A 72089-nucleotide genomic window follows, 5' to 3' on the forward strand; every position below is an offset into this window, starting at 1 on the left:
ATATACATAGTTATGATTTGATTTTCATGAGTTATAAAAGAGATATGAAAGCCTCACTTTATATAAAAAAATCATTTGTCGATAAGTTCTTAACACTTTAAGAACTCAAGCCCCTAAAGCCTATGTGTTCCCCATGCTTCAAGTCATGCCTTTCTTTTGAATAAATTAATCAAAAGACTATCACTCCTTATTTTAATCATATTGTTCATGCTTGTCTTTTTAGAGGAGTGTTCTATTCATTAAACAAATGAAGAGCCCACACTCTCTTTTGTCTAGCCAAATTTTGATTATTATAAAGGCAAAAGAATACAAAATCCTTTTATATTTTATAAACCAAGTTTATAAAATATAAACTTTAACTTTTTGGTAAGAGATAAAAGAATTTATCTAGTCAAAAATGTTGTGCATGACTTATTAATTCATACCATATGAATTATATGTAATGTTACTTGCTAATGAAAATAATTATTTCTTAGAAATAAATAATTTCCAATTTAATTATAAGATTTTATTGAATATTTATTAAAATCAATTTCTAGTAAATAATTAATTATATCAAGTTGTTATTAGTGTGACCCTTTAGTATCAGATGTTAATTGCAATATCACTTTAATTTGATTTTTGAGCATACTAGATCTTTCAACTCGAACATGTTAGAGTGCAATTGTAAACTACTCTTAAGTTTATGGTTTTGGAGGCGATTTTCATGACCATTATTTAGATTTTGTGGTCGTATTATTATGCAATGGTGTTTGACTCCGATCCAAATAACTTTTAGAAAAATAATATTTTTGAAAAAAATTGTATATTATAAATTTTCCTCCTCGAATGAAGTCTTGGGACTTCCGAAAGATATGTGAGAAATATGGATCGTTGTTGACATTATGTGGCCCATAAACTATCTTAGACTTGGAAGAGATTTGCATTTTCTAGGTTTTTGAAATTATATGATGGGAGCAAGTTAGCAACTAGTATAAACGATGGATTGGTAATCATTATATCTATGTAACGGTTGCTAAGTTTGCTGATAATGAAAAGAACCAATGGCCTAATCAACCATGAACAAAAGTCAATACAAATCGAAAGCAGGAAGTGAGAAGTTTTAATCAGATTTCACCCAAGTCTTATGTAAATGTAGTCAAAGGAAGTTGTGTTGCAGTAGTTAGCGATCATAAGACAACAAAGAACAAAAATATTGAAATGTAAAAGGCAGATTTGTTGATTATTCTTGGTTTGACACGTGTTACCTTGGGAGAAGTGAAGGATGTGTTTGTGATTAATTATATATATATATATATATATATTATTGTAATAATGAAGGATTTTACATTTATGAGATTAAATATTTAGGAAAATTGTAGGTTTAGCTTAAATTCAAAACATATAGTGCATGTATGAAGTTCAACTAACAGGAAGTGTTTAAAACCATATTCAAAGAATTTTATCCAGTTACAAAGAATTTCATGGTTAAGGACCGGTTGGTATGGGTGGAAATAGAAGGACTATCCACCCTCTATATAGACTCCAAAAGCATTTAAAATAATGGAAAGCTCATAGGGTTGATATTTCTATATTTATACATATATTTATACATTATTTAAGTACATTTAGCTTTATTTTGTTTAATTACAAATATATTTGGTGCTTAAATAGTACAAAATCTATTTTGTAGCTAAAAAAGGACATTCTCAAGAAGAGGGACTAAAATGGACAAAGTTGGAAACTTGGATGTTCGAGCTTGCATAAAGAGGAAAGAATATGAGAAAACGTGCATGAAAGAAGATGCAATGACGTGGAAATCCTAGGCCCTCAACGTAGACAATCAGAAGCTTCCTGATAATCTGCTAAGACTTGGAAAACACACGTGAAAAGTGTCTCCCACGACGTGGACCTTTGTTGTCCATAGCTTGGCGACCAATTTAAGGAAACTATATATTACGAATTTTAGGTCAGAATTGGGGGAGTGCTTCAGTTTTATTCAAAAAGCTATGACTAATACCTTTTGAGTAACACTCGGGAGGCAAGGATTTGATTGGAGATCAAGCACTAGAAGGGGTCTACAAAAGAACATAAGAAATCATTTGGTTTGCTAGTTTTTGAGATGTCTACTATAGTTTACTTAGTTTTTTATTGTGTTTCTGAGTTGATTATGGGCTAATAGCCCTTTTCTTTTGTTTAGATTAGATGAATCCTAATATTATGTGTTGACTTCTATTTTATTGGATTTATGAAGTGGATTTGACTTGTGTTTGATAGATCATTATTCTAGTATATTAAAGTTCTTAACTTTTCTGCTTTCCCTTCAAGTGTTGTCTAGTTAGATGATCAATTTAGTTGCATAAACATGTTATCTAGTTGTTTATAATATATGAATTGCTAGATCTAGAAATTGAACATATCCTAGAGTTAGGTGGTAAAAGTTAGTTGCTATAATTGTGCTAGAAAGCATTATTGACATATAATATGTGCTTATGTTGCTAGTCTTGAACATAGCTAGGTAATTCTTATATCTTATCATTCATAGTCTAATAAATAACCTAAGATAAATTTGGTGTTCTTAAATTTCTTGACCATTGTATTGGTATGTGTTAGGTAATCGCATCATGATAGCTAGTAAATTATAATGGGTAACAAACAAATTAAATCAGTCATCTTGAAATCAACCATAGGAAAAAGGGGGATTCGAAGCTAAACAAAAGTGTCTTTTATTATTGATTAAACATCGCTTTCTAGTTGTTTACTTTCGTTTAATGTAATTAATTAAGTGTTTTCAATTTAAGTTTTTCTGAACTTGCAAGAACAGATAAAACCCCAAATTAAAGTGTGACATCCCAGAAAATACGTCATCAACTATCATTAATATTTAACGATAGAACGTGAAAATGTAGTAAGGACAACCTTGTAACCATCTGATATATTATAATATATTTGAATTTTTCATCCTTATTTACGTCAACCTTTAGGCTCAAAATTGAGTGCGCAAAAGGATGTATCACTTTGAGAGCAAGTTAGCATATTTAGACTGTATAAGCCAGCGCAATTCTAGAAATATATCCTATCATTCATAGTCTAATAACTAACATAAAATTAATTCGGTGTTCGGAAATTGCTTGACCATTGTAATTAAAGTTCACAAATTGGTATGTGTTAGGTAATCATATCATGATAGCTAGTAAATTATAAGTGGTGACCAACAGAATAAATCTATCATCTTGAAATCAACCATAGGAAAAAGGGAGATTGGAAGTTAAATGAAAGTGTCTTTTATTCTTGATTAGATATCGTTTTCTAGTTGTTTGCTTCTGTTTGAAGCAATTAATTAAGTGTTTTCAATTTAAGTTTTTCTGAACTTACAAAATCATATAAAACCCCCAATTAAAGTGTGACAATCCCGAAAATACGTCATCAATAGTCGTTAATATTTAACGATAGAATGTGAAAATATAGTAAGGACAACCTTTTAACCATCCGATATATTATAATATATTCGAATTTTTTTTGTCTTTATTTACGTCAACCTTTAGGCTCAAAATTGAGTGCGCAAAAAGTAGCATCACTTTGAGAGCAGGTTAACTTATTTAGACTCTATAAGTCACTGCAATTCCAAAAATATAAATTTCACAAAAATTCGGCTCACTATGGGTGAGATATGACTTTTATAGTTAATAAACATTTACCGTACTTACAAAGTTACAACGACGAAAACTACAGAGAGGATGGTTGACTTTTGTAGAAGGTCACCAACTAGGCAGTCGTAGTACTACTTAAAGTAGGAATTGTGAGATAAAGAACGTCTAAAATGGAAGTCGTGGTAGAGAGTTATGATTTTTATAAAATCATAATGGTAATAAAGACTTGTCGAAAAACAAAAGTCAAAACTAGCCGAAAAGACCAAAAGGAAAGTTGTATAGCATGACGAGACCTACACAAATATATAAGTTTCGTTAAAAGTGGAGTTCATATGCAAGATCTATGAAATTGCCCAAAAGCCAAAACTCGCACCCATAACATTTAAAATCCTCTAGAGATTTGGTGTTTAATGGGTATCTTTATGCATCTGGCCACCCTTAAGGAATTGGGGTTTGGGATCTTTACTTACTAAGGAGTCTTAATGGATAAAGTTGGAAACTTTATCCATCAAGACCATGACAAGAACCTGATCTAGGCTTTGGAGCTCTTGAAGTAGTGGGGAAAATGACTTAATGGTTTAAGCTATCCAGACCAGTCCCCACAGCATGGGCTTAGGTTACCACTGTCACACCCCAAAACCGGAATGGCGGAAACGTTCGGGGGGTGGAGGACGTCATGTCAAGTATCACGAGATATGTATATGGTAAGCAAGTAATGAACAACCATTTCATTTAGAAAGAAAGTTTTTACAATGTGTGTGTTCACAAAACATAGAAGTCATAAACAAATAACAAAACAAGACTTGAAGCTATAATGCTCCATCTTCTGATTGTCCCAGCACGAGCACCTGTCTAATAGTCTCCTGAGAATACAAGTTATTTGAAAGAGTTGATCAGAAATTAAGCTGGTGAGTTCATAAGATTTTAGTGATGTGAGTAAGCTGTAAAATGTGGTTGAAAATGTATATGCACAAGTGATGTAAGTTGTAAGTTCTTTTTTGAAATGTTCGTCTGTTCCTCTAGAAAATCCTATATTTCCTACTTGAATGGAAGTTAAGTAAAATGACACTACAAGCCTTTCTATGCATACTAAGTGGGTATAAGTTATATATACTTATAGTAAATAAACAATCGATTGTGCGCATCTGCCCTAAACTCACAACCCAACGGGGAACAGCAAGTAAGGCGGATAGCACACATTCCATTGGTTGTTAGATCGTTGTCATATATAACCCTGGTGTATTCACTTGTTACTCATGGAGTTATTTGTAATGGCTCCTTTATATCTAATGAAGAGTTCTTTTAAGAAAACCTATATTTATTATAGTAAAATAATGACTATGGTGACTACTTTTATAACAGCTTTGTTTATACTGCTATATATAATCTGATATCGGGTAGAAAGTTAACTGGGTGAATCTGCCCTAAGCCCACAATCCAACGGGAACAAGACGTCGGGCGGAAAACACACATTTAGCTATCTATTGGATATTAGTTTTATATATAAACATGGTGTATAAACTAAGGTGTTATAGAGTTAGTCACCTAAAGTCTCTGAAACTGTACTGACTTAATAAAATGAATTAAGCCCTTTTTTTTTGGGAAATCTCTAGTTTTGTATACCAAAATTACTAACTTTGATAAGTAAGTTTTGTACTAGAAAAACTGTGCGTTGACTCTGTGTCCTATGACCTGATCCATACCTGGTACCTTTATGATGACTTAATGTATACTAAGCATATATATATATATATATATATATATATATATATATATATATATATATATATAGATTCGGGTAGATAATAGGTTGGGTGACCTCAGTCCAAGCCCACATCCAACGGGAACATGAATTGAAGCGAAGAGCACACATCCTATTAGCTGTCGGAATCTACTAGCATATATGTATCCTATAGCGTATACATTAAGGAATCATAAATCTAGCATTATGATCCTAACCTTTAATCGTAGCCTTCCACCAAGGCATCTTCTGTTCTGAGTTAAGCCCGACTGTTCCTTTGTCAAATGTAGAAGTATATTCTCCCTAGTTTATAACTATCTTGACTATAAAATAGATTAACTTTCAAGTGGTACCGACACTTTATGAAAGTAATGGGAAAAGTATGTACACAGATGTCGTTTATAATGACATGTGGATGTACTAATAACCTAAAAACATATTTGTTTTATTACGGTCATAATGTGAAAGCTAGAACCCCTACTAAACGCTCTCAATGTAAAGAGATTGAGGGAACCAAACGCGACCCCAGCAATTTCTTACAAGCCGTGTAAATCACATTAAAGTTATATGATCATGTATACCCAATATAACTATCACTAATGCGTTAGTGATTCATTAGTATAATCAGATCCTATTTGTGAGTTCTCATGCTATAGCAACCTAACTTGTTTTTTATGTTCTGTTCTGGTATTGTTTGATTCTCTTCACTGTTTGTTCTGTTGTGGTATTGTTTCTTTATGTGCTTCATTGTACTAGAAGTAATGAATAGCATTCTCCTAAAATATACATATAATAGTTTACTAATGCTCTACTTGGACTATTACTGAAATGACTCCTTTCTCTACTAAGTTATGCTTTTACTTTAATAACGGAGTTTTGTATAACTATAAAGTAACATAACTTTAAACGAGTTTTGAAATGTGTTGACAACTTATAAATAACATAAGTAACATTTTGAAGGATGTTTAACAACAAACATTTACACAATTATAATTGTGTTCAACCTGTATTCCCCCCCCCCCCCTTAAAATAGTTAAAATAGTTAAATGATTCATTACGGGGTATGAACTCACCTGATGTGGGTGATTCAAACGGGTATGCGTGTAAGGATGAGAAGTTCCACGAATGAAGTCCCGAGACATAATAAGTCCTAAATGATATATAAGGACATATATTGACATGAATATAGTGTTTATAAACAACTATATGAAAGATAACACCTTCCGGGACTAGGAAACACCTTGGCTAAGTGTTGGAATCACATGTGATTCAACAAAGGGAAGTGAAATGGCACTAATTGGTGTTTACGGTTTTGTAACCAACTCCACTTGAGTTTACGGTTGTAAACCCATGAGTTTATGGTTGTAAACTCATGGTACTTTGACCATTTGGTGCTTTGAAGTCCTAGAAGTCCTTTTGAAGCATCCTAACTTCAAGTCTTAGCCTTAGGAAGCGATTAGGGCAACATATCACCCCTTTATGGGGTTTACGGTTTTTGGACCATTTGTATTTGGGTTTACGGTAGTAAACCCAAATGGTTTATGATCAAATGGTATTTTCAAGTCCTAAACACTTCTAGGTAAAGGTCTAGGCTAGTTTCTAAGCTTAAGGAAAGAGTTTGGGGCATCAAAACATGCCTAAGAGGTGTTTACGGTTTTGGGAGATCCCCAAACCGTAAAAACATATACATGGGACATTCATGGGTTTTTCATGTGCTAAACACATCAAAGGAAGGTTCTAGGTTTGTTTCCAAGGTTTGCCAAGAGAATAGGGACACTATAGGGACACTTTTGCACCCTTTTTAGGGTTTACGGTCCAAGAAGATTCTTGGGCCATAAACACCTTGCCCTTATTGATTTTGGGTGTTTTCTTGATGCTCCTAAGGTCTAAACATGTCAAGGATTGTTTATATGTTTGGTTCCAAGGCCTAAAGGGACATAAGGCACACTTTGGCCTCATTTTTAGTGTTCACGGTCCAAGAAGATCTTGGGTCGTAAACACCCTTTCTTTGGGGTATTTGGATGATTTCTTGATGTTTAACACTTGATCTAAACATATTAGGGCTAGAAACACTTACAAGTTGAAGATCTTGAAGGAAAATGGGATGATACTTGAGAGAGAAATGGCTATAGTCTTGGAAATGTGAAAAAAATGAATAAAATATCTAAGTCTCACTTATATAGTCTTTAGGGTTTACAGTCCCAATACCATTTTGGACCGTAAACTCCAAACTCTTGAAGTTTTGGGCATGTTTTGCTAGATAAAAAACCCTAGGGTATCCTCTCTCCTGATATCTCTTGATGTACTATCTTTAAAATACTCAAACTTATTCCAAAAAGCTTGAAAGTTAGCAAAATCAGTTCTTGACTTCCATTGAAGTGGATGGTTGTACAGAATGGAAAGTTTTGGGTTGTCACAACCACAGAATGGCGACTGAATAGAAACCTGTTTGCTTTGTCGTTTAGCAACCACGACGTAGCGACCAGTTGGAGTTGAATTTTGATCGTTGACCATTGACTTTGACCAAGTTTGAATTAAGGTCATTTAGGATATTTTGAGTAGTAGATTGAGGCTTGGTCGTATGTATTGTAAAGGTGACCGGTAGAGTCGGTAGTTGGAGCAACATTCACTTCAGATATCTTTATGACATTGAGGTGAGTTTTCCTTATTGTACGCATGGGTCAAAGGCACCAATGTTGGCCCACTAAGTCGTGCTACGTGTTCTGGTATATATAGGATGTTGCTATGTTGTAGCGAATTGTTATGTTGATAGATCTATATGATTACCTGTACTTGTTGGCTATTGATTGATAATGTACATGTCAACATGTTATTGTTGGTTGGGTTGAGGTAGTCCTACTTTATGCTAAAGGCCAAGATACCTAGGGCGTTCCGAATAGGCTATAGGCCTTACAAGGCAGTTCATTCAGTCCGAAGACCCGGAGAGCGGTCCGGATAGACTGTAAACCCTAGGAGGCGCTCTAATCAGGCTAAAGGCTCATATATGCATGTTGTTATGTGTTTGACTGTGTGTGGTATTTTGGGGGAACTCACTATGCTTCGGCTTATAGTTTGATGTTTAGCTTTCAGATACTTCAGATGACAGGGGCAAGGTCAAGGCTTGATTGTGCACACCATCCTTAATTTTTATATGACTTATGATTTTGGGATACTCTAGTTTATAATTATGGCTTTTAGAACACATGTTTTTATGACTTATGGATTATTATATGGTTTTGAAAATGAAAATTTTTACCATGATTTTTTAGGATGTTACACTAGTATATCAAGTTCTTAACTTTTCTGCTTCCCCTTCAAGTTTTGTGACGTTAGATGATTAATTTGATTGCATGAACTTGTTATCTAGTTGTTTAGGACATATGGATTGATAGATCTAGAGATAGAACACATTCTGGAGTTAGGTGGTAAAAGTTAGTTGATATAATTGTACTAGAGAGCATTACTGACATCTAATATGTGCTTATGTTGCTAGTCTTGATCATAGATAGATAATTCTTATATCTTATCATTCATAGTCTAATAAATAACCTAAAATTAATTTGGTGTTTGTAAATTGTTTAGTCATTGTAATTAAAGTTCATAAATTGGTATGTGTTAGGTAATCGTATTATGATAACTAATAAATTATAATTGGTAACCAACGAAATAAATCTATCATCGTGAAATCAACTATAGGATAAATAGGGATTCGAAGCTAAACAAAAATGTCTTTTATTCTTGATTAAACATCGTTTTATAGTTGTTTGCTTTTGTTTAAAGTAATTAATTAAGTGTTTTCAGTTTAAGTTTTTCTAAAGTTGAAAAATCAGATGCACCCCCCCCCCCCAATTAAAGTTGTTTCTTCTAATTTAATTATGTTCCCTATGTTAGACCCATTACTTGCTCTACTATACTACTACGCGACTAGGTACACTGTTTATTGTGTTTTAGCTGGTAAAATTGGTTAGGGTTATAAATTTAAAGTTCAGTGGCTCTAAAACACATCAAGGGTCAAGTAATGTTTTTCGATGAGGATGAAGATTATGTAATATTCATGGGAAGGATGTATATAAAGACTCATATGTCCTCAATAGTCATGGAGAAAGTTCCAGTCTTTGTTGAGGGAATTGTATATGATGTACGGATAAAAGAAATATCTACTTGGGTTCCATTATTTTCAAATAATGAACTTAGGTCAGTCAATAATGATAAAGTCTATGAAGAAGAACTAGATAAGTAGAATAGGGATAACAATAGTGATGAAAGACAAGAATATGATGAAGTAGAAGTTGTTTTTGTAGAGGATATATATGATGAGCAATAACAAGTCCAGTAAAACATAGATGAAGTGGTTCGGAATTTATGGCATAATACTCATATATTAAATGATCTCAATGAAGTTGACCAAAAGTGTAACACCCTGTTCTGAAAATGTTTGTTTATGGATTTCAGAGGCCCGGGCTAGGGGCATTTCGGTCTTTGATGGGTCTTGAAGTTTTATTTGAGAAGTTTGCGGCCGGGGTGTATTGCTAGAAGCGTAGGGCTTCTTGCCACCTTTTCGTGGATATAAAGTTCGTTGGAAACGGACTTGGAACAAAGGAGTTATAGCACTTTGAAGTTATTGGCAATATTGGTCCTTAATGGAGAAAGATGGCAAGAAAGGACCAAGCATGCAAGGTGGCCAACACATGAGTACGCCCAACGTAAGGCTGGGGTACGCCCAACGTATTAGAGCAAAGTGATCGCGGGTCCAGAGAGGTGTACGCCCAACGTACGCTAAGAGTCTCAAAACCCTAACTTTTAGGGTGAGCCACTATATAAATAACATAACACCCTGGTTATCAGCCTCCCTCTCATGTTCATACAGTTCCCACGAAAACCCTAATCCTCTTGGAGCATTATTGGAGCTTGGAATACTTTGTGAGAGCATTTTGGTGTTTAGGGTCCACTCTTCAAAGAAGCAAAGTTCAAGGCAAGGTGTTGGTGCAAAGGAGAAGGTTCAGATCTGGGATTGTTGCTTCTATAAAGTCATGAGCTTGATGATTAATCTTTTAGATCTCTTTAGGTTGGGTTTATGGACTATTTTAGTCCAAAGTATGGACCTTTATGATGAAATCTCGTTTGTGAGCTTAGGGTTGCCACCCTCAGAGCTAAAAGGGTCCCATAAGCAGTAAAGTCTCCATCTTGAATGACTTAATGAGTTCATGCATGAGATCTAGCCCTTCTTATGGAAGAAGAATGTCATTTTGGGAGTTTGGGCTTGTTTGGGACAAGTTAAGTCACAAAGTTAGTGACTTTATGGATTAAGACATGGAAAAGGACTTGGATCTGTGTTTGTAGCTTCTGGAGTAGAGTATTAAGCACTTAATGGGAAAGTGACTTAACAGGGGGAGTACGCTGAGCGTACATGCAGGTATGCCCAACATACACACCATTGGCTAGTACGCTTAGCGTACATGAATGTATTGTCAGCTTGGGGCTTGCATTTTTGAGCCTCGGTTTGGGCTCAATTTAGCAAATTGGGCCATTAATGGGCCACTAGTGGGCTTGGGAAGCTTACCTAGTATTGGGCCTTAGTTTTGGGCCTTAGATATGGACCAAGATGGGCTAGGGGCAGAATGATCATTTTACCCTAAAATGGATTATTGTATTGGACTAAGTGATGTTTGGTATTGGTAGTTCGGGAAGCCGAAGGGTCAGCAGTTCGGGAATTTGCTAGTCAACAGCCAGAGGAGTATCAGTAGGGTTCAGCAGTGCGAGGTGAGTCTCCTCACTATGTGCATGCGTCTACAGCCACAATGTCGGCCCATTATGTTGTGTATAGTAGGAAGACCCAGGGATTAGCCCTAGGAATTATCATGTCATATGTCCCGGATTGCGATCTGAAGTCGGGCGAGGCCCGAGGTATGTTAGTATGCTAGTTATACTTGTTGTTTGTGTGATACTTGTATGCGCCTGGTAGGGAGGAGAGTATGGGCGAGCTCCCGCATCTCACCACTAGCTGAGTATGGATGGGGTTCCGTATCTCATTATTAGCAGAGCAGGGGCGAGGCCCAAGTTAGCAGGGAGGTAAGTGTAGGCGAGGGCCCGTACCTCACTATCAGTAGGGCTGTAGATGGGGTTCCATGACTCATCAGTAGTAGGACAGGGGCGAGGCCTTAGATCAAGAGTAAAGTAGCGTATGTGTTATGTTATATGTTTGTATGTGTTTTGCGGGCGAGGCCTAGAAACAGGCAGGGCCTAAGAGAAACAGATTTGTATATCGAGCGAGGTTCGATGCCAGGCAGGGCCTGATGCCAGGCGGGGCCCGATGTCGGAGCTAGTCCGATGTCGGGCAAGTCTCAATGCAGCAGGCACGGGCCCTGTATGTGGTATGTGGTAGGTTGGGGAACTCACTAAGCTTTGTGCTTACGGTTTTCAGTTTTGGTTTCAGGTACTTCCGATAGCGGAGGGAAGAGCTCGGGATGATCGCATGGCACACACACCAAGGAGTTTTTAGCATGGGATGTTTACTCTGATAAAATAAATATGTCTGAAATGATACTTGGTTTCATATAAGGATTTATGTATGACTTGATTATAGTTGATTAATGATTTTAAAACGAAATTTTTGGTCATGATTTTTGGGTTGTTACAAAAAGGCTTTTAGCTTAGAGGTATCAGATGTTGGCCTCCCTCCTTGAGGTGGAGGGTTCACATCTCGTCTGGGACATAGATGAAGTTAGGAGTAGTTTATAAGTATATTAGATTTTGTTTTTAAAAAATATGAATAATGTTGATGGGAGTGTGTTGGCTGATCAGGTCCGAGATACTACAATAAATGCTCATGATATTGCTGGTGAGAAGCAAAACATTTAGTTCTATACCACATATACAAAGGAAAAGGGTGAACCATGACATAATACCAATGATGATGGTAATAAAGCCATGTTGGAGTAATCTGAATCCTTCTCCAAACCAGCAGGTTTTGATAGGACCCATTTCTACATTCCCGTTATCTAATCCAACATCACTTGAGTGAGTCAGCCCCATTAGTCAAACACATTTTCTCCAATTTAACGTTTATAACCAAAAACCTCATTGTTATAATTTCAGCCTTTAACATTTCCAAGTTTTCATTTAAACTATTATAATGATTCACTTTTATTATTCATATTAGTCTAACTTGAATATTTATTAATTTAAATAAAATTTTAAATTTACTCAAAATTTATAGCCCCAAAATTTGGGTGTTAGATCTACACATTAGACCCTACAAGGGATACTGTCCCTAGACCCCCACTAGGGGAGATACCCCTTGAAACCCCACCAAGCAAGTTGTCCGGGACCAATGTTTTAAAAACCGGTTTGAACCGGCCGGTCGAACCGGTTGGACCGGAAACCGGGGGAGGGAACGGTTCAACTATCACCGGTTTTACATTGATTTCTGAACCGGATTAAATCGGCCGGTTTTTAGAAAAAGCCGGTTGAACCGGTCAAAATAAACCGGTTGAACCGGTAAATCCGAATAAAAACACATGAAAAATAATTATTTACATAATAAACTTTGGTATTTTTTTTCAACTATATTTAGTTTTCTTTAAATAAAAACATATGTTAAATGTTATAAGTTTTTTGATGTGGTTGTATTTTATCTAAAACTATATTTCGTTTCGATATTATATTTTATTTTCTTTTTAGCGTATATGGATTGATGTAAAACACTAAAACTTATGGTTATGTGTTATTTTAATGTATTTTGATTCATTTACAACTTATTTTTATGTGTATTTTTAATGTTTGAACTTGTAAACATCAAATTCATAATTTATATATGTATGTATGTGTAGGAAAATAGAAAAAAACATGAAAAATATAGAAACCGGTTCAGTCGGCGGTCGAACCGGTTAAACCGGTTGAACCGGGAACCGGTCACCATACCGGTTCAACTAAAAAACCGGTTTTTAAAACATTGTCCGGGACCTTTCATGTTCCCGAGTCCTCATTAGTTATCTGAGAGTGCACATTGCACCTCTTGCCTCAGAATATAACCAAATAAATCCAACTTGTCTCAAATAGAATCTCGACTACATTAAATATATTGATGAAACTAAAATCACTAACACAGCCACCGTCCAACTTTATTTCATACATTGATAATCATAGCCCAATTCCCAAATAAGTGCTCCAAATTTTTTTACAAGGCCTTTATTCACTTTAATTAACAAATAATATAATTACAAATTAATTTAACTAAATATGTTATTACCATGTTTGTTTGGCATTTAATTGTAAATTAAGATCATAATAATATTTTAGTAACCGTGTTTCCTTTTTAAGTTATCTAGGTTAGTACTATATTGTTTAGTTAGAGGATGAAATTCTCGAGAAGGAACCAAGAGAAACCCTGGGAGAGCAACCTTAACCTCATACGACAAGGCAGTAATTGCACAACCATAAAGGAAAAAGTTGCATGTAAAGAGTCTAGAGGGAAAAGCTTAGACGAAGAACTGAATGTGGAGAAGTATTCGAGAAGTCAAATATTGCCATTGAGTCGAGAGATGAGTTGCGGCCACAAGTTCCATAAAAACTTTTTTTTTTCTTACATTATGTTTCTTCTCTTTCTCTTTAGATTGTTTTACATCTCTTTATCTCTTTATATAGTTGTTTATACACAAATTGACATTTTCAATCCTAAAATGATTTTAATATTTTTTTTTGTTATAGGCAATTGCCTTGCATTCCCAATATTAGGGAATGTGTGCAACAACCTCTACAAGAAAATGAAGAAAAAAAACATATATATGATTGAAAATGTCACTTTGATTTCTTAAAACTGTATACTAAGTAGATCATACTTGGGCAATTGTCACTTTGATCTCTTAAATTTGAAATTTTCACAAAGTTAAAACCATGGTAGAAAGTATCTTATTTTTACCACAAAATTTGCAAATTGTCCCTTCAAAATTTATTAAAGATAGGAATAAAGATTTTTTAATTTTAGAAACGACAAACGAAGTAAGTGGAAGTCAATTCGTAATATTTCGACAAGCACACTAAGTTCGAGCTTCTTTACAGGACAAACTCAGTCCTTATGGAAAAAATTTCCTACATATAGCACAACAATAGGTAGTTTAAAGGAATTAAATTCGCAGTCTCACGCTCTATATGGATATAAACCCCAATGTATCAACCAAGCTAGGCTGGACATTACTTGCAAGAAGAAACCTTTTGGACTGAAAGTTTAGACCTTCTCACCTTCTTATACTGCCGACCAAATGTCAAAGACTTCACAATCGATCCAGAAGAGAATGGTGAATCTTCATAAATTCATATGCATCTTTCAAAATATATACTAGAATTCATCCTTTTTTTGTGTCTTAATACCCTTCTATTTTAATAACCTAAAGATAGTAGATAATATAATACTATATTTTTTTCAGGTTCAACAAAAAGACCGGCATAAATTTGCATCAAAAATGACAATTTGGTCAAAGAAAAATGGTCCCAAAAAATGTCAACTTGCTCGCAAGTCGAAAGTCAAAAAAAAAAGTTTTTCCTCCCAAAAGATATTTTCTAGGTTGATCCATGTTTGTATAAACAATTATACACTATAAGTCACCAAATGTGTCATGCATGTGTAGCATAGTGGCGTATTTTGGTTGACAAATAACCATCAAGGACTCATCAAGCCAGTCGACTGTAATTCTATTTCCAGCTCATTGTTCGCTATTTTTACTTTAATAAAAATTCCATGCTGTTCTAAAAAAATAGCAGGCTATTTTTTTTCTTATTTTATTGATTACTTGACTAAATAATACGGAGTATTTTGTTTTACTAGTTGGCCCAATTGGTAGTTAACACTTAACAGCTACTTTTGCTGTTTGTTGTTTGACTACTTAGCCCAATCATTTAATGCCAGTATTTCTTCTTAAACCCAAATTCAAATAAAAAATACGTAGTTAGTAAGATGTCTTTTTAAACCCAATTCCAGAGTAATTCATACGTGGATAACTTGAAAGATATACCAACCTATATAACTCAGAAAGCAACGTAGGTAACTTACAGGTATCGTATTAAGCGATATGCATTTATAATTAGAAGATAAAATCAAAGTAGTAATTAATGAGATGTTGTCACGTTAATCTATAATTTAAATTATTTGCTGATTTTGTCCATTTCATTAAAACATTAGCATAAGTAAACTTGTAAACTGTAATTATTAGTTTGTTTATCTGTTTAGCGAAGCACGATTGAGCAGCTCCCGTATCACTTTACGGAATTTGGATAATTTCAAGACAAAATTATTAAAATTATCTATGTTGTTATGTATAAAACTATAACTTACAACTTTGGTCCATTTTTTTTATATATATATTTTTTGGGAACATCAGTGTTTTTTTTTTCAAGTTTTGTCATGGAGTCTCTAAATGTAAGGAGTTGCCTTGTTAAAATATTGTAAATAGCAAATTTAGCATTATTTCTATTTTTGTTATATTGTTAATTTATTTATTTATTTATTATTATTATTATTGAGCACTCGCACAGGTGTGGGTTCGGCTGGATAGTGGGCTATCTCAACCCACAAAAATGTAGCCTCTTGGATTTAAATAAATAAATAAATAACAAAAAATTGTCATTGTGGTTTGGTTAAAGCATCGCGTTTGGTCCATATCTTTTGTTTTGCACTCGGAGCATCCTCACCTTTTGTTTTTATTACGCGTCTGGTTCGTGCGTCCATTCATCGTCTATTCCAAACATTAAGATCCCACACGTGCTTGCCACATGAGGGGTATTTTTGTCCGTTTATTTCAAAAACCTATTAGAACGACCATTGACCCTTGATTCTCTCTCTTTTCTTCTACGCCTAAATCTCCATCTCTTTCGTTTTCTCTTCTCTAAAGGTGGCGATCAACCCTAATAGAAAAAACCTGCAAGTGTGCTCAAGTTGGTGTAATACGAACATCAACTACCAAGAAAAACCCATAAATGCTTTTCTATTATTGTACTGGGAAGGTAAGGGTAATTTCTTCTTAACTATATCCTTATATCACATACCTCTAAAACACAACATATTGCTCAAAATGCATGGAGTAAAATGTAGGTTTATAGCTTGGGTTGATGAGGACAACTTTAATGGTGAAAAACTATCTCCCCTGGTTTACATGACTCAATGGACGAGTTTCAACATCAAAATAGGACTTTGAGGTTGTTACTAGTGTTCAGTCACTATTAGAACAATACATTTTAATGACATGCATTGTGTGACGTAAAAGTCACAGACGACACGCAAATGCGTGTCAAGCAAGGCCCTGTCATAAAGGAAGACAACATGCATTTGCGTGTTGTAACCTTACGACACGTATTTACGGCGCACTCTTACGACATGCAATGCGTGTCAAGGAAGACCCTGTCATAAAGAAGATGACACGCATTTGCGTGTTGTAAGCTTACGACGCGTGTTTACGACTCGCATTGTGTATCATTAAAGCCCCTATCATAAAAAAAAGATGACACACATTTTTGCGTATCATAATTTTAAACGTTTTAATATATATATATATATATATATATATATATATATATATATATATATATATATATATATATATATATATATGATAGATTTACTAATTTTCAAATTAAATAACACATTTAAAGTCTCATAATACAAAATAAAATACTTATATAACAAAACAATCCATTTCATATAATAGATGTACGAATATTCAAATAAATCACATTTAATTGTTATTTTATTAACATTAGTCAAACTAGAAAAACAAATCTCCCAAATCCAAATAACGACAAACATAAAACACAAACTATTTTGGAAATCTGGATTTTGTTACTTGTGCACAATGTAATAGCACATCTTTTTATTAACTACCATGGTGATGATTCGGCTTCTTCCACTGTTTTACTCTCATGTCATTCTTCAAATACCAACCTATGTATGTTAAACTGCATCGACATAAATACAAAGGTAAAGTGAGTGTTTGAGTAGGTGAACCAGTTCCAAAAAAACCATCAAACCAACATTGATTTGATTTGCTCACAAATTTCATCACTTACTTGATTCTGATTGTGAAACTCATGTGCCTCTATTCCTTGTAACACCGTAAATTTTCAAACAAATTTTTCGTTTTTAAATCATATAATTCTCATTAACACATTTCACAAAAACCCCAAAGTATTAATTTATCAAAACACATATCCATAATGGTTGAATAAAAATCCAGGATCCTCAAACATAACTCCATCTCGTGTGTACAATCAAGTCGGCGCCTCCCCGCAATCCTGAGAAGTACCTGAAACACATATGACATAACATAGTAAGCACGAAGCTTAGTGAGTTCCCCAAAACACCACATACACAAATAATAAGCCTCTCATGGCTATAGCTCGGTGTAGACCCTTCGGCCATGTGTCTCAGTGAGGACCCTCCGATCTCACAACTCGGGTTGGACCCTCCAGTCATGTATCTCAGTAAGGACCCTCCGATCTCACAGCTCGGGTTGGACCCTCCGGTCTGATCTTAAAATGCACAAAATAATATAGCATATATCACAAAGAAAAATACATAATATCAAATAAATTAAATAAGACCCTCTGATCACTCAGTAGTACCACTCAGGTATGTATAGTAAGAAGACTCACCTTGGATGATAAACAACTCCTATAATGCTGCTGCTACACACCGGCCTCTAACACTGAGCCAAAACCCACAATTAACCCAACTAAGATCTAAGACCAAACCCTCACTCATTAGGTCTAAAGATAGCCACTCCCCGACCCATAAATAACCGAAGCCCTAATACTAAATGGGCTCTCCCAAGGCCCAATTCTTAAACTTAAATCCAAATGGCAAGCCCAACACAAAGGCCCAAGACATATATATATATATATATATATATATATATATATATATATATATATATATATATATATATATATATTTCTCTGATCAAAATCTCCAACACAATAAGCCCAAAATCCGAGCCCAACACTTAAGGCCCAATGTGAGATTTAGCCTAAAAAGCTCACAGCAAGATTACGCGGGACGTACCTCCCTTGGTACGCTCAGCGTACACACGAATCCTGATCGAGGACACTTGATCAGTATGCAGGGCGTACTAGAATTACGCTCGGCGGACATCTAGACTTGCTTTTCCCACTCTCTTGGTCTTAACCAGTTAAGACCATAGCTATAATGTCAGATCTAGACTCCCTAAAGGCTCATACTCCATAAAGTTCATGACTTTAAGCCTTTGCATGGCTAAGGAAGTCTCAAACACAAAAACTCTCACTCTTTACTCCCAAAAATGCTCATATCTCATGTATGGGGTGGTTTTAACATCCAAGACCACATTTTTATGAATCGACACCATTAAAAACACTCAAAGGGACAGATATTAGGCTTTGGAGTTCAACAAATCATAAAGCTTCAAGCTTTGGGACCAAAAACCCTAAAATGGACCATAATATTCACAAATCAAAAAGGATGGGAAAGCTCTGAGCTGTATACCTTCAAATGATGCTCTAACCACAGAAAAGCTCAGATCCAAAGCTTGGACTCCAACTCCATTCTCTTTAATGCTCCTTCTTCACTCAAAGAATCCCATAAGAACACATAGAAGCTCACAAATGGCCACTCAAGCTTAAGGGATGGAAATTAGGGTTTTGATAGAGTTGAGGGCTGGAAATGGTGGCCAGAAATGAGGTCATCATGACCTTTAAATAGGGACATGTAACGCCCGCGTTTCCAGGCTAGGAATTTTCATTGATGTAATAGTCTAGGTTAACCCTTTTAACTCTTTTTGAAGTATTAATGATGAAATATATGAGTATTATGTGAATTATGTGTAATTGTGTGCTTATTACTTAATTATAAAGATATAATTAATAAATTATAAAACTAAGCGTCAAACTTGAAGTGTGAGATAAGCCCGATATCTTTACATAAAGTTGTAGTGGTCGAAACAAGGATTCCGGAGATATAAGGAATGCCAAAATCCGAGTTATAACGAAGAAGTTATGACCTGTCGAAGTTTTGCGACAGAACCGGCACGACGCCGAATGACGTAAAATATGAATTTAAGATAGAGTGATATCTAGCCTTAGTGATCTAAACGAAAGTCGTAGAGTTCGTTAAACCGAGAGTGTGCATAAAAAGAACGCCCAAATCTGACTTCGTATGAGGAAGTTATGATTTTCTGAAGTTTCGACTTAGCGGTATGCAGCCCGAATACTCGATTTGAGATCGAGCGGTTTTTAGCCGAAACAATCTAAACGATAATCAAAGATCTCGTTGTTAGTAGCGAAACGATGAAAAGTTAGGCGAGAACGGACGTCGGACGAAGAAGTTATGAATTTATAACGAAGTTTTCCTTTCCAGGCCTACTAAAAATAAATAATAAAAATAAAATCAAAATTAGCCGACGGAGTCTAAACGAAAGTTGTAGAGCGTAGACTCACCTACGCGTGGATATAAAGAACATCGAAAACGGATTTCGTATGAAGAAGATATGAATTTCCGAAGTTTATTAAATAATTAATATTTAAATTTAATCTTTAATTCGGATGTATATCCGAAGGAGTCACCGATCTGATCCGAAGTACGCCCAGCGTACAGCGAAGCATGACACGCCTCACACTCGAGTTCTTCGGATGACGCATGCAGTGACGAATTCGGACGCGTACGCCCAGCGTACTGCGAGGCTTCAGCCTCCTTTAAATAGGATGCGAGGGTTCCGGGCATAATTGCTCAATTCTTCTCTTTTTCGTGTCGAAGCTCTGCGTGTAAACCCCCGAAGCCATCCCGACACCCCGGATCTCATATCCAAGTTAAGAAGGAAGTTTTACGCTCCCGAGATTCCGAGAAGTGCGATCCCCGAGCCGAAGCTCTGCCCGCGAGAAGTTCGATTTTTGGGGAGATCTTCCAGATCTGCCGAAGTATACTACTTCTGCAAGTCGTAGTGTTGTCCGATCATCTTCTGATCAAGTTAGTGTGTAGTTAATTTCTTCTAACGCATAATTATGTAGTATTTTATACGAAATATGTGTTATGTGTATATTTTGTTGTTATGTGTGTGAATGTATATTCACTTTCTTCTATCTTATAGATCTGATTATTTCTCTATGAAATACGTGTTATGTGTGTGTGCCTCATCTGTTATGTGCAAAATGTATTGATTGAGCATGCTATACAGGTTTTGAAACTATGTATAAAAATGTATATTTTATCTACTAATATGTTGGGTAAAACATGGGTAGATAGTTGGTGTGTAATAAACAGATGAGAGGCCTCGATGTTGTTTTGATCCAGTCATCTAGCGGAATTTAGATGACGACCACAGACTTTTCTAGACAGTCCAGTGGAACGCTAGCAGGCTCATAACCTGTAGGTGTTAATGAACTTGGGTGTTCATTCGCTGTATTCCATCCCCCTCATGGTTGCCTTATTTGACTTATATTGCTGAGGAACCCCCGAAGCATATGTTGTCGCCCCGATGAAATATTCTTAGACTAGGTCCCTTATGTTAGTTGTCTTAGGGACGTAAAGTGAGAATAACGGGAATGGGTAATTGGGTTATTGTTTTTTGGTGGAAATTAAATATAATTATTTATTGTGGGTTGAAAACCCTATATGCTCACCAGGCTCCCAAGCCTGACCCACTCAGTTTATTTGTATTACAGGTAGTGGCACAAGGGCATAGGATGGATGAACCATCAAGTTATTTTGTTTACAAGTCTGTATATGTATATATTTGTTGAATGACTTGTAATGTTATCGTTTATGCTTTATGGTCTATATCAGAACATGACATCCCGAGTTTTGATTATATAATGAAAATACATTTCTTTATGAAATGCTTTGGTAAATATAATTTTATCACGTTTTGTTTTTGGGAAAAATTCTGCAACTCTTTCAAATCAAAAGGATTTACTCTGAAATTATTTTAAAAGCATAAATGAAAATCGGTCTTTTCTGGCCGAGATTTTGGGGATGTCACAGTTGGTATCAGAGCATTAGTTTAAGCGAACTAGGAATTTGTAGGATTTCTAGACTTAAACTTAGAATGCTAAGTGAAATTTTGAGATATGTGTCTGTTATGTTTTAGACACGAGCACTAGTTTCTTTTAGGAAAATTGCCTAAAATGGTTTTATGTGCTAAATGTTATATGTTGCCATATATGATATTATTTGTTCAGATCTATGGTCTGTTGCGGACCGGATCTAGAAACTTTATGTGTGTAGGATTCTAAGCGTACGTCTACGATATTAGAACTAGCATGTAAATGTTTCGGAGTGATAAGGATGATTTGAATATCTATCGTGAATGAGGATCTAATTTCACCTTATTCGGTGTGTAGATCAAAAATGGTGAGAACAAGAAGTGGAGTTGGAAATGCTGATGAAAACAGGAATCAACCACCAGTGATTGAGCAAATACCTGTCGTAGCAGCAGCACCTGAGCCAATAACCATGGCTGGTGTGCAAATGATGATTCAAACAATGTTGGATCGTCAAATGGAGGAGACTAGGCGGTTGCTTCAACAGAATCGTGAAGAACTCTCAATTCGTGTGGAAGAGCGCGATTTAAATGAAGGGCACTCGGAAGGTGGAAACTTCAGTGGGTCTATTGGTCAAGCCAACCCACCGATAGTTAGGCAAAACAACCATGATGGAAGGAATGATGGAATGGGATGCAAGTACAAGGACTTTCTAACTTGCAAACCATCGACCTTCAATGGAAAGGAGGATCCGATCGGAGTTATGGATTGGATCTCGGAGATGGAATTGGCCTTTATGACTTGTGGCTGCAGAGGCAAGTTGCAGACCACGTACGCAGTGCGTCAGTTCCGAGGTGGAGCCGTTCATTGGTGGAACACTCTAGGGAAGACTTTGAGCCCTAATGAGCCACTGCAATTGACATGGGCAGAGTTCTTGGTGCAGTTCAAGCGCAAGTTCTGCTCGGCTCAAAATCTGTTGGAGTTGGAGAATAAGTTTTTGGCATTGACGAAAGGAAGCATGTTAGTTGATGAATACACTAATAACTTTACAGATAAGATGGAGTTTTCTTTGCGCATCGTTCCAGATGAGCTGACAAAGGTGGACCGGTATGCGAAAGGACTCCCATGGGAGTACGAGGTGCCAGTACGTCAGGCACATACTCTAGAGGCAGCTATCTGGGCTGCCAAGTCTGTTGAGAACATGATTAAGGGGAGAACCTCCAACAAGGTTGAGGTTGGTGAGAAGAGAAAGTTTGAGGGAACATCTGGTTCCGGTAAGAAAAGCAAATTTTCGAAATCTGATTCGAAAAATTTTGGTGGAGGAAAAGGAGGAGAAGCGAAGTGGTGTGATAAGTGCAAGAAGAAGCACTTTGGGAAATGTAGTGAGGATGTAACCTTCTACAAGTGCGGAAAAATTGGGCATTTTGCCAATGAGTGTCCGAACAACAAAAGGATGTGTTTTGGTTGTAATGAAGAGGGGCACATTTTGAAAGACTGTCCGAAGAAGAAGGAGGCAGCTAAGCCCAACATTCCACCAAAGCCGAAGGCGAGAGCCTTCCAGATGACACTTGAGGCTGCGAAAGATGAAGTTGATGTCGCTTCAGGTACCTTTCTCGTAAACGAATTACCTGCTCAAATTTTGTTTGATTCTGGAGCCAACTACTCCTTTATTTCGCATGAGTTTGGTAGAAAACTAGCTTTGCCTGTTGATAGACTAGATGATGCTTTATTAGTCGAAGTTGCTAGTGGCAAGTTTGTACCTGTTAGCCATCATATAAAAAATATCTTAATCGACCTTAATGGGAATAAGTTTCACGAGGGATTATTGCCTATTGAACTTAATGGTTTCGACATCGTTTTGGGAATGGATTGGCTTAGCGCCAATGATGCCGAAATTTTATGCAAGAAGAAGATAGTTAAAGTAAACCCGTTTGGGAAAGATTCATTTATGGTGTACGGGGACAAACGGCGAGTAAATTCTGGAATCATTTCCCTAATGAAAGCCAGGAAGTGTTTGACTAAGGGATATACATCATATTTAGCATTCGTGATCGATGCTAAAAAGGAAAAGAAGGTGATGCAGAGTATTCCAGTGGTGTGTGATTATCCGGAAGTATTTCCCGAAGATCTTCCCGGATTACCGCCTAATAGACAAGTAGAGTTCAAAATAGACTTGTTACCAGGAACCACGCCAATAGCAAAAGCACAGTATCGATTAGCACCGACGGAGATGAAGGATCTGATGATGCGACTTCAGGAGTTATTGGACAAAGGTTTCATTAGGCCTAGTTCATCACCCTGGGGAGCTCCGGTGTTATTCGTGAAGAAGAGAGATGGAAGTATGAGAATGTGCATCGATTACAGAGAGCTGAACAAGGCAACAATAAAGAATAGATATCCGTTGCCGAGGATTGATGACCTATTTGATCAATTGCAAGGTTCGAGCTATTTCTCGAAGATCGATCTAAGGTCAGGATATCATCAACTAAAAGTAAGAGAGCAAGATATCGAGAAGACTGCATTCAGAACTAGATATGGACACTACGAGTTCTTGGTTATGTCGTTTGGACTAACCAATGCTCCAGCAGCATTCATGGATTTAATGAATAGGGTTTGTAATCTGTTCGTTGATAAATCCGTGATAGTGTTCATAGACGACATTCTGATTTATTCGAAAAGCCAAGAGGAGCATGGCAGTCACTTGCGAGAAGTGTTAGAAGTCTTGAAGAAGGAGAAGCTGTATGCAAAGTTCTCCAAATGTGATTTTTGGATTCGTGAAGTCTAATTCTTGGGTCATGTGGTCAACCAAGAAGGGATAATGGTTGATCCAGCAAAGATTGAAGCTGTAATGAAGTGGGAACAACCGAAAAGTCCCACGGAGATCCGAAGCTTTTTAGGATTAGCCGAATATTACCAAAGGTTTATCCAAGGCTTTTCTTCAATTGCTACTCCATTAACAGCTTTGACCCACAAAGGAGCTACTTATGCTTGGAATGATAAGCATAAAGAAGCATTCGAGAAGCTAAAGAAGAAGCTATGCAAGGCACCGATACTTTCTCTACCTGATGGAGTTGAAGACTTCGTTGTCTATAGCGATGTGTCTGGGGTTGGATTGGGTTGTGTTTTGACCCAAAGAGAAAATGTGATAGCATATGCATCTCGACAGCTGAAGGAGCATGAAAAGAATTACCCGACTCATGATTTGGAGTTGGCAACGGTAGTTTTCGCTCTGAAAATATGGAGGCATTACCTCTATGGCACGAAGTGTAAACTTTTCACTGATCATAAGAGTCTCGAATATCTCTTCAATCAGAAAGTGTTAAATATGAGGCAACGACGCTGGCTAGAGTTACTCAAGGACTACAATTGTGAGATACTTTACCACCCTGGTAAAGCTAATGTTGTTGCTGATGCTCTCAGTCGGAAAGTCAATCTTGAAAGGAAGAGGCCAAGATCATTGAGAATTGAAGTTGTCTCGACAATTGTGGAAAGTATAAAGAAAGCTCAAGAGGAAGCTTCTGAGAAGAATGACCGAAAGGAGGAACGTTTGGGAAAAACGTTGGTGTTTGATACAAACGGTCGTGGACTGAAGGTGTTCCAAGGTCAGATTTGGGTACCTAAGTCCGGAGGGATAAGAGATCTTCTGATGGAAGAAGCTCACAAGACCATATACTCAATTCATCCTGGTAGCACTAAAATGTATAGGGACCTTAAACCCTACTACTTGTGGCCGACGATAAAGCTTGATGTTGCAAAGTATGTGGCCGAGTGCGTGACTTGTGCGAGAGTCAAGACACAACATCAGAAACCATATGGGAGTTTAGAGCCTTTACCTGTGCCTATGGGTAAATGGGAAGACATTGCTATGGATTTTGTGACTAAACTACCCCGAACAAAGAATGGTCACGACATGATTTGGGTGGTCGTTGATCGATTCACTAAGAGTGCGCATTTCATAGCAGCCAATGAGAAATGGTCTATGGAAAAGCTTGCAAGTTCTTACGTGAAGGAAATTGTGAGGCTTCACGGTGTTCCGTTAACGATTGTATCGGATCATGATAGCCGTTTCACCTCAAGGTTTTGGAAAAGTCTACAAGAGGAAATGGGTACCAAGTTGTGTTTAAGTACAGCTTACCATCCGCAGACTGATGGCCAGAGTGAAAGAACAATACAAACACTTGAAGATATGTTGAGAGCATGTACCCTGGAATTCCTAGGTAACTGGGATGAACATTTACCTTTGATAGAATTTTCCTACAATAATAGTTTCCACTCGAGCATAAAGATGGCACCTTATCAAGCTTTGTACGGACAGAAGTGTCGTACGCCGTCTTGTTGGCTTGAGGCTGGGGAAAAGCAGTTTATGGGACCCGAGATGGTCCATCAGACTGCTGAGAAGTTGAAAGTGATCAGGGAAAGAATGTTAGCAGCTCAAGATCGTCAAAAGAGCTATGCTGACAAGAAGCGAAGGCCAATGACCTTCGAAGTTGGAGATTCGGTTTTTCTTAAAGTCTCGCCGTGGAAGGGACTTATAAGATTTGGTAAAAGGGGGAAGTTGAGTCCAAGGTTTATTGGACCGTTTAAAGTTCTTCAGAGGATTGGGAACCAAGCTTACCAGCTCGAATTACCCGAAGAACTGAATGGAATTCATAACACTTTTCATGTGTGTTATTTGAGGAAGTTCACGGGAGAAGTTCTAGACATAATTTCAATTTCTGAATTGAGAATTGATGAAAACAAGAGTTTAATTGAAGAACCTGAGGCAATTGTTGACCGAAAGACTAAGAAGCTTCGACGCAAGATGGCCGAATTAGTGCTTGTTCGTTGGAAACATTCGAATGGGCCAAATCTCACTTGGGAAACGGAGAGTGACATGTTGAGTCGCTATCCGCATTTGTTTGTTGATGTGTGATTCCAGGGACGGAATCATCCTAAGGGGGAGAGAATTGTAACGCCCGCGTTTCCAGGCTAGGAATTTTCGTTGATGTAATAGTCTAGGTTAACCCTTGTAACTCTTTTTGAAGTATTAATGATGAAATATTTGAGTATTATGTGAATTATGTGTAATTGTGTGCTTATTACTTAATTATAAAGATATAATTAATAGACAAAACTGCAAAAATGGTCCCTGTGGTATGCATTTTTTTGGGGTTTTAGTCCAAACAGTGACTTTTTTGGTTTCGTAGTCCTTTTGAAGTGGTTTGTATGCAAAAATGGTCCCTCCGAAAACTGAAATGACTATAATACCCTTGAGGTATTTATTTTTCATTTTTCTTTCATTATTCTTAAAATTTAATATTTATTTATTTATTTTAACAATTAAAAAAATAAAAAAGGGCCCACCTCTCTCTCTCTCTCTCTCTCTCCTGTGTAAACCTAAGTAGATCCAACCCTCGTTCATAATCCATTTGAACATCAAATTCCAACATCAAACATCAGAGATTCCAATTTTTTCTTGCAAACAATCGATTTCTCCGATTCCTCAATTCTCAAACAATTGATTCTCACTTTTTTCCTGCAACTTAGATTAACCCACAAACTTATAGATCTTCATCCAGTTTCACTATGAACACACACACAAGATCAAGGTATATATTCGACATCGATTCAGCAGCAAAGTGCAGGTCCAGTGATAGTGGGCTGAGGTCCACTGATTTCCTACGGATGTTGAGAAGACTCAGTTTAGTGGCTATCAAAATCGACGATGAAAAGAAACATTAGTGATGTTAGAGGAGACGATAAACAAGAATCAATTCGAATGCTCAGGGTTATACCCATTATATCACCTGATTTAAACGACAATAAATCTAGAAACATCGTCTACATACAGGTTATACACAAACACCTATTTCATTGATAATACACATAAATGAGAGACAGAAGAATCGTAAGAGAAGGAAAAAAAGAGAAAGGGGTGAGTCGATAAAGGGGAGAAATCGAGAGGGGCTATTGTAGGGAGCTGCTCCGGTGGCCGGTAAAGGGGAAGAAATCGATGCGTAAGATACGAGGGGAGGAAGGAGTAAGATACGCAATGGCTCCCTCCTGCACCGATTTCCTTCTTCTCTACCTAATGGTGCTCGAACCAGAGAAGGTTCTCGATCTGCCCAATCCTAGTGGTAGCACATCAGCTCTGTTGCTTCCATCTTCCCAATACAGCGATGATTGAAAAGAAAAGAAGGAGCAAGGATTGGGGTTTGTTTAGGGTTGCTCAGATCAACAGAAAAGAAAAAAGATGGGGTGAGGCTAGAATGGTTCTATGGTGGGCGGAGATGTAGCGGTTCACGGTGGAGTTTGGTAGTCGAATGGAGGCTAGCAGGTGGTGCGGTGGCTATCTCCAGATTGTCGGAGGTAGCACAGCCCCTTCTTGTTCGTTGAAATTGGGAACGAGAGAAAGAAATGGGTATATGACCTGGAGAGAGAGAGAGAGAGAGAGAGAGAAGTGGGCCATTTTTTATTATTAAAATAATTATTAAAATAAATACATAGATATTATATTTAAAAAAATCAAAGAAAAATGAAAAATAAATACCCCAAGGGTATTACAATCATTTCAGTTTACTGAGGGACCAAATCCACAATGAAACTAGTTCAAAAGGACTACGAAACCAAAAAAGTCACTGTTTGGACTAAAACCCCAAAATTTTGCATACCACAGGGACCATTTTTGCAATTTTGTCTAATTAATAAATGATAAAACTAAGCGTCAAAATTTAAGTGTGAGATAAGCCCGATATCTTTACATAAAGTTGTAGTGGTTGAAACAAGGATTCCGCAGATATAAGGAATGCCAAAATCCGAGTTATAACGAAGAAGTTATGACCTGTCGAAGTTTCGCGACAGAACCGGCACGACGCCGAATGACGTAAAATATGAATTTAAGATAGAGTAATATCTAGCCTTGGTGATCTAAACGAAAGTCATAGAGTTCGTTAAACCGAGAGCGTGCATAAAAAGAACGCCCAAATCTGACTTCGTATGAGGAAGTTATGATTTTCTGAAGTTTCGACTTAGCGGTATGCAACCCGAATACTCGATTTGAGATCGAGCGGTTTTTAGCCGAAACAATCTAAAAGAGAATCGAAGATCTCGTTGTTAGTAGCGAAACGATGAAAAGTTAGGCGAGAACGGACGTCGGACGAAGAAGTTATGAATTTATAACGAAGTTTTCCTTTCTGGACCTACTAAAAATAAATAATAAAAATAAAGTCAAAATTAGCCGACGGAGTCTAAACAAAAGTTGTAGAGAGTAGTCTCACCTACGCGTGGATATAAAGAACGTCGAAAACGGAGTTCGTATGAAGAAGATATGAATTTCCGAAATTTATTAAATAATTAATATTTAAATTTAATCTTTAATTCGGATGTATATCCGAAGGAGTCACCGATCTGATCCGAAGTACGCCCAACGTACAGCGAAGCATGACACGCCTCGCATTCGAGTTCTTCGGATGACGCATGCAGTGACGAATTCGGACGTGTACGCCCCGCGTACTGCTGTACGCCCAGCGTACTGCGAGGCTTCAGCCTCCTATAAATAGGGTGTGAGGGTTCCGGGCATAATTGTTCAATTCTTCTCTTTTTCGTGTCGAAGCTTTGCGTGTAAACCCCCGAAGCCATCCCGACACCCCGGATCTCATATCCAAGTTAAGAAGGAAGTTTTACGCTCCCGAGATCTCGAGAAGTGCGATCCCCGAGCCGAAGCTCTGCCCGCGAGAAGTTCGATTTTTGGGGAGATCTTTCAGATCTGCCGAAGTATACTACTTCTTCAAGTCGTAGTGCTGTCCGATCATCTTCTGATCAAGTGAGTGTGTAGTTAATTTCTTCTAATGCATAATTATGAAGTATTTTATACGAAATACGTGTTATGTGTATATTTTGTTGTTATATGTGTGAATGTATATTCACTTTCTTCTATCTTATAGATCTGATTATTTCTCTATGAAATACGTGTTATGTGTGTGTGTCTCATCTGTTATGTGCAAAATGTATTGATTGAGCATGCTATACAGGTTTTGAAACTATGTATAAAAATGTATATTTTATGTACTAATATGTTGGGTAAAACATGGGTAAATAGTTGGTGTGTAATAAACAGATGAGAGGCCTCGATGTTGTTTTGATCCAGTCATCTAGCGGAATTTAGATGACGACCACGGACTTTTCTAGACAGTCCAGTGGAACGCTAGCAGGCTCATAACCTGTAGGTGTTAATGAACTTGGGTGTTCATTCTTTGTATTCCATCCCCCTCATGGTTGCCTTATTTGACTTATATTGTTGAGGAACCCCCGAAGCATGTGTTGTCGCCCCGATGAAATATTCTTAGACTAGGTCCCTTATGTTAGTTGTCTTAGGGACGTAAAGTGAGAATAACGGGAATGGGTAATTGGGTTATTGTTGGTTGGTGGAAATTAAATATAATTATTTATTGTGGGTTGAAAACCCTATATGCTCACCAGGTTCCCAAGCCTGACCCACTCAGTTTATTTGTATTACAGGTAGTGGCACAAGGGCATAGGATGGATGAACCATCAAGTTATTTTGTTTACAAGTCTGTATATGTATATATTTGTTGAATGACTTGTAATGTTATCGTTTATGCTTTATGGTCTATATCGGAACATGACATCCCGAGTTTTGATTATATAATGAAAATACATTTCTTTATGAAATGCTTTGGTAAATATAATTTTATCACGTTTTGTTTTTGGGAACAAATTCCGCAACTCTTTCAAATCAAAAGGATTTACTCTGAAATTATTTTAAAAGCATAAATGAAAATCGGTCTTTTCTGGCCGAGATTTTGGGGATGTCACAGGACACACCCCTCATTTAGGCTTTTCACCATGAGCCTAGTACGCCGAGCGTACCCTCTGGTACGTCCAGCGTACTAGGTGGCTCCGCTTCCCAATCATGAACATGAGTACGCTGAGCGTACACATGTGTACGCCCCGCGTATTCAGCTGCCACCTTTTCTCAAATAAGGGACTAAACTTGCCAAAACTTCAAACTATCATAGCATCTTCACTATAAGTTCGCTTCCGATGAAACTCATATGCATGGAAAGGTGGCGAGAAGCCATACGATTTTAGTAACTCGTTGCAGCCTCAAGGCTTCCTCATGCTCGGGTTGCAGCCCACGAAACCTAAATCACAGATGATCCAAAACACAATGTTACAATTCTCCCCCACTTGAGTTTGATTTTGCCCTCGAAATCGCTCCTTATCATTACTCAGATCCCATCAATTAGTCTGAGAAGCGCAACTGAATATTCAGAACATAACTGATCCACCCAAGACAACCGAAACCAAACCGAACCCTCCAACTCAAAGAAGAACGAACCCTTCACCACTGCAGAACCAACTCTGCCTCTCCAAAAACTTGGAACTAAAGAGGTATGTCTCCCCGGCTGACCGCCCATGTGGTATATCCCCATGTCATTCGCTCTTTGAAATAACAGACTCGATAAAACACCTCCAAATCTGATTACTTTGTCGTGACTGATGGAACAAGTAGTTGAGCATAATTAGCTGTTAAACGTTTATGCCCGACACACCAGTCGACTCCGATTGAAACCCAAAGAAACGAGGGTCATCTCGCACCAATAAACAACCTCTGATACTGCTATCAGAACCCATCTGAAGAGTGAACCTCAATACTCGGTCCTCAACACTAAATGAAGACCTGTCATTCCACATGGGAATCGAAACTCTACACTAGGTCCAACCTCCCGTCAGACAAAATCATTTCACTGTCGACCCCAGGATGATTCAGCTCTGGCCCCAAAATCAACGTCCATGCCTGACCGAACTATCCACTGATATCCGGAAACATAACTCCAGCTGCCTCTCAATGCTAGACACCAAATCCGAATACAAGATCGACTCCCGACCCCACAGTTGAATCTCCAAGGCTACCCTAGCTCATTTGGCAATAGGACTTCACAATAGTCCTATCCAACCGAGTTGACCAATCCAATCACACTGAAATCCACAATCACAAAGTTCGCTTTACTCCAAGCAATTACTACAACCGATTTGAAATCACACCCTACACACAACCTCGGCCGTCTACCACATGTTACCTCATGCGCGTCGTGGTCCTCCTCAAACCAATGAACAGGTTCACCCAAGTCTAAAACATCAAATGGGAAACACATCCCTCTCAAAATGAAATCCACCCGAAATCCCAACATGCTCGTCCTCCACACAGATAGATCCAAACTCACCCACCAGAATCTGGTCTGACACAGAGTTGGAACCACTTGTCCCAACCTAGTACTCAACTCATGACCCATGTTCCACCAATACACCAATATATGTATGCATTACACCTTGATCCTTCCGATTTACGACAACCCCTCTCTAACTCAAAACAAAACGGTTCCCGACCATTGCTGAGACCCCAGTCTCGCCCCTGGTTCGGCCACCAGGTTCCTACAGACTCATTTGGCAAGGCTACCCAGGCCTAAGAGCCCCTCTGCGCCATATAAGGTTGCGGCTCCCCACAGTTATACAACACTCTCTCTTTGACTCACGTATGTTGCGGCTCTCCGTAGTCACACAATACTCTATCTCCGACTCATGTATGTTACGACTCTCCACAGTCACACGATACTCTCTCTCTCTCTAACTCACATATGCTACAGCTCTCTACAGTCACACGATACTCTCTCTCTAACTCACGTATGTTACGGCTCTCCGCAGTCACACGATACTCTCTCTCTCTCTCTCTCACTCACGTATGCTACAGCTCTCCGCAATTACACGATGCCCTATCTCTGACTCACGTATGCTACGGCTCCCCGCATCATTACGACACCTTCTCTTACTCTCCATGGGCTCTCTCCACGGTCTCTCTGATACCAACTTGTAACAGCGTAAATTTTCACACAAATTTTTCATTTTTAAATCACATAATTCTCATTAGCACATTTCACAAAAACCCCAAAGTATTAATTTATCAAAACACATATACACAATGGTTGAATAAAAATTCAGGATCCTCAAACATAACTCCATCTCGTGTCTACAATCAAGCCGACGCTTTCCCGTGATCATAAGAAGTACCTGAAACACATACCACATAACACGGTAAACACGAAGCTTAGTGAGTTCCCCAAAATACCATATACACAAATAATAAGCCTCGCATGCTTATAGCTCGGTGTAGACCCTCCGGTCATGTGTCTCAGTGAGGACCCTCCAGTATTACAACTCGGGTTGGACCCTCCAGTCATGTATCTCAGTCAGGACTCACCAGTCTCACAGCTCGGGTTGGACCCTCTGGTTCGATCTCAAAATGCATAGAATAATATATCATATATCACAAATAAAAATGCATAATATCACATAACTCAAATAAGACCCTCCGTTCACTTAGTAGTACCACTCAGGTATGTATAATGAGAAGACTCACCCCGGTTGATGAACAGCTCCTATAATGTTGTTGCTTCACACCGACCTCTAACACTGAGCCAAAACCCACAATTAACCTAATTAGATCTAAGACCAAAGCCTCTCTCACTAGGTCTAAAGATAGCCACTCCCCGGCCCATAAATAACCCAATCCCATTGGGCCCAACAAGGCCCAATACTAAATGGGCTCTCCCAAGGCCCAATTCTTATACTTAAGTCCAAATGGAAAGCCCAACATAAAGGCCCAAGACATATACATATATTTCTCTGATCAAAATCTCCAGCACAATAAGCCCAAAATCCAGGCCCAATGTGAGATTTAGCCCAAAAAGCTCACAGCAAGATTACGCGGGACGTACCTCTCTTGATACGATCAGCGTACACACGAATCATGATCGGGGACACTTGATCAGTACGTGGGGCGTACTAGAATTATGCTTGGCGTACGTCCAGACTTGCTTTTCCCACTCTCTTGGTCTTAACCCGTTAAGACCATAGCTATACTGTCAGATCTGGACTCCCTAAAGGCTCATACTCCATAAAGTTCATGACTTTAAGCCTTTGCATGGCTGAAGAAGTCCCAAACACAAAAACTCTCACTCTTTACTCCCAAAAATGCTCATATCTCATGCATGGGGTGGTTTTAACATCCAAGACCTCTTTTTTATGAATCGACTCCATTAAAAACACTCAAAGGAACAAATATTAGGCTCTGAAGTTCAAAAACTCATAAAGCTTCAAGATTTTGGACCAAAAACCCTAAAATGGACCATAATATGCATAAAAAGGATGAGAAAGATCTGAGCTTTATACCTTCAAATGATGCTCCAACCATAGGAAAGCTCAGATCTAAAGCTTGGACTCTAGCTCCATTCTCTTCAATGCTCCTTCTTCACTCAAAGAATCCCACAAGAACACGTAGAAGCTCACAAATGGCTAGTCAAGCTCAAGGTATGGAAATCAGGGTTTTGATAGAGTTGAGAGCTGGAAATGTTGGCCAGAAATGAGGCCATCATGGTCTTTAAATAGGGACACGCCCCTCATTTAGGGTTTTCATCCTAAGCCTAGTACGCCCAGCGTACCCTCTGGTACGCCCAGCGTACTAGGTGGCTCCGCTTTCAAATCACGCACATGAGTACGCTGAGCGAACACACACGTACACCCCGCGTACTCAGCTGCCACTTTTTATCAAATAAGGGACTAAACTTATCAAAACTTCAAACTATCATAGCTTCTTCACTATAAGCCCGTTTGCGATGAACCTCATATCCATGGAAAGGTGGCAAGAAGCCCTATACTTGTAGTAACTCGTTGCAGCCTCAAGGATTCCTCATGCCCGGGTTGCAGCCCATAAACCCTAAATCACAGACGATCTGAAACAGGATGTTACTTTCCTTCAGATCTTGTAGCAATCAGCACCCTTGAGGCATTCACGTCAGACTAGATTTTGTGCAAAATACTGATACTATGTCCATTATAATTTATAGGAAAAACCCATCCAACAATACAACAAAAAGAAGCAATTTCATTTTAAATTTGCAATTTATTACACTTCCCAGATCTCAAATATCCATGATACCACCCATTTAATCCATATAAGTAAGATCATCTTCCACTGTTTCTCTTTTCGAAACAGACACACCCCTACAATAACAATTTTCAATCTTATTATTACTATTATTTCATTTCTTGTTTTTTCTCAACAATAATGGGGTGGAGTCAGTCATATGATACCTTACCATGTCATATGTCTAAATAAAGAACATTTATTGTCTATTGGAAAGATGCAAATAATACGGAAGAGTTATGACCCCTAAATCCAAATGAATTAGACAATCCCACCTTCACTGCCAATTTCTCCTTCTTTGGCCCCACCAACACTTTTGTATCATGAATATCCATCCATTCATTCATCATAAATCAATATTATAATAAAACAACTTTAATTTGTTAAAAAAATCAAACATAGATAGAAAGAATGAATCATATAATAAAGGCTAAATCAGTAGGCCGAGGTACATGTGATTGCACTAAGTTCTTTGTATTGCTAGAAGCAACCCTTTAAAGTTGTGCCACCTAGACGCGATTCTACCAAGACTTGTACACACTATAAATACTTGTTACATTTTCCACCCATTGAATTAAACTAGCTCGACCGCTAATAGGTGTCACTGAATAATGGCGGATGCCAATAGGAGATGAATGCAGAAAACCATTTATGGCTTGTAAAAGTTGCATTATTCTAGCAACAAGTCGCAGGTCTTCCCGACCTTTTAACAGATAAGGGTATTTCTGACCATCTGAGACCATTCTATGCAATACGTGATGCCTCCTCTTACAGCAAATTTTTCCGTCCCATTACATCTAAAAGTGTATAAAAATGATATTGGGTAAGTGTAGGCCAATAAAACCATTTTCTAAAGTCAAGATACCTGAGTGAAGATCTTGCAGTGTGCTGAGCCACAATTCTTCCCAAAGAATGGTTACATTTTATCGCTCTTTAATCATGAGTTGGACATCCTGTACTAATCTTGGATATTGCTTGTTCTACATATACAATGGTAAAATTATACCAACATTAAAGGAAAAAGGCATAAGAAGAGTGTTTTATGGTAAAATTATACTTTCATCTGGATTATCAAGATTGATATTTAGATGAATCCAACCTGTCCTTATTGCCTGCCAAAACAACATCAATATTCAGTACCATTAAACATAGCATCAAATAAAGGCCAAATCAAGGAAATAATATTCAAGAAAAAAAAAGAAATGAAAAGGCAATTTGCATAATGCTGTAAGTATTGGTTTACGTGTATAGTTGCAATAGCCTCCACAATACACTAATCCAAAAGTAACAGAGGGTGTAAACAATCCACCATTACAAACTTTCAAATATTTTGTGTAGGAAAGTAGGAAACATGCTATATAGTAGCTAAGGAAGACATACCTCTTAAAAATTTCTAGAATGAATAGTATAACTTTTTGAAGGATTTTGTTCACACTTTTTTTCACTAACTTGCACAAAAAGTATAGTGCTGGAGTTCTGGGACTATAATCTTCAATAATATATGCAGTAAAAATAAAGTGTTGGGCACCTAATAAACTACAGTTTGTTAAAAAAACTTATATGGAAGACTCACCATAACCCTTTCTGACATACTCATGTGGATCTTCCTCCCAGAGCTTTTGATCGTTGTCATTAAAGCACATAAGTGGAAAGATTATCTCAAAAAGAACCACATCAAGTCTTGCTTCGAGCAGATTGTATGTAGCAGTCTTGGAAATACTGAATGATACAATATGGAGTAGATCTAATAAAAAATAAAGTAAAAAGAAGAAATAAGAGAAGTGTGAAGATTGTCGAATGAAACAAACCTATTGCTTAAATATTGTAAAATACGATAGGTAACTCTTTTAGGTAAATAACCACCATTAACAATAGGGATCCCATTTAACAAGTTCATATAACATTCCAAGATTTTCCCAGCATACTTTTTCTCAAAGTGTTGTGTAAAAGCTCTGTTGTCTGGATATTGCAATTTCAAATCTCCATACCTGTGTAAAAGCATAATCATTTAGATAATTATAAAGTCTTAAATTCAATATCTCAAATTTCCATTTAACAAGTTCAAATGACATTCCAAGATTCTCCCCAGCTTCATGCTTGATTTTTGCCCAATGCAACTACATGATAAATCGGGTCAATAACTACATGCTATAGACTGAGATTTTAAAGTGAAATCATAGCAATAGAGACAAATGTGCCTCCGCCTATGATACTCATATGGAGTTCGTTGGATCAAGAGATATATTTCTGTGAAATATATTAGGAAACTAGGAAAAAAATAGAAGAAAAACGAACCTGTAGCTGAGAAGTTGAAGGTTTGTGGGGTGTGACGGTCTCCATCTGGTGGTGGCTTCACAAGAAGGCGATGGCTAATGGTGGCGAGCATGGAGGACTCGCTACTTGAGGAACTAAAGATCGATAGAAGTAGATGGAAGGTCTCTGAACCGAAACCCTATTTCCAACAATAGTCATGGTTCCAACAACTGTACCCCTTTGATTTCAATTTCATGGTCAGGTGACCAAAAAACCTTCGATTTCACTAAGAACCGGAACCCTAGTTCCAACAATAGTTGATTTTTTGTGGCCCTATATAGATTTTTAGGTACGAGACTCCTTGATTTCTGCCGACTGGTGTGGGAGAAAGGAGAAGCGACCGTTGTTCTCCGATTAAGGGCTTTTAGATATTTGACTGAGAGAATTAGAGTTGGGGCAGAGAATGGGTGGAGACATCGGTCGGAGATTTGGTGATGGTGTGATGTTGTTGTGGGAGAAAAGAGCAGTGACGGTGAGAGAGACATCGTGGTTCTCCGACTGAGCGTTTTTTTGGTATTTGATTGTGAGAGAGAAAAGAACGATGGAAAGAAGGTAGAGAAGAGCATGGCAGCTTTTCAAAATTTGTTGAATTTCATTTCACGGGTAAGCTTCTAAAGAAAGAACGTGTGTTTATGAAAAAAAATATAAAACAACATCCGTACACGACACACATTTTATCATATGCGTCCTCTGTGTTTTTTCGGGACACTAGTTTTAGGGCACGCACAAATGCGTGTCCTCTATCCTTCAAATTTTACAAAACTGACATTATTCTTATGATACACAAAAATGGATATCGTATATCACGGCGTGTCATAGTTTGCGTGTCATTAAAGGGCTGTTTTCTAGTAGTGAGTTAGGTTTTTATGTTTCAATTTTAATTTACAAGCTTTAAATTATGTGGTCAACTTAGTAATCTTTTGTTTCATCATGGTAGTAATGTAATAGAATGGCAATGTATGAATGGAACTGACTATTGGAATGCAATTGACTGTTAGAGAGGAATTGTCTGTTGGAATGGAATTGTCTGTTGCAATGGAATTAACCTGCACTACAAGAAAATAGGGATTTTCCTACAAAAATAGCTACGAAAATTTTCCGTAGCTAATTAGCAACGGAATTACTATAGATCAGCTACAGAATGAGATTCCCTAATATAGTAACGGAATAGCAACGGATTAAATTTTGTAGCTATTATGTTGCTATTCAATTCCGTAGCTATTTCGTAGGAAATCCGTAGCTATTCCTTTGGTATGGTAGCTACGAAAAATTGTGTAGTGATTCTATAGCTATTCTGTAGCTATCATTTAGCCATGGGCCATTATGCTACAAACATTTTTCCGTAGCAATTCTATAGGTATCCGCTTATAGCTACGGATTGTGTTGTTGCTATTGCACCAGTTTTCTAGTAGTGCTGTAACGTCCTAAAAATAATAACATTAAATTTTCGTCTTTAGATGAATAAATCGTTAATACATATCATTTCCACAAAACCCAAGGCAATCAAGATTTATCAAAACATCCTTGAATCAGAGTAAATCACAGAATGTGGAAACATGTGATGTGTGCTCTACAATCATCCCGAACTCTTCCATTTGAAAACTGAAACACTTGAAACATAACTAAAAACCGTAAGCACAAAGCTTTGTCAGTTCCCCAAGATACCATATACCACACATACATAAATCATATACTGGGCCCCCTCCCTCCATCGGGCCTCACCCGGTATCGATTCACACTCGGCCTCGAGCCCCGTCGGGCATCGAGTGTCACTAGGCTTCAGGCTCTGCCCGGCATCGAGCCTCACTGGGATTATAGATCTGTTAATTACCATGCCCCGCTTGACATTGGTTCACGCCCAATACACACATACTCATATAACCATATAATCATATAAAGATATAACCTTACTAGCACATGCAAAAATCACAAAGACTATAGCATACCATGCAGTCATCGAGCCCCGCCCGTTAAGCGTAAACAGATACTAATAACTAGCATAAATATACTCATCAGTCCCCACCTAGCATCGAGCATTGCCCGGTAAGCATACCATCATACAACACATGCAAGAGTCACGCAGACATCTAGCATCCTAACATATAAATCATGGGTCGGCATTGGTGCCTTCCACCCGCTAAACCCAATGAGGAGACTCAACTCACACTACCGAATCACTCAGATGATCCCTGGCTACTGGCTGACAGATCCCTGAACTATCAATATCAAATACTATTCAATTAATAATTGGACTCCCATCCAAACCATCAGACCATTACTACGGTAAATGACCAATTTACCGCTTACCTAGTTTGTACCAAGACTTAAGCCCATACCTAATAATCCAAAAGGCCAAAATACCAAAATAGCCATCCAAGGCCCAATTCATGGCCCAATTTTCCAAATTGGGCCCAAATCCTATTATAGTCCTTCTCAAATAATTATCAACCCAAAACCTAATGGACCAATAGGGCCCAAGACAACTAAGCCCAAAAGATGGCCCAAACTAAAGCCCAAACCTCAAAATCCAATACTGCTGAGTACACGGGGCGTACTTAGCTGTACGCTAAGCGTACATGCTAAATGGCTTGTACGCCATGCGTACAGACTTGTACGCCCAGCATACTCACCCAATAAGCCAAAGCCTTCCCTAAGCACTTAATGCTTAAGACTAGAAGTCCAAACCACATATCTACTTCTTAATAAACGTCTATAACCATAAAGTCACCGACTTGGTGACTTTGCATGCCCCAAAAGGACCTAATTTCAAGATATAGCACTTTACTTTCATTAAATGGACATAATCCCATGCATGGTTGATTCTAAACCTTAAAGGTGCCAACTTTATGGGCTTTGAACCTCAAAAACACCAAGATTGCCAACTCCTAGCTACTGGAGTGGTGCCCAACCACTAGATATCATTCATGGGGCCAAAAGGGTCCAAAACCCATATAGACTAGTTCTAAGCTTTTAATGAGCAAGGTCATAGCTTTTTACCTCAAACAAGCTAGAAATTAAGTAGAGAATTAGGATCCACAAGCTCTTAATTGATCCACAGCCTTACACCAAACTCCATCTTTTTTAGTATGAACCAAAACACACCAATATGCATGCAATGAGCTTAAATACACCACCATGGAGGCTAAGGGACAATTTCTAGGGTTTCGGGGGCTTGCAAGCTAGTAAAGAGGCCAACCCTAAAGACTTAAAGTGCTTATATAGGGTACAACATCTTAAATTAGGGTTTTCACTTACACCTCGTACGCCCCGCGTACTCCTCGTACACCCAGCGTACGAGGCCTCATACTCCCAATTCTTCCTTCGCAGTATGCTAAGCATAAACTGTTGGAATAGTGTCTAAGGCTGCAATTATATTAGGCAAGTATTTGACCCAGTTGTGCATGGTCTTTTTGGGTTGCCTTCACCATAGCAACTTGATAGGATGATTTATTAATAGAGAATAAATATTATTAATATATTATGAAAATAATATAAAGAATAATATATTGTTATTTGATTAATATAAGTCATAGAATTAATTGGAATTAATTTGGTGACTTAAAGAGATTAATTAAATAAGAGGGTATAAACTGTCAATTGTTTGATAGTTAAACTTTAGACTGTAAATCCATATAGATATGTATTGGACGGATTCTAGAAGCTATGGATTGCTTCAAATCGTCCAAAGGGTTATCTAAGGAATGGATTTGGATAGCTTTAAGAGAAGATTATCCAATTAGGGTTTAGGTTGTAACCCTTAAGGAGTCTACAAGTATAAATAGACCCTATGGCAAAGGGAAATCGGCACTTCATCTAAAGTATAGAAACCCTGGTCGATTTCCTCCTCTCTCCTCTCTCCCAAATCATCCTCCTTGCTATTTGGTGTTTGTAAGCCATTAGAGGAGTGACAACTGTGACTTTAGAAGCTCGAAGACAACAAGATCAACAAGGGATTCAAAGGTATGATTCCAGATCTGTTTTAATATTGTTCTTATACCTAAATAGTCATTAGAAGTCTTGGATTCAAAGCATGTTTAATTAGAAAGCCTAGATCCAAGCATTAGGGTTTTGCATGCGCACATAGGAAAGTTCTTATGGCTAAAACCCATCAGTGGTATCAGAGCCTAGCTTGGTTTTCATTAAATTGTTGCTTATTTTTTTGAAACTTAACTGCAAAATTCGATTTTTGTGTTTCTGAGTCATGGACTCGGCGAGTTCCATAGTGGACTCGGCGAGTTGGCCTGACTCGGCGAGTCACTTGGTGCACTCGGCGAGTCCAAGCGTCAGGAATGGCCAGATTCGGGATTTCTTCATGATTATCTTATGGAAACTTACCTTAATCAAATTAGATCAACCCTAATCCGATTTTTTGATATATATGACTATAATCTTGATCTAATTAAAGATATTTATCAACTAATAAAATATTTAATTTCCTTATATGATAATTAATTAATTATTTTGATTATTTTGGTAATTATCTTGAAAGAAATCTTGAATAAATCAAATATAGATAATTAGGAAATTAATTGTTAATTGAAATTATTTGTTATTTGATCCTCCATGTTTTAAATGTTTAAAACTTGTCCTCAAGTTTTGAAATTTATATTTGTGATTAAAAGTTTTAATTTAGACAATTTAAATTTCAAACCCTAGAATCTTAAAGGTTTAAAATACAACCCTATACTAATATAATATTACTAGAATAATATATATATATATATATATATATATATATATATATATATATATGTATAACTAAAATGCTAGTCTTACCGTTAGTAGGCCTCATTCACGAAGCCGATCTATAAGTTGGGTATAAGGTTGCGGCCTATAAAATGGCGCTTAATGGGTGTACACTCACACCCACCGCTTGCTTGATCGGTGGAGGGTCGTTAGCCAAACGGGTAGGATAGGGCAACCTCATCCTCTCATTAAAAGTATAATAGGAAATACAAAGTAACTGCACATATTTTAAAATTTCCCAATCTTAGTTACTTTAGGAAAAGTGAATTGATGCAATCCCATGAAATTACACTTTGCACCCTTGCTAAGAAGTTAGTGGAGCGTGTGTGGTTTACCGGCACACTAATTGGTTCTAAGAAAAGGTGGCAAAGGGTGATTCATTGTTTATCATAGTTCGATGAAGCATGTGTGGTTTACCGGCACATCGAATAGGTGATCGTTACAATGAAGGCACCATGTGAATTTGCATGGTAATTCACACCCGCTTTATGATCCTCGGTATCACAGTCACAAACAAGAGGGGCATATCGAGATTTAAACATGCCATTGAATAGTTTTCAATGAATCTCATCCGAACCTAGGAATTCTCAATACATTTAGGACTAATAGTTAGATTTTATGGTGGAGAATTAGTGAATCGTCATTCACTTACCTTCAATTTATTTGCATGTTAGATTACGGCATCCCTTTTCTAATATGTAAATGTTGTTGTTGGATCCTAGCCCTAATTTTTCTGATTGGGTGATAATTAGGGATTCATATTCTAATCTATCTTTGTCCTTTTTCTAATTGTAGATGTCGAACGCAAACAACGTTGCTACTAGTTCTTTCACGTTGATGAGCCTTTGCCAAAAGGTCACCTTCGATGGAACGAACTTTAGCGAATGGATAAGATACATTCGCACCATTGCTCGCTATGAGGATAAGGAGTATGTCCTCGATGAGAAGCTCGAGAAAATCAACCCTGAAATTGCTACTCCGGTTGAAATTACCGCTTTTGAAACTCATGAGCGAGATGCAACGAAGGTACATTGCATCATGATAGCTACCATGAACTCTGAATTCCAAAAGTCCTACGAGGACATGTACCCGTACGAGATGCATCAAGACTTATTGGAGAGATACCACCAGAACGCGAGACAAGAGCGTTATGAGATTTTCACTAACATGATTTCCGCTAAGATGGGTCATGGAGAGTCTCTTACCGTGCACCTGCAAAAGATGCAAAGGTATGTCGACCGTCTTCGCAAGTTAAATGTTGACTTTGGGGAAGACTTGGCGATCGACATGGTGCTTCACTCATTGCCTCCGATGTACAATCAATTTAGGATGACCTACCACATGAACAAAGAGGAGGTCACCCTAAGCAAACTCCAAGGTCTCTTGAGGGTCGCTGAGAGCAACTTCAAAGACAAGTCTATTACACCAACTCCCAATCCACCCGCTGCTCCTGTCTTGGCTATTGGTCAAGGAAAGGGAAAGAAGAGGAAGGCTTCGTCTAAGAACTATCGCAAGGTTAAAGCCCGAGATGGTGCCTCTTCTAGTGGGACCAAAGTTGATCCCGCTAAGCCCTACCTAACCCTAAGGAGGTAGAGTGCCACCACTACAAGATAGGACATTGGAAGAGAAGATGCCCAGAGTACCTGCAAGCCATTAAGGAAGGAAAGATCAAGTCATCTTTCGCAGGTATATATACAATTAAATCTAACGATTCTAATCATGCTATTTCTTGGGTTCTTGATACCGGTTGTGGTTACCACATTTGTTCTAATGTGCAGGGACTAAGAAGAAGTAGGGATGTGGAGCAGGGAAGAATCAATCTAATCATGGGGAACAGAAGATCGTCGCCTGTGACCAAGATTGGAGTGTATTCTTTAGTGCTTAGGAATAATTTATGTTTAGATTTGAACAATTGTTGCTATTCGCCAGAAATGGCTAGAAACATCATTTCATTTCATGGTTTATATAGACAAGGTTTTAGATTTTCTTTTAATAATGAGAATGGTTCTATTTTGGCTTATCTAAATGGTGTCTTTTACTTTGAAGCTATACCATGTAATGGAATTTATGAAACTGTTATGATTGTTGATAACTTAGGAAATGATGTTTTGAACATAGATTCTTCCACTAGTATGGATAAAGCATCCTTGTGGCATTGGCGTCTTGGACATGTCAACAAGAAACGCATAGCCCAACTCCAAAAGGATGGAGTGTTGGAGTCATTCGACCTTAGGGAAGGTGACACGTGCGAGTCTTGTTTACTTGGAAAGATGACTAAATCACCCTTCACGAGTACGTGTGAAAGGGGTGAGGGTCTATTGGACCTAATACATACCGATGTATGTGGACCGTTTAGATCAACCACGAAGGATGGGAACCGCTTCTACGTGACTTTTACCGATGATTATAGTAGATATGGGTATATCTATTTAATCAAGCAAAAGTCAGAAACCTTTGAAAACTTCAAAGAGTTCAAGAATGAAGTGGAGAATTAATTGGGTAGGAAAATCAAGATGCTTCGATCCGATCGAGGAGGAGAGTACCTAAGTCTTGAATTCCATGATTATCTCAAGGAGTGTGGAATAGTTTCGCAATTGACGCCTCCTAGGACACCGTAGTTGAATGGTGTGGCAGAAAGGCATAATCGAACCCTATTGGATATGGTTCGCTCTATGATGAGTCGTGCTTCACTACCAATCTCTTTTTGGGGGTATGTCTTAGAGACTGCCGCCCATATCCTTAACCGAGTCCCTACTAAGAAGGTTGCCAAAACACCTCATGAGATGTGGACAGGGAAAGCTCCCTCGTTAGCACACATCAAGGTTTAGGGTTGCGAGGCTTTCGTAAGACGAGATACTCACGACAAGCTCAAACCTCGAAGTGAGCGATGTATTTTCATCGGCAACCCGCAGAAATCCTTTGGATATCTCTTCTATAGACCGAAGGACAATGTTGTCTTCGTTGCGAGAAGAAGAGTTTTCCGAGAGCGAGATAAGCCAAGGAGACAGTGGGAGGCAAATCGAACATGAAGAGATTCAAGAGTCGATAGATGAAGGAACCTCTACCGCTGGCACTCAACCCGAGGAGGAAACTCCAGTTGAACCGATTGACGAATCCTTACCTCTTAGACTTTCCGATAGAGTTGGAGTTCTACCCCAGTTTTAAGGTTTTCATATTACTACTGAAGGGGACACGTATATTAGTGATGGTACACTAATAAATCTTGATGAACCTAATAGCTATAAGGAAGCCATGGTAGGCCCGGAGTCTGCGAAATGGAAAGAGGCAATGGATAGCGAGATCTAATCCATGCATGATAACCAAGTTTGGAATTTGGTTGATAATGTGCCCGGATGTAAGACCATTGGGTGCAAATGGATCTTCAAGAAGAAGACCGACGTGGATGGAAACGTACACACATATAAAGCGCGATTGGTCGCGAAGGGATTTACTCAAACTCCCGGAGTTGACTATGATGAGACCTTCTCACCAGTTGCGAAGATAAAGTCTATTAGAGTGATGCTAGCGATTGCCGCATTTCATGATTATGAGATTTGGCAAATGGATGTCAAGACCGCTTTCCTTAACGGAAATTTGGTTGAGGATGTTTACATGGCTCAGCCAGAGGGGTTTGTGGATCCGAAGCATCCGAATAGAGTGTGTAAGCTTGAGAAGTCCATTTATGGACTTAAGCAAGCGTCTCGCAGATGGAATTTTTGCTTCGATGAGAAAGTCAAAGAGTTTGGATTTGTACGAAGCGAAGATGAATCTTGTGTATATGTCAAAGCCAGTGGGAGTATAGTAAGCTTCCTCGTTCTATATGTCGATGACATATTACTCATAGGAAACGACATCCCGACTCTGCAGGAAGTTAAGTCCTGGCTCGGGAAGTGCTTCACTATGAAGGACCTCGGAGAGGCTTCTTACATTTTGGGAATAAGGATAGTAAGAGAAAGAAGTAAGAGACTAATTGGACTTAGTCAGAACACTTACTTAGAGAAGGTACTAAAACGTTTTAGTATGGAAAACTCAAAGAAGGGAGAATTACCGATACAAAGTAATGCCAAATTGAGTAAGACTCAAAGTATGAGTACCGAAGCTGAAATAGCAGAAATGAGCCGAGTACCATACACTTCGGCAGTTGTCTCAATCATGTACGCTATGACTTGTATTCGCCCTGATGTAGCCTTCGCTTTGAGCATGGTTAGTAGATATCAAGGGAACCCTGGCAGAGCCCATTGGATTGCGGTGAAGAATATCCTTAAGAACCTTCGGAGGACGAAGGAATGGTTTTTAGTCCTCGGAGGGAGTGATGACTTGAAGGTGCGAGGGTATAGTGACGCTAGATTTCAGACTGACAGGGACAACTACCGTTCGTAGTCGGGCTGGGTCTTTACCCTAAATGGAGGAGCAGTGACATGGAAAAGTTCCAAGCAGGAAACCGTAGCTGATTCAACGTGTGAATCAGAGTACATTGCAGCGAGCGAAGCGTCGAAGGAGGCAATATGGCTAAAGAACTTCATCGGTGATCTTGGAGTTGTACCTGCCATAAAGGAGCCCATGAAGATTTTCTGTGATAACGAAGGAGCGGTTGCCTTGACCAAGGAACTGAGGGATCATGGTAGATCACGACATATCGACAGAAAATATCACTTTATTAGACATCGTGTAGAAGAAGGACAACTCGTAGTGAAGAGGATATCATCGGAAGATAACCCAGCAGATCCGCTTACGAAGGGACTGAGTAGGGTTAAGCACTTGCAGCATGCTAGGAGTATTGGGCTGAAGGATGATATTAGCGTAGATTAGATAGTATTAGAAACGTGTAATAGATAAATGTAATTAACATTTGATTATTAAATAAAGGAGTTTTATTTATGAGTAATGTTACTATCTTATGTTAATTGTTTAACTATTGTTTCACTTTGCATGTTTTGACTTCCAGAATAGTTGAGTTTATTAGGAATAATCGAATTATTCAAATTTTCCACAATCGTTCATATGTTGGAAGTAGATATGAATGAAGATTGTCATGAATTGGTGTGTAGATTGTCTAAATGGTGTTAGACATAGCAAAGGGGTGCTGCAACGTTCATGAGTGCTTATGAAATAGTTTTGAGCATTGGAACAAACCCGCGCTTGCTGGAATCACCTTATGGAATATGATATAAAAGGGGTGATCGCAAGACGATAATATCATATAGTCTTAAAACCTAGATATGTGGTTTGTTATTTGTTAATTGATTGTACATTGATAATGCGAAAACGCATCAGTAACTCGGTGTTATAAAACGCATTGTTGTGTATAGTTGGTTAATGAATAAGTAAATGCATATAAGTCGAAGTTTATCTGTAACTTTTATCTAAGAAGGTAAAAGCGATATCTCAGCCGCTCGATGATTTGATTTGACTTAGGTGTCAGGCCCGGTCAAAACTGAATTGATGTGTTCGATTAAGTTCTATGTCAAATAAATCAGAGATCGAGAAACCTAAATGCTTGACTAACCATTCCATAGGATTGTCAGCATGATATCTAAAAGAGGTCTGTACGATCCCTTATCTAAAGGACAAGATTGATTAGATCAGAGTTTGACAGCATCTTTGAGAGCTACGATTGCAAATCAAATTGTACTTGTGCATATAGTTACTAGACTTATCCAAGTGGGAGACTGTTGGAATAGTGTCTAAGGCTGCAACTATATTAGGCAAGTATTTGACCCGGTTGTGCATGGTCCTTTTGGGTTGCCTTCACCATAGCAACTTGATAGGATGATTTATTAATAGAGAATAAATATTATTAATATATTATGAAAATAATATAAAGAATAATATATTGTTATTTGATTAATATAAGTCATAGAATTAATTGGAATTAATTTGGTGACTTAAAGAGATTAATTAAATAAGAGGGTATAATCTGTCATTTGTTTGATAGTTAAACTTTAGACTGTAAATCCATATAGATATGTATTGGACGGATTCTAGAAGCTATGGATTGCTTCAAATCGTCCAAAGGGTTATCTAAGGAATGGATTTGGATAGCTTTAAGAGAAGATTATCCAATTAGGGTTTAGGTTGTAACCCTTAAGGAGTCTACAAGTATAAATAGACCCTATGGCAAAGGGAAATCGGCACTTCATCTAAAGTATAGAAACCCTAGCCGATTTCCTCCTCTCTCCTCTCTCCCAAATCATCTTCCTTGCTATTTGGTGTTTGTAAGCCATTAGAGGAGTGACAATTGTTACTCTAGAAGCTCCAAGACAACAAGATCAACAAGGGATTCAAAGGTATGATTCCATATCTGTTTTAATATTGTTCTTATACCTAAATAGTCATTAGAAGTCTTGGATTCAAAGCATGTTTAATTAGAAAGCCTAGATCCAAGCATTAGGGTTTTGCATGCGCACATAGGAAAGTTCTTATGGCTAAAACCCATCATAAACCACATTACGCCTCGTGTACTACCCTTCACACCAGTATGCCCGTGTACTCCCTAGGTTCGCCCCGCGTACTAGGGTTTCCTTTTTAACCCTAAAGCACTCCGAAGGCCATAATTTCTTTGTTATAAATCCGATTTCAATGATCCTAATATCCATGAGAATGTAACAAGGAGCTCCACACTTTAATAAAATCATACCTGCCTTACAATTTCCTAAACAAACATCCTATTCTTATAAAATCTCGAGCTGACATATAACCAAATTACCCTTTGGCTCCAAAACATAAACTTAACACTCGAATCATCCAAATTTCATCATCCACCTCCAAAGGAGTACAGATCTCAATCCTTCAAAGGTCCTAAGTCTGCTAATACCCAAGTCCTTGATCACCACCCCAAAATAGGAAACAATTCAAAACAGGGCGTTACAACTCTCCCCAACTTAAATTAGATTTTGTCTTCGAAATCATTCCTTACCATCCCTGGCACACCAAGCAACCTGAGCAACACAGCCACAACCCCGAGCATACCACAACATTACCAAGGCAACTGAAACCAACCCTATTAGGGCTCTCTATCCCGAAGATGAACGAATCTTTTTTCATCTGAAAATAATCCCTTTCAAAATAACCACATCTACTCAACCTGAAATCTGAAATCTCGAGAAGGTCTGACTTCCTGACAAACCGTCCATACTAAACCATTGTTGAATCCATTTCACTTATCACCCAGTTGACTACTCAACTTCTGATAACTTTAGGTTCCCACTAGAAAACATAATCAAGGACCAAATATTGTTGCAGAACACTTATACTTGACAGAAGGCTCAGATAATCCTTCTAGTAGAAGACTCGTCCCTACAACGGTTAGACTCAAACGAGAGTTGCGCAACAGGGTCAAATCATTTACTATAAGATTATCCAAAATCCAAATTGTAAGTGACCTAACATATTCTCTGATTAACAAGTGACTCCACGCACGAGTTCCAAATCGTTAATATCACCTTAACTTATCTTGATGCCCTTTACAGATAGAACAAATCCGAGACACAATCTTAAGGTCTTGATCTATCATTAAAACTAAATCCATTCCTTACCCCTGAACCCTTCGATTGATGCCCTCGGCATAAAGATACCCTAATTATTATCCCACTGAAAAAGAAAATCATGGACATAAACACTCGTGATTCTCAACTTGAGATCTCACTCAAAACCAACCTGATACTTAACTCATAACCCGAGATCCACAAATTTGCACTTCCATTTCACCCAAAGCCTTCAAATTCACGACAAACCCTTACTAGACCGGGATATAAAGCTTCCCAAACCATCGCTAAGACTACCAGTCTCACACCTAGTCCAACCACCAGGTTCCCAAGAGTCTAAATAACAAGGCTACCTGACCTATCAACCCTGTTGCGTCACACACTGACCAACCACTTAATCCTGCAAACTCAAGATCCAAAACGACTTAACAGTCTCTACCAGGTCCCACCTGTATTTCCATAATCATACGGGTCTCACCCATGAGTCCCACCCAAACTATACCATGGAACGGCCTCGCCCACGGGTCCCACCCATATAGAGCTACAAAGGCCCGACTCCGCCTCAAACACCAATGGTCCTCAACCTAAAATAGATAAATACTCCTCGACAATTCTGACCGGCATTCCCAAGGCATGAACTGATTCCCAGGAGGAGGCGATGAAGGAGGAACACCGGAAGAGCGAGCAGATAGTGGGGCAGGTTTCCTCCTTCGACTATGACAGTTGGGGATTGCTGACACTACACCGTAGGGTGTGGGTGCCGTACCACGGGGGAGCGCGCCAGGTTCTGATGGAGGAGACGCACAAATCACGATTCTCCATTCATCCCGAGGCGAAGATGTATAGGGATCTTCGTCTGGACTATTGGTGGCCCTGAATGAAGCAGGATGTGGCATGGTACGTGGAGCGCTGCTTGACCTGCAGGAAGGTCAAGGCCGAGCATCAGAGACCTCACGACAAGATGCAGCCGTTGGATATTCCGCTATCGAAATGGGAAGACATCATGATGGATTTTATCACAAAGTTTCCCAGGACCGCACGGGGAGTGGATTCAATCTGGTTCATCGTCGATCGATTGACGAAGAGTGCCCATTTTATCCCGATACAGGAGAGTATCTCCGCCAAGAAGTTGGCCGACATCTATATCCGGGAGGTGGTGGCGCGGCACGGGGTGCCAGTTTCTGTGATTTCAGACAGGGATGTGCGGTTCACTTCCAGGTTTTGGAAGAAGTTTCATGACGAGCTGGGTACTCGTCTGCATTTCAGCACAGCCTTTCACTTGCAGACGGATGTTCAAAGCGAGCGGACCATCCAGACTCTGGAGGATATGTTGCGAGCATATGTGTTGGACTTCGGAGGCAGTCGGGATACCTACCTTTCGTTGGCAGAATTCTCCTACAACAATAGTTATCATGCGAGTATTGACCGCCCTCCCTTTGAGATGATGTATGGGAGAAGGTGCAGGACCCCAATATGTTGGGGCAAGGTAGGACAGAGGGTAATGGGGAGCACTGAAGTAGTGTTCAAGATGACAGAGAAGATTCAGCAGGTCCAGAGCAGGCTTCATACTGCTCAGAGTTGGCAGAAAAGCTATGCCGATAAGTGCCAATCAGACCTGGAGTTCCAGGTCGGGGATATGGTTATCCTGAAGGTGTCTCCATCGAAGGGCGTTATCCAATTCAGGAAACGGGGCAAGTTGGGCCCCAGGTACATTGGACCATTCAGGGTTATAGCCCGGGTGGGAAAGGTGGCGTATAGGCTAGATCTGCCATTCGAACTCAGTCAGATACACAACACTTTCCATGTTTCTCAACTGCGAAAGTGCCTGGTGGATGACTCAGCAGTAGTGCCCTTGGAGGACATTCAGGTTAATGAGAGCCTAAATTACATTGAGCGGCCTATGGCAATCCTCGACCGGAAGTCGAAGGATTTGAGGAACAAGAGGGTGGAGCTCGTGAAGGTGCAATGGCAGCACCGGAAGGGCTCGGAATGGACTGGGAGCCGGTGGACGAGATGATGGAGCATTACCCAGAGCTGTTTCAGGAGCAAGCAGCAAACTTCAAGGACAAGGTCTAAAATAAGTGGTGGAGATTTGTAGCTCCTGGTTCTTGGTACGTATTTCTTTTTATTTTTTTTAGTTTTTTGCATTCTTGGCCTTGGACTCGGCAAGTTGAAGGACCAACTCGCCGAGTAGAAGCGGGACGGAACGCGGGACTTAACTGATGGACTCGACGAGTCGGGTCCCGGACTCGACGAGTAGGCTCTGGCTAGAAAAAAAAACCCTAATCTGAGGGTTTGCACCCTATTTAAGCAACCTTATACAGCCTGTATCATCCCTTATGCTCCCAGAAACCCTCTATAGAAAACCCTTGTCGTTGTTGAAGCAATCTAAGTCATTTTGGTGGATTTTGGTGTTGGTGGTCTTAAGAAGGAAGGAGAAGAACTTGAGGAAACAAGAGGAGACCAGAGGGGTTCAAGTTTGTGCTTCATCTTCAGTCCTCAGAAGGTATAAATTGCTAACTTGCTTGTTCAATTGCTAGATCCCATGTTGTGGAGATTTAGCGCTTTTATAAGCCATTTTAGGTAGCCAACCATGAATGCAAGCATGGTTGGGGACAAGGCTTCGGATCTAGGTCCTTTGAGGGGTCACAAGGCAGAAAGTGGGTGCTTCTTCCACCCAAGGAAGACACCATGCAACCCAAGAGCTTGTTTTAGGACCTTTTGAGCTCAAAGTCCCATGAAAGCGCGTAAAGTTTGTAACTTTACGTGCTAGATCTTCTGTAGAGGCTTGGATCTATCTTTTGATCAAGGGTTGTACATCAGAAATCGAAGATTTGGTGAATGGAGGTGACCGACTCGACGAGTCTATTCTTGGGACTCGACGAGTCCAAGGCTTTCAGTCTCATATCTGTTGAGGGTCAAAAGGACTCAATGGAGTGTTGGAAGGGTTGTAACCGGTTAGAAAGAGTGACCCAACGCATTGGGCGTAATTTTAGACCTGGAATTCATGGGACTTGACGAGTACTATAACAGACTCGGCGAGTCCAATTCAATCTTCTTAAGATTGAAGATGAACTCAATGAGTTGTTCATACAACTCGGCGAGTCGAGGACAGGACGTGTTCATCAGATGAAGGGGGACTCAACGATTGTTCATACAACTCGGCAAGTAAGATGAGTTTCATGCGATGTTCATATAAGAGAGGAACTTGTCGAGTCAATGGCAAACTCGACGAGTCGAGACGTGGTTAAGGACGAGTAAAGGGTGAGGGACTCGACGAGTTGACGGCCCAACTCGGCGAGTCGGGTCAACTTGAAGTTGACTTTGACTAGACTTGGACTGACCCTTTTTAGGGTTGTATGTGTTGTGTGTTGACTTGAAGGTTGTCGTGTAGGGATCGAGGAGTCGTAGGGAGTCGACTTGTGCGCTGAGGATAATTCAAACACTGCACGACATTGAGGTGAGTTACCTTCCACTAGGGGTGGGTCTAAGGACACAATGTCGGCCTACCAAAAAGGGATATTTAGAAGATAATGGTCTTTGTGATAATTATCTTGGTCTGGTTATGTGTGGGTTATGAGATTTATCTGGATGATATGTTATGTGAATAGTAGGGATTAGTTTCCCCGGCAGTGGTCCTTAGGACCCAAGGGTAGGTCAGTACCCGAATATGCCTGACTGTATTCTTATATCTGTTAATTGTATGCTAGTGGTAGGGGTGAGATAGTCCCCAGTTACCGGTTGAAAGATACCGATGACGGATACCAGTTGAAAGATACCGATTACCGGTTGAAAGATACCGATGATGGTTACCGGTTGAAAGATACCGACGATATTGTATGGTATGTGGTATGATGGGGGAACTCACTAAGCTTTGTGCTTACAGTTTTGGATTCGGTTTCAGGTACCTCTTCGTCGAAGGGGAAGGAGCCGGCAGTGTGGCGGCGCATCACACACAAACACATGGTTTCCACAAGGAGTTTTTGGGACTGTACTCTGATTTTCATTAACTTTGATGTTATGATTTGGGACACAACAATATGATTTTGTGATGTGATGTTTATTTGACAATATTTTGGTAAATTTTTTTATGGAATTGATAATTCAAAAATGAAATTTTTGGCCTTGAAAATTGGGTTGTTACACAAACCCTAGCCGTTTTTTAGAAGAACTAAGGCATTTTTGGTGGATCTTGCTAGTTGTGACCCTAAGGAGGAAGGGAAAGGCTTGAAGAAACAAGTGAAGACCAAGGGAACCCGAGTTTATGCATCTTCCACAGTTCATTGGACTTATAAAGCTGTAAGCTTGCTCTTTCATTTGTTAGATCCCTTTTGGGGAGATTAAGGGCTTTTATAAGCCATATTGGTGACCAACCATGATTACAAGCATGGTTGGGGGTTGAGACTTCAGAATCAAGCCATTAAGGGAGTCACAAGGCCGTTAGGGGTTGCTTTTGCACCTATCTAAGGCCCCATACATCATAAGAGCTTATTTTATGAGCTTTTGAGCTGAAAGTCCCATGCATGCACATAAAGTTTGTAACTTTACGTGCTAGGGCGATTCAAGGAGCTTAGATCTACCTTTTGGTCAAGAGTTGTATGCTGGAAATCGAGAAATGAGACTTGGACATGCCCAACTTGACGAGTCGTTCTATGGACTCGGCGAGTCCGAGGCAAAACTCCCTTTATCTGTTAAGGTTTGAAGGAACCCAGTTGAGCTCTAGAAGGGTTTTTAGAGGGTCCAAGGGAGTGACCCAACGTATTGGACTTAGCCTTAGATCTGGAGTTCATGGGACTCGACAAGTGCAAGAACGGACTCGGCGAGTCCAAGGCAATCTCCTTACAGTTGAATATGAACTCGACGAGTTGTTCATACAACTCGGCGAGTCGAGGACAGGACTTGTTTATCAGATGAAGGTGAACTCGACGAGTTGTTCATACGACTCAGCGATTCGGATGAAGATTCATTCGACGTTCATAAAGAAGGGAGAAATCGTCGAGTTGTTGCTGAACTCGACGAGTAGAGTCGCGGATAAGGACGGGTAAAGAGTTAGGAACTCGACGAGTTGGCGGCCCAACTCGACGAGTCGGGTCAACTAGAAGTTGACTTTGATGTGGAATTGGTTAGGGGTAAAATAGTCATTTTACCCTAAGAGTAGATATCAGATTCTAACTGGGTGTTTTGTGGGATTATAGCCGGAGGGTTACCGAAGCAGCAGTCAGTCAGTTGTCGAGCAGTTTTCAGTAGTCAGCCTTACAAGGTGAGTTACCTTCCAGTAGCGGTGGGTCTACGGCCATAATGCTGTCCCACTAGTAGGAGTTATATGTTAGATGATTGTCTTTGTGATATTCATCTTGATTTGCTTCTACTTGTTATGTTTATGTGCTTTCATGATATGTGTTTATGTGGTAGTAGCAGTAGGGGTGAAATAGTCCCCGGTTGTCGGATGAAATAGACCGACGGGTACATCAAGCACCCCATAATGGCTTGACCTGGGTACGTCAAACACCCCATAATGGTTTGACCTGGGTAAGTCAGACACCCCAGAATTGTCTGACAGTACATTATGTTATGCTATGTGTTTATGTGGTAGTAGTAGGGGTGAAATAGTCCCCGGTAGTCTGGTGAAATAGACCGACGGGTACGTCAAGCACCCTAGAATGGCTTGACCTGGGTACGTCAAACACCCCAGAATTGTTTGACCTGGGTAAGTCAGGCGCCTCAGAATTTCCTGATAGTATATTGTATGGTATGTGGTAATATGGGGGAACTCACTAAGCTTCGTGCTTACAGTTTTCAGTTTTGTTTCAGGTACCTCTTCAACAAAGGAGAAGGAGCCGGCGTGGTAGCTGCACATTATACACACACCTCAGAATCCGCTTTATGAGTTTTCCTTGGGATTGTACTCTGATATTATCACTATTTTATGATTTGGATTTTCAGACATTATACACAGTTTTATGAAATGTTATGATTTAACAATGTTTTCCTACAAACATTTTAATTAAAGTAATTTATAAAAATGAAATTTTTGGATCCGAAAAATGGGTTGTTACAACTCAACAACAAGCCTGCTATACATAATAAAGAAGATGCCGACCAGCGGTTGGAAGTTTCCTGAACTCCTACTTACACAACCTCAATCTAAACGACCACTTGGGTCATCTCTCCTCCTGTCCAGGATGTGAAACTTTCCCTAGTTCCACATCCTTCCTAACTCCTGGAAATCCTGATCGATCCCCCCCCCCACTTGGATTCGACGAAGCTTTATCATCTCTAAAATCCAATGGATTCCCAACCTATCAACCACATATAGCATCAACCGCCTATGACATGCGTTAATCAATACTAGCATTCCAATACTAGCTAAACTCAATGATCGCCCAACTCCTTAAATCATGAAGAATACTCTTGAAATCTTAACCAGTCTGATAAACCAAATCACCTCCCATGATACCATACCAATTCCTTGAGCTCTTATGTTGGCGACAAAAAACCATAACCTTTGCCATGAACTGACGAACCTTCACCCCAACTTCCATTTTCAAAGAATCATTGAATTTTAACCGTCTATGACCCATGCAAATATAAAACTCCCCTAGCATTTCTAATGACCAAACAACTCATGCAACTGACAACACCATCTTCCCGCTACTGCTCCTCTTTTAGCAACGGTTGTGTTTGAACCCAAAAAGTTCTTCCATAGACAACTGTCAATCCCACCAGATCAAAGCTAAAACAACTTAATCACTGACTTCACTGGAGAATAACCCACTAACCCTAACCATAGATCCTCCAAACAATACCCATGAATTAGTCCCTAACAAGAACCATAATAGCAACTGAACACACTGAAACCCACTCAACAAGATGTTACCCACTAATGATTCATAAGAGACTCTCGACATGCAGAATGGCATATAACAATCCTTGATAATATAACCTAAACAATAGCATAGAACCAACTTGAGATATTTCTTACCTAAATCCAAGCGAAATTCCAATGCAATACAAATTTCCGATAATAACCAAGAAGAAAGCAAAAGATAACACGCCCGCAACATCATCCGAAGGAATACTGACCTCCTCCTACTGAGTTACTCCGACCATCCTGAGGACATGGTGCAAAACTCACCTCTGATCCCACACAACAAGAACTAACAATATGATCCTCCTTCCTAAAGGATTCTAGAGATCCACAAGCTTTGGGCCCCAAATGAACCCCCAACTGACCTACTACATTCTCGGCCTGAAAGGCCCCGAGATGAGCATCGTAGAGCTCAAATATCCCATCCTTGAATGAACCAAAGACCACCGGGGTCTATTCCAAAATATCGCGAGTAATCTCTGATGAGATAAACTCCTGCATCCGCGCACCGATCGGCTCAGTACCTGCACCTGATCCAGAACCAGAACCTGAACCCCATTCCTAAGTGCTCAACACCATACCGAAAAAAAAAACATGTAAAAGATCCGAATATACCCAAGAATCCTCATCTCCCAGGCTTCCAAGATTCTCCAAGACTCTCCCCGATTCGAGAATGGATCTTATGCTTTCAGAAGTTTAGGCCCAATACTACCTTCCCCGAATCCTCTAAGTCATGTTCTCAAATCCATACACCAACACTCGCTAACCAGCGCAACTATAATGCTCTGTTCCGAATTGACTCCTGGTCTGAGGTGGTGGCTCGAAGGTCGGTCATTATAAGGATTATAAGTGACCCGGGTGTTTGGTTCGTGTTTTGGAGCCTAGGGGTATTTTGGTAAAATGGAAGTTCGGGTTTTTATGGAAAATGGACTTTTTTCGGAAGGTATTTAGGAAGATATGAGTTGATAGAAGTGTAGGGCTTCTCGTTACCTTTCCGTGGCTATAAGGATCGTCGAAAACGGATTTATAACAAAGAAGTTATGGCCTTCGGAAGTTTAATAGTTTCAGGCTTAGCCGAGTACGCTAGGCGTACCAAAGGAGTACGTTGGGTGTACTAGTGAAGAAGGCAGTACATTAGGCGTACTGACCAGGAGGATTGCGAATGTTCCCTATAGTACATTGGGCGTACTCTAGTCAGATCAAAACCCTATTTTAGGGTCTTGGACCCAATTTAAGCTCCTTATCTCATAACCTAACCCTAATATCTTTAGCCTCCATCGCTCTAAACCCTAGAAATCAACCCTTAGCCTCCATTTGAGTGATTCTTGAGCGTTTTGGTGATTTAGTGTGTTTTTGTGCTTATGGTGGAAGAAGGAGTTCCTTAAGGAAGCATTGATTGCCTTGAAGCTTGTGGATCCAAGCCCTAATCATATTGATCTAACTCCAGAAAGTATAAAGTTTGGATCTTGGTGGCTTTCTCATGTGGATCTAGTTGGGTTATGACTTGTTATGTTGGACCTTGAAGAAGAAGGAACTTGGTGATCAAGCTATGGTTGGAGTCAAGCTTCTAGATCCAGAACCTTCATCAACTTTGCAAGCTTTTGGAGGTATAAAGTCTCAACCTTTTCAACTCTTTCATGTAGATCTACCATTGTGGGTGTTAGATCATTTTGGTCCCAAGGATGGAACTTTATGGTTGAAATCCGATTCTTAGGCTTTGAGTTGCCACTCTCAGTGTTAAATATGTCCCTAAGGCAGAAAGTTTCCATCTTGATGGTCTTAATGGGTTCATGCTTGAGTTAGGGTCACTTTTATGGAAGTAGAATGCCATTTTTAGAGTTTGGGTTTGTTTGGGGCATGCAAAGTCACCAAGTCAGTGACTTTATGGGTTTAGACGTTAAGTATAGTTCAGAACTGTGATTTTGACTTATTGGATCAAGTATTAAGCACTTAATGGATGTTGTGCATGAGTTGTTTGTACGTTGGGCGTACTATGTAGTATGCTGCACGTACAACCCATTTGCTCAGTACGATAAGCGTACATATGTGACATCCACAATTTCACGGCCAGAAAAGACCGATTTGTTTATGCTTTGTTTTTAAAATCAGAGTAATCTTTTAAAGAAAACGGTTGCGGAATTTGTTCCCAAAACAAGATATGATAATAACTTATCAAAACATTTCTCAAAGAGAATGTATTTTCATTTAATAATAAAACATCGGGATGTCATGTTCCGATACAGACATATAAGCATAAACAGAACTTACATTTAATTACACTAATGATTTATATCTCCTTTAAATCTCTGTGTGAAATATGTCTTCGTATCGATACCTGTGATACAAAGAAAACTGAGTGGGTCAGGCTTGGGAGCCTGGTGAGCATATAGGGTTTTCATCCCACAATGTTATATCATATATTTATAAATATAGAACATTCAAACTTGTACATTTTCACCATATAAAGGCAACTCTTATCCCACCCCATCGATCCTCACAACAACACGATCTACACTCTCATATCTAAAATTTTCCTCTTTACCTGATCCCTACTCACGGATCTAAAACTAACCTTTTCACCCGATCCATACTCACGGATCTAAAACTAACCTTTTCCCCTTATCCATACTCACGGATCTAAAACTACCTTTTCACCTAATCCATACTCACGGATCTAAAACTACCTGATCCATACTCACAGATCTAAAACTAACCTCCTAATCTGATCCATACTCTCGGATCAATAATTGTACCCATTCCATACTCCCGAAATAGGGACAATTAACTATACCCTAATCCTGATCTGATCCATACTCCCGGATCTGTAATTGTGCCCAATCCATACTCCCGGACTAGGGACAATTAACTTAGTCTTAATCCATACTCCCGGACTAATAACAAGTTTTATCTCTTTACCTGATCCATACTCCCGGATCTAAAACTAACCTCTTGGTCTAATCCATAATCACATATCTAAAATTAGCCTCTTGATCTGATCCCTACTCAGGGATCTAAACTAATATCTTGATCTGATCCATACTCACGGATCTCATCTAACCATGTCCTACCCAACATATTTGTAGTTACAAAATACATATACAGTTTAACTCATTAAAACCTATATAGTTCATGCATTCCACCAACATCTCAAATAAACAACAATATATAAACACATAGCACGTATTTCATAGCAAGTACTTAATATTTATGTGTTAGAAGAAAGTGACCACACACTCACTTGATCAGAAGATGATCGGACAGCACTACGGCTTGCAATGGTAGTATTCTTCGGTGAAACCGGGATCACTTCACACACCGGGTTTCTCGCGGGCAGAGCTTCGGCTCGGAAACTCTTTTCTTCTCGGGATCTTCAGGCTTCGGGACTTGCTTCGGGTCTCTGGAATGATACCGGGGCTTTGGTGGGTTAAAATTTCACGTAAAACGATGTAATATGGGAGAGAGATGAGAGAATGAGCAACCAAACTCGGCTGGCCCTTCAAATCTATTTATAGGGCAAAATCTGCCCTTGCCACGTCGTGGCACCTTTTTCCACGTCGCGGGCTTGGTCGTCACTGCATGCATCATCGCAAGTTGCATCTGGGGGACTCCCGGAGGTGTCAAGAGACTTGCCACGTCGTGGTATCTGACAGTTTTGGGGTTTCGCGCCCCAAACTTCAGAAATTCATGACTTTCGCATACGAACTCCATTTTTGACGTTCTTTATATCGACGCGTAGGTGAGATTATGCTCTACAACTCTCATTTAGACTCCATTGGCTAATTTTGACTTTATTTTTAATATATTATAAATATATTACTTATATATTATCTTTAGTAGGCCGGGACAGGAAAACTCCGTTCGAAATTCATAACTCCTTCATCTGAACTCCGTTTTCGTCTGTCTTTTTATCATCGGACTACTATCGAAGACATCTTCGACTCTCGTTTATATCACTAAGGATAGATATCTATCTACCTTAAATTCACTATTTACGTCGCGCTGGGTCGTGCCGGTTCTGTCGCGAAACTTCGACAGGTCATAACTTCTTCGTTATAACTCGGATTTTGGCGTTCTTTATATGCACGGAAACCTTGTGAAATATACTACAATTTGGTTAAGATTAATCATTCTAAATAATATTCCATCAAAAATTAATTTTTGATGCTTATCGTCTCTAAATTGACTAGCCTGGATCTTCGGGCGTTACAACAGAAGAGGTACGCTGGACGTAGGCTCTCAGAAGGACTTGGGCCTTAGTGAACTTCGGACATTTGGGCCATAATGGTTTTGGGCCTGGATTTGTTGATAGTTGGGCCTAAATGCAACTTTGGCCAATAATGGAATAGTTGGTCCTATTGGGCCTTGTAGCCCAATATAGAAATGAACTTCGCGTTATGGGCCTCGGTTTGGGCCAATTCTTGGAATAGGTTGTTGTGGGCCTTCATGGGCCATTTGGGTCAGGATTATTTACTAAGGAAAGTACTGGACTTTAGTATAAGGTCCATTGGAAAGGTCTGGGCCAAATTTGGAAAATTGGGCCATTGATGGTTTTATGGACATTATAATGTTGGGCTTTTGTTTCGGGTTTGGGCCCTTAGTTTTGGATCATATTGGGCAGGGTTAAAATGGTCATTTTACCCCATGCACGGATTAAGGATTATGGTATGGGACCCAATTGCTAATTTGGTATATTGATTGGTAGTGACAGCTCGTGTAGCTGGTGGGGCAGCAGCTAAGGATTTCTTCAGGAAGCTTCTGCATTTGAGGTGAGTCTTCTCACCATGTCAATGGGTCTAAGGCACCAAGGCCGGCCTATTTTATGTTATGCGGTACACTAGTTGTAGTAGAGATATGTGGTATGATAGTTAGCTTTATGCTAATTGCTAAGTGGCATGCTAGTGATTATATGATATGTGTTATGCCAGGAGTCTTTGTGATACTTGCATGGAAGAACCCGGGGGGAGCCCGTGGCATTGGATGTAAGACCATGTGGGGTAGCCCATGGCAGTCCTAGGTGAAGACCATGTGGGGTAGCCCATGAAATTGGATGTAAGACCATGTGGGTAGCCCATGGCAGTCTTAGGTAAAGACCATGTGGGGTAGCCCATGACATTCTTATAGGTTTATGTATGCATGGCTTATGTGATATATGTAGCTTTTATAGCTAATATGGTATATGTTATGTGGAGTGTGTGTAGGGTATGCTCTGGGGGACTCACTAAGCTTTGTGCTTACAGTTTACAGTTTTGGTTTCAGGTATCATCGATTTGGAAACGAAGAGCTCGGAGTGATTGTAGTGCACACACCTATGATTTCCGCAATGAATGATTTTGGGATGAACTTTGATAAATGTTTTACTTAATGATGATTTGAAATGTTTGGAATAAATTGTATCAATGTTTTAGCTATATTAAAAATGAAATTTTTACCCTTGATTTTTGGGTCGTTACAGCAACTGATATGGGCATATTTAGTTATAAAATTCATGCATTATCTTAATACTTTATGTTGTTTTTGTCTCAAATATTGAATAAAAGGTACTTAATTAGTTTAAAATTTCATTTTCAACAACAAAGACATGCTCGGAAGAAAAAGGAAGCGACATTAGCGATTTGAAGCTTGTAATTTGGATTTTGAAGAAAGAAGATAAAAATGAAGAAGAACTCAGAGTGTTTATCCTAAAACACGACGATTTGATATGAAGAATCCCAAAAAATAGTGTCTTGCCGTACACACGATTTTAATGAAGAACACGGCGAGTTTGGGTCCTCCAACTCAACGTGTTGCGCCAATTTTTAGAATCTATTTAATGATCGTTTATGTTCGAAACCCTAGCGTTGGCTTGGAGTTTTTAGCGAATTTTGGAGGTCAGGGACATTCTCAAGAAGCTTTGGAACTCAGAATTCGACTAGAGGCTATTTTTGAATAGATCAAAGGCAATTAATCATTAATTTTCTCTTAATTTTTTGTGTGAACCATGTTTACAACATTAGATTTCGACTTTATGTTTTTATTTGCTGAAGTTATGGGCTAAAACACCATACTTTCATTTACAATAGATAATCTTATGAATATGGTTTGATTAGTGGATATGGATTATATTGATTTGGTTATTTATCTTGTTAATCTTGTTAAAAGATCCTTATGTGTTAGTGACAACTATTTTATGTTGATGACTAAGTATATTGAGTTGTATGAACATCTGCTTGATTACTTGAATCTTATGGTTTTGTGAAACAATATTATAAGCCTAGTGTTGTGAAAACAACCTAGGGTTAATTAGAAAATAAGTAAAGTAATGTGTGAGCATGTATGATGACCAACCATATATGAGTTAATTGAACCAACCAATTTAATTAACTACCATTACAAGTCTTGCTTGATTCGAATTGAAAACTAGTAAATTCTTTGATTTAATCACTTGATCACTGCTTTAATTGATTTATTTGCTAAAGGATTAGTAATAGTGAACATGAGCCTAATCACATTAGAAATCGGTAACTTATGATATATTAATCCATTGAGCTTTCCACGAAATCAACCATAGGAATAAGTGAATCAAATATAAACGGAAGTCTCTTTAATCTTATCGAATCTAGTTGTCATTTGTTTCTCTTTTAGTTGTTAATAGTTCTTTGCTAAAGTGTTAAAGTAATTGCTTAAGTTTCTTGTCTAGAAAAACTAGAGAAAAATCCCTTCTTTAATTAATTGTTTAAAATTAGATCATCATTCCCTGTGTTCGATACCCTTCTTGCCTTCACTAAACTGCTAATTGATAGGTACACTGCCTTTCGCGTGTTTGTTTTTGTGTTAAAGTTAGTTAGGATTAAAAATAGTACATTCCACACGTATCAGCAACAAAACCCACTGAAGCAGTCCCTAGGCTTTCCTAGGTTCCCGACCTCACCCTGCCATCAGCTGCTGAAGAACTCCTCATAATGTCAGTTAGCTACCTCATGAACACAATCACATGCAACAAAGCTTAGATAATCCTTCGAGTAATACACTCATCCCTACAACGGTTAGACTCAAATAAGAGTTGCGCAATAGGTTCAAATCCGTCACTCTGAGATTATCCAAACTTTTCCACATGTGACTTGACATATTCACTTAATAGTTAACTCACATTACTTATGATTTCCACAAAGCACAAAGCAAGAAGCATTCATGCAGTAACACTCCAATCCATAGAACAATCACGATTATCTAATCCTACATACTATAGCTCATACCAGGAGCTCCCACTCCCGCTACTGATTGCCTTACGTGTACTAATTATACCCAATCTAGCATCCCATACTTCCTAGGCTACAAGGCATCACATATCAGGCCAACCTATCACTGGCTAATCAGAACTAGCATGCAAGTCTACAAGCTCAAACAACAGGAAAACAAAGGTATCTCTCCTAGCATTCTATTACGCAAAAACTGAGCAGATCCTTATCCCTAAATAGCATGTGATCCACATATTCATAAATCAAATCATATCATATAACATGTATGGGTATTTTGGGAGAAACTTACTCGAGCTCGGTTGATTACATACACCACACCCTTTCTTGTATTAGAAAACTTGATTTTCCCTTTTTAAATCGTTTCCTTTCATTTTTGAAAACTTACCAAATCCTCAGTTTGAGTTCAGACACGCCTGAGAGTATGTCCGAATCCCTCAAACTGAGGCTCTGATACCAACTTGTAAAGTCACAATAATAATAACAAAAAAATTTTGTTTTTAGATTAATAAATCGTTAATACATATCATTTCAACAAAAAACAAGGCAATCAAGATTTATCAAAACATCCTTGAATCATACTAAATCACATAATGCAGACACATGTGGTGTGTGCTCTGCAATCATCCCGAGCTCTTCCATTTAAAAATCGAAACACTTGAAACATAAACTAAAAACCATAAGCACAAAGCTTAGTGAGTTCCCTAAGATACTAAATACCACACTTACATAAATCATATACTGGGCCTCACCCGGTATCGAGTCCTACTCGACCTCGGACCCCGTCCAACCTCGAGCCTCGCTCGGCTTCGGGCACAGCCCGACATCAAGCCTCGCTTGGATTACAAATTTGTCAATCACCACGTCCCGCCTGACATTGGGCCCCGCCCGATACACACATAGTCATATAACCATATAATCATATAAACATATAACCTTACTAGCACATGCAAAAATCACAATGAGTACAACATACCATACAGTCATCGAGCCCCACCCGGCATTGGTGCCTTTGACCCGCTAAACCCAGTGAGAAGACTCACCTTGCTCTGTCGAATCACTAAGATGATCCTTGGTTGTTGGCTGACAGATCCCCAAACTATCAATATTAAATAACATTCAATTAATAATTGGCTTCCCATCCAAACCATCAGACCATTACTAGGGTAGATGACCTAGTTACCCTTTACCTAGTTTGGACCAAGACCTAAGCCCAAACCTAATAATCTAAAAGGCCCAAATACCAAATTAGCCATCTACGGCCCCATTTATGGTCCAATTTTCCAAATTGGGCCCAAATCCCATTGTAGGCCTTCTCAAATAATTATCAACCCAAAACCTGATGGCCCAACAGGGCCCAAGGCAACTAAGCCCAAAAGATGGCCCAAACCGAAGCCCAAACCTCGAAATCCAATCTTGCAGAGTATGCGGGCGTACTTAGCTATATGCTAGGCGTACATGCTAAATGGCTTGTACGCCATGAATACAGACTTGTACACCCAACGTACTCACCCAATAAGCCAAATCCTTCCTTAAGCACTTAATGCTTAAGACCAAAAGTCCAAACCAAAGATCTACTTCTTAATAAACGTCTATAACCATAAAGTCACTAACTTGGTGACTTTGGATGCCCCAAAAGGACCCAACTTCAAGATATAACACTTCACTTTCATTAAATGGACACAATGGCATGCATGGTTGATTCTAAACCTTAAAGGTGCCAACTTTATGGACTTTAAACCTCATAAACACCAAGAGTGCCAACTCATAGCTCCTGGAGTGGTGCCTAACCACTAGATCTCATTCATGGGGCAAAAATGGTCCAAAACCCATATAGACTAGATCTAAGCTTTTAATGAGCAAGGTCATAGCTTTTTACCTCAAACAAGCTGGAAATGAAGTAGACAATTAGGATCCATAAGCTCTTCATTGATCCACAACCTTGCACCAAACTCCATCTTCTTGAGTTTGAACCAAAACACACCAAGATGCACACAATGAGCTCAAAGACACCACCATGGAGGCTAAGGGACAATTTCTAGGGTTTTAGGGGCTTGGAGGCTGGTAAAGAGGCAATCCCTAAAGACTTAAAGTGATTATATAGGGTACAACTTCTTAAATTCGGGTTTTCACTTAAACCTCGTACGACCTGTGTACTCCTCATACGCCCATCATACGAGGCCTCACACTCCCGATCCTTCCTTCGCAGTACGATAAGCGTAAACCACATTACGCCTCGCCTACTACCCTACGTACCAGTATTCCCCGCGTACTAGGGTTTCCTTTTAAATCCTAAAACACTCCGAACTCCATAACTTCTTTGTTATAAATCCGATTTCGATGATCCTTGTATCCATGAAAAGGTAACAAAGAGCTCTACGATTTAATCAAATCATACCTACCTTACAATTTCCCAAACAAACATCCCATTCCTATAAAATCCCAAGCTGGCATATTACCAAACTACCCGATGGCTACAAAAGACAAATTGAACACTCAGATCATTCAAATTATATCACCCACCTCCAAATGAGTACAGATGTCAATCCTTCAACGGTCCTAAGTTTTCTAATATCCAAATCCTTGATTACCACCCCGAAATGGGAAACAATTCGAAATAGGGCGTTACATAACTGTTTTATAATGGAATGGAATTGAGTGGTTTGTAATGGAATTGAATTGGATGATGTAATGGAATTGATTAGTTTGTAATCAATAGTGGAATTCATTAAAATTTTTGTAAATGATTTGAAATGTAGTTGAGTCATTTGTGGAATGGAATGGGATTAAATACTAATTGAAAATACAGATATATAACAACAAATTTATAGCACCAATGTCTAATTACCCATGAAATTCAAAATAAGTTTGAAACAAAAAATAATTGCAACATAATTGTTCATAACATAAAAAACAAACAAAAAAGATCATAACATAATTGTTCAACATGTAAGAAAAAACCCATTCATGTCTATCCCAAGTTCATTTAGGGTGTTATCTAAGTCTACTATGTACTCACTATCATAACTTTCTTCATCATCATCAATATCATCACTATTATGAGTATTCCTTCTAGGTTCTTCATTTGGAATTTCATCAGCATCATCAATATCATCAGCATCCTCATGCATTACAAATGTGTTTACATGAGGTGGGGTGGTCTCAAATTTATCATATACCCTTTTGTTTCACATTGGGTATTAATTTGATCACTTTGAGTTTCATTTGTTGACACAACTTCTGGTTTGCTTGATCCAATATAGTCCCATGTTTTAGTTTCCTTCCATTCCAAAAATATCCTTCTACACACGAAGGTTGATAAACAATTTCTTCTATCCTAACTTTACTAGGGTTATAGGACATTGAATATATATGGCACATTTTTTTACCATATTTAGTATAAACTTCAACCAATTTATGTTTGCCCACGTATGTACCCAAATGATTAATGTCACTGTCACTAGCCAAAGCAAACATACCAAAGTCCAAATCTGAAAAGGGTCTTTTGAAGTGGTAATAAAGAAGCTCATGTAACGCCTGTTCCATGTATCATTTGATTTTCTAAGTTTTTAGGGCTTTGTACTGGGACTCGACGAGTTAGGGAACCCAACTCGACGAGTAAAGATCGATTTTGGATGTAGGATTTAGGACCTACTCGACGAGTTGGAAGGCCCAACTCGACGAGTAGGCGTTGTAAAGGAAAACCCTAAATTTTATGGGTTTCCCCCTATATAATCTTCTTAAAACCTTGAGGATGACCTTCCATCAGCCTCCAAACCCTAAGAACGTCAGTGCTAAACCCTAATCTCCATTTTCTCTCATATTGTGAGCTAGAGTGACTTTTGGAGCTTAAGAAGAAGAAGAAAGTGAGAAGAAGGAGAAGATCCAGCAAACAAATCCCTCACTCTTAAGCTTGACCATCTTGAGGACTATTGTAAGCACTCAAGATTCGATTTTTATCTTAGAGTATGACTAGATCTTGAGTTTACTCTTCATTTCCTATTATTCTTGTTGATTGCATGCATGGGGTTCATAAAGTTTGCAAATTTATGAATCTCCAGGGCAAAATGGTCCCATGGTGGGCTATATCTAGCTTTTGGTCAATAATGGATGCCATGTATGGATTTTAGGGTATATTTTCCCTCTTTGGCCCTTTTGACTTCAAGACATGCATTGGACATACATGTCCATAAAGTCTCCATCTTTGGAAGGTTTTGGGGATTAGAACCTCTTTTGAAATGGAGGGATTCCAGATCCCTAGAGTCTTGAACCACTTGGCTAAGCTTTTGAGCTTTCCAACCTTTATTAAGGGCTTTAGATCATTCAGAGTGGTTCTAGAGGATAAAGTTGGAAACTTTATCCTTCTAGACACCTTTAGGTTTCAGATTTAAGCCCTAGAGTCTCTGCAATCAACGTACCATCCAAATAAGCAAACAGGGGAAAAACTCGACGAGTTGGGTCGGGTTTCCCCGTCTACTGGATATTGAATAAACTCGCCGAGTTGATGAGACAACTCGACTAGTAGGCTAGGGTTTGTCCCGGTTTTTTGGACTCTAAAGGAGCTCGACGAGTTTCTAGATGCACTCAACAAGTTGGGGTCAACATGGATTGCTGACATGGACTTTGACCAGGGTGGACCAAGTTTGACCATAAGGGTATTTCTGGAATTTCGGGATTTTGACAAGCTAGTCACATGATGATTATAGGCGGTTGAGTTGGAGCTACGCGTTGGGACTTATCTGATCTTATATTATCAGTTTAACATTTTTGAGAGGTGAGTCTCCTCACCATACCAATGGGTCTAAGGCACCAAGGCCGGCCCATTTTATGATATGTGGTACACTAGTTGAAGTAGTGTTATGTGGCATGTTAGCTAGTTATATGCAAGGAGGTATGCTAGTTGTATATGTGGTATACTTGTATGGATGACCATGGGAGAGCCCATGGCACCTGGATGCAAGACCATGTGGAGAGCCCATGGCTTTCCTATTAAATACCATGGGAGAGCCCATGACACCTGGATGTAAGACCATGTGGAGAGCCCATGGCTTTTCTATTAAAGACAATGAGGGAGCCCATGGCACTTAGGTGTAAGACCATGTGGGAGCCCATGACATCCTGGAGTAAGACCCTGGGGGAGCCCACGACATCCCTATATGTTATATGCATGCTTATATGGTTAATGCAGGTTTTATAGCTAATATGGATTATGTGGATTGTGCGGGGTATGTTCTAAGGAACTCACTAAGCATTAGCTTAAATTTTGTTGATTTGTTTCTGGTACTTCTGAGCCTAAGGGCAAGGGCAAGGCTTGATGGTGACATGCACTCTTTCGGGCGTTTTTATGGGACACTCTCTCTGATATTTGAAATAAAATATTCGATTTTATGAACTTGAAAACAATTGTTCTTGAGATTTTGTGGTTTATTGGAAATGTTTTGATTATTTAAAAATGAAAATTTTCTTTTGAAAATTAGTTCGTTACAACTTACCCTCCTCAACACAGCCTAGGGACTCAATCATCTCATTAATATCGTGCACACAAAACTCATCAATGTCTAGTAGATCAACATATCTTTCTTTTCCATTTACGTATCTCCTTCCAGGAAAACTTCGTAAACTCTCCACCATAGAATAATCATATGGAGAAGATATCTGGATGGACAACAGTAAAAGAGAAAGCTTTAACTTATTAGCTTGAAATTTTTTTGTTATAAATTAAATTTTTGAAAAAAGTGGGTCACCGTAATGTTTTTCAACGTCTATTTCTTCCATGTGTGCTCTAATCCTCCAACCCACCATTTTTAACTTATTGGCTTTTGAAAAAGCCACTAAATTAACAAGTCAATTTAAGAAGAAATCCCAAACACCCACTTCACTACATACATAATTTTATAGTATTTTTTTAATATCAATCTTCAAGTTCAAGTTCTTTTTTGGAATTCAGGTAGGTGATTTCTTACTTTTGTTCGTAATTGATTTACTATTTGTTCGCTGCTACTGATTTGCTACTTGTTTGTTGTTTATATATGATATTTTTAAAATGTATGAAAAATGATGTGTACAATGTTCTATAAAAAAAGGAATGTGTTTGCAGGAAAGTCGTTTGATCAAATGCCTGGGAGGAATAGTACTTTCTTATATATGTATGTTTTCACTTGTCAATTCTAACATACATGTTTTAATATGTAACTTTTGAAATTTTGATGTTGGTAACTTGAAAATGAACAATAGATGCAAATTTTCTAATAGGTAGGTTCCTCTTATATTTTTTGAATGTTGTTCTCAAGAAGATTATATCTTTATTTGAATGTAATGTAGGTAATGAAAGTCATTTTTGTTCATGTTACACAAAAAAAGTTTTTTTTATGCCAAACACTAAAAAATGGCTATCAACTTATAGCATTTAGACATCAGATAAACTAATCCAAACATTTTTAAAAAAACTTCATTTTATCTATGATAATGTGACATCCTCTAATGTTCAGAACCAATTAAAACTTTTCTTTACGCTTTAAAAACCATTTATTTATTTTTGCGGAAAATCCCAGTACAAATGATCATTTTGATTACAAATGTTTGTTTCCAAAATGTTAAAACCCTAAGGATGTCATAATCAATACATATACATAAAGCTATAGTGTAAAGACCTGATGATCCTGAATACTATTACGGGTTGTCTCTTAATCACTCAGTGTCCTAACCAAGTTCTAGTAGCTTAAGTCTTGATACCTATGATGCATATAAACTGAGTGGCTCGGGTTGGGGGAAACTTTGTGAGATACATGGGGATTTCAATCCCATGATATTGATATGATAATATTCTTTAATTATCAGACCCACAAAACCAACCGTTACCATACTAAATCCATACTGCCTTATATTCCTGCATATCTAGTCCTACCAATCCCCCCAGATCCTAGTCCAAGATTATCAGGGAGAAATTATATTGTCTGATGAACTGTTAAAAGATTGACTACACGGCTAGGGGCTTCTTTTTCCAGTGCAAGTCATAAAGGCTTGTGGGTCGTCAAACTATTTGATGAATATGGTTTTCCAATTCATCAACGTATATGGTTAATGAGCTCACACTAGCAAAGTAAATCACAAGACCATCTAGAATGATCAAGTGTTGTCACCTACTTTGCAGGGTGACCAGACATACCGCTAATAGTTGCTGCCTAATCGGGACCCACCATTTTGGTCATCCCGTACGGATCTACTGTACATCGACACCTGATAATGTCATGGAGCAAAACTTTACTCTCCATTCCTAGGTTAAGCACATTCTACTAATGAGACTACCTAATATCAAACTTAATTCAACTACATATCTTCCATGAGTCCAAGTTTATCCCTAGACTAGATTATAGTACCTGTAGCCAACTTTTAATACCAACTCTATTCTTGGGTGACACTAACCTATTTCTAGTGTATTTATATTCCCTAGAGAACTAGGTATTATTATTCTTTTATCTTCTCAACAATGTTACCTTTAATACTAGTATATGATGTTATCTATTTATGTAACATCCGGATTCCCAGGTATTCTATGTTATTCATTTATTTTGAGTTAGAGAGAAGGACTCGACGAGTCAACTCCTAGACTCGTCTAGTAGGATCGCGATTTGCTGACTGGATTAATGAATGGACTCGACAAGTCGACAGGGTGACTCGACGAGTCTGTGCTGGCGGCTGAAACCCTAAATCTTTGGGCATTTGCCCTATTTAAGGGTCCTTATAGCCCTCATTTGTGGCTACCAGTCCAGAGAGAGAAACCCTAGAGAGCTTGAACGAGTTGTCTGAGAGAGAAAGCCTTTTTGATCCTTGTTAGTGTGATTTTGCAAAGAAGAAGGTGTGTCCAGCAAGAGGAGGTCAAGGGGATTGCTATTCTGTGGGTTTCCAGCTTGGATCTGCAACTTTGAGGTAGTAAATCGATCCCTTCTTCTGTTTAGTATGAGATCCTTGAATTTTAGGGTTTTTTATAACCTTTATTGGCTTGAAATGTTGAGTATGTTGTCCTTTTAAGTGTTAGACTCTGGATCTGGACCTCTAGAGGTCCAGATGGCCTTATCCATTCTGCTTTATGTTGGTTCATGGAGGAAATGAGATTATGTTGCCATTTTAGAAGCCATTTCACCAAGGAAAGCCTTGTGTGCGTTGCATGAATGTCAAGACTGAACCTTTATGTGATTATCGTGTTTGGGAAGGTAAGATCTATAGGTTAGAGGAGCAGATCTGACCTCAGACGGTCATTTGAGTGTTGCCATTAAAGCAACTCGTCGAGCTCATAAGTGGACAAGACGAGTCGAGTCGGGGTTGCCCCACGATTCGTGATAGGATTAACCCGTCGAGTGGAGGGATGACTCGACGTGCCAAGCGAGACTAGAAGGATTCTGAGGATTCGCATGGACTCGCCGAGTCGCCCTTGTGCACTCGACGAGTCGGGTCAAAGTTTGACCGTTAACTTCAGTTGACCTTGGGGTTTTGGTCAAGCTGATTCAGGAGAGTTCAAGGAGGGGTAGAATGGCCTTCTACCCAATCCATAGAGATGAGACTATGAGAGGGCATTGATCAGGAATGTTATTCGGATGATAGGAGGAGGCTAGGTAGGGATGTCGAGCACGAGAGTTTATCCGACTTTGTACGAGGCGAGTCTTCTCACTATACTGTACCTAGAGTGGTACCTATGTGGTACGAGGTGAGTCTTCTCACTATACTGTACCGAGAGTTTATCCGACACCGGTCTCTCAGCATAATTCAGGCTTGCATCCACCTGGATATCTTCTAATGCCACCATTGCCGACTCGTCGGCTATACACTTCCGCAACTGCGATACGTGGAAAGTGTCATGAATCTGACCCAATTCTGCGGGCAACTCCAAGCAATAGGCTACCCTGCCCACCCTCGCAATCACCCTGAAGGACCAATATATTGGGACCCCCAACTTGCCCTTCTTCCTGAATCGGATCACTCTTTCCAAGGAGAGACCTTCAGGAGCACGAAGTCGCCGACCTGTAACTCGAGCTCGGACCGGCGTTTGTCCGCATAACTCTTCTGCCGACTCTGGGCGGTCAATAACCTCTGTCTGACCTACT

The sequence above is a fragment of the Lactuca serriola genome, chromosome 6 (assembly GCF_051521515.1).
Source record: "Lactuca serriola cultivar US96UC23 chromosome 6, Lser_US96UC23_V15, whole genome shotgun sequence".
NCBI classification, from domain to species: Eukaryota; Viridiplantae; Streptophyta; class Magnoliopsida; order Asterales; family Asteraceae; genus Lactuca; species Lactuca serriola.